We start from the raw sequence: 71835 nt of genomic DNA, 5'->3' as shown, positions 1-71835 counted from the left end.
TTATTAACTGTATCATGTAATTTCTGTATTTTGTTATTGAGATTTTGTATCATCTTTACTATCATCACTCTAAATTCTTTTTCAGGCAATTTTACTATTTCCTCTTCATTTATTTGGTCTTGTGTATTTTTCCCTTGTTCCTTCATCTGTGACTTATTTTTTTTGTCTTCTCATTTTGCCCCCACTTTTTGATGGGTGGGGTTATGTTCCTGTCCCACTGTGTGCTTGGCCTGAGGTTTCAAGCACTGGAGTTTGTAGGCTGTTGAGTATAGCTGGGTCTTGATCTTGAGGTGAGAACCTCCGGGAGACCTCACTCTGATGTATATTCCCTGGGAAATGGGTTTCCCTGTTAGTGCAATGTTTTGGATTCAAAGCTCCCAACTCAGGAGCTCAGGCCTGACCCTGGGCTTGTGAATCAAGATCCCACTAGCCGTGTGGAGGAAGAAAATGAAAAATTTTTTTAAAAAGTAGGAGAAAGCAGAACAATAGCAAGATAAAAAATTCCATAAGTGTAGGAAAGTAACATATGTGTTAGAAAAAATTAAGAAAAAATAGACGGAGCAAAACTGGAAGGAAACCAACTGCAATAGCCAAAATGAGGTGATGGGAAGAAGAAAAAAAAAGAAAAAGGAAAAAAACCCCAGAAAAGGCGCTGGCTGTGGGGGCGGGATTAGACAAGGGCCAGTAATGGGGGGATGGGTTAGGCAATGGGCAGGGCCTATGCTTAGAAAAGGCCCTGGGGGTGGTGGGGAATGGGGCTTAGGCCCAATGAGGCAGAGGGGCCCAGGAATGCCTCTGGTCCTGGGGGCAAAGGACCAGGTCCAAGTACCCAGCAGACTCCCTGGGCCCGAGTGGGTGCGAGAAATGCTAGGCACCTCTGCTAGTCCTCCAGTCTCGGAGGGTGCCTCCCCCTTAGGTTCTCTTCTTCCTCACTCCCTCCCTCCTATTCCCTTAAGACCCTCACAGCTGGAGGGGGCACTGGAAGGCAGGAGACCAGACTTTGACACCCAACAGGCTTCCTAGGGCCATCTGGGCTAGGGTAATGCCTGCAGTACTTCCCCAGACATCCCAGTCTCGTAGGGTCCCTGTCCACCTCTCTTCCTCTTCCTCGCCCCCCACTCTCCTAGGTCCCAAGCAACTGGAGGGGGCCCTGGAGTGTTAAAGACCAGATCCGTGAGCCTAGCAGGCTTCCCAGGGCTAGTGGGCAGGGGAAATACCTTCCCTGTCTTCCTTGATCCTCCAATCCAAGAAGGCCCCCTCCCCTGACTGCCTCTCCTCTTCTCCCCTGCTTTCTTTCTACCCCCCTAGGACCAGTGAGACCTATAGGGGCCCCAGGAGGACCGAAGACCAGGCCTGGAGGCACCACAGGCCTCCCAGTGCCAAGAGGGTAGGGAGATTTCCTGTTGCATCTCCCCTGATTCTCTGGTCCTGCAAGGTCCCCCCACCACTGTCTGCCTCTCTTCCTCTTCCTATCTCTTCCCTCTCTCCCACACCTGTATGACCCACTCAGCTGGAGAGGGGCCCAGAGATCAAGGGACAAGACTCAGGAGCCCAACAGGCCCGCTGGGCCCAAGTGGGTTGGGGAAAGGTCTTCTGCACCTCCCCTGGACCTCACATCTTGGAAAGTCCCACCACTCATCTGCATCTCTTCCCCTTCCCCTGCCATGCTCCCATGCCCCCGGGACCAACACCCTGGGGACCAATGCATCTGGGAGGGGACCCTGGAGAGTTGGAGACCAGGCCCTGGAGCCCAGCAGGCTTCCCAGGCCAATGGGCAGCATAAAAGTCTTCTGCTCCTCCCCCAATCCCCTGATCCCAGAGGGTCCTTCCCCCCTTCCATCTCTCTTCTTCTCCCCTCAATGCTTCCTTTCTGTACTTCTAGGACCAATGGCCCAGAGGGGCCTTGGAAGGTGGAGGACCCGCATGGAAGATATAATATACCTGGTGGTGGCTCCCTTATTCTTCTGACCTGGAAAAATCCCTTCCCACCCCCACTGTCTGCCTCTCTCCCTCCCCCATCCCCTTCCCCACCACAACCCCAGGACTCTTGTGCTGGAGGGGAACCCGGAAGTGAAGGACCAGGCCCAGGAGCCCAGTCAGCCTCCCTGGCCAAGAGGGCAGGCTAAACACCCTCGTACCTCCCCGTCCCCTGATCTCAAAGCCCCTGCCCCCACCAGTCCACCTCTCCACCTCCTCGCCCTCCTCCCTCCCCCCACCGCCAGGACCCAGACAGCCAGGAGAGGGCCTTGGAGGGTGGAGGACCCTGCTGGGGAGCCCAGCAGGCTCCCAGGCCTGGGAGCTCAGCAGGCCTCCTGGCCTCCTGGGCAGGAGAAACCCAGTTGTGGTTTCCCAATCTCCCAGCCCCCAAGGGTCTCTCTAGGCAGAAAAATCCCCCTTCAGCCAGCCACACCCCACGGGGGCCAGTCCCATCAGACTTCCCCTTCCCTGCCCCCCTGACTTCCTCCAGGTGCTACCCCCTTGCTCTGGGGTCCTCCGGTCTTCTTGGGCCTCAGGTCCCCTGCTGGCCTCCAGCAACTGATCTATTTTTGGGGAAACGTGATCTCCACGTCTTCCCATGCCGCCTGATACAAATATTTAGAAGGTTTTGCATACAGGTGGTATGTAAACCCAGAGAGTGGATATCACCCAGAATGAGAGCATAAATAGAACAAAGCAGGTGGTAGGAGTGAACCCCAGGGTATTCCAAATTATATATATTATATAGATAAATATATACAATTTCTATTTATAATTTCTGTTTACTTTTTTAAAAATATGCAAACTCTTATAACTATTATTAGAGCATGGTCTTGTTTGTTTCCTAAGGAGATGGCCCAGTAAAAAGGACTGGGTTGATCACTGTGACAGTTATCAACGTATTGCCTCTCAGCTTCAAGTTCACCCTTCAATATATTCTCTGCAACGACAGACAGAATTCTAAGCATTTCTCCTCACAGTGAGCACGTTGTCCGGCCTTGTCAGTAGAGGGCATTGGAGGGACACTACAGGAGGAAGGCACTATCCCATTTCACTGGCTGCAGTGTGGGTGGGCGTTGTGGGTATAGAGACTTCAGGTGGAGCTCTTTCTGACCTGATCCTAGAACTAGGCAATTTCTCGGTGACCTTATGAGGTCCTTGTACGCTGGTCCTTGCCCAGAGATAACGTTCTCTGGCCTTGGTACACAGAAAATGACACCCTGTGGCTTCCTGCTGGTGAAGGCCTCCTGCTTGCACGGGCACTGGTGCCCTCTGCAGGTCCCTGGGCGGCTCGGCTGTCCAGGCCCCCACCTGCTCTGCAGGCCCACACCCCTGCTTGCTGATCACCCGCACGCTACCTGCACTACAGAGGGTGGCTTTCTGCTTGCGCAGGAGCTACAGGCCATCTGTGACCTGGGCAGCCCTGTGATCTTCTCTGTGGTCCAGTGGGCTGAATGACATCTTCCCCAGCAAGGTCAGAACTCCAGCCTTGGGGAGGGCCCCTTCCTGATTGCTGCTTCCTTGGATACCCTCCCTCTCCCCTAAGGGTACCATATAGAGTTTCCTTTTATCTCATGATCACTCGTTTATCAGTATCGTAATTTTTTTACATCAGACTTCTCCTGTTTAGCCCTCTGTGTGGTTTCTACCTCCTAATTGGACCTAGACGATACAATGGCAAGAGCGATTATAACTGCCGGAATTCAGCACCAACTGGTTCTTTGAATATATATTTTTTAAGTATGTTTTTACATATCAACAAATGTTGAAAGCCAGTGTTTTTAGTGGCACATTTTTAGGAGGTTACAATATATGATTATTCAGAAACATACACTATATGACTATTCAGTTTTCCATTATGGAATATTTTTATAGTCTCTTTTGTCTGAATCATTGATAAAAAATCGATAAAATTTGCCTACCCAATCTTCTTCCCAGTCATTCTCTGGCTAGGTCCTCACTGTGGTCATTCCCTCTGGTATCACCACTATGCACCCACACCTCATACTGTAAGGAAAGGATGAGAATGAAATGTCTTGCTGACCACAATCTGTGATCACTCCAGGCCAACCAGAGAAAATCCACCCTGAGCACCTGGGACTTTAATCTAGGGAGGAGCACTTGGCTATGCTGGGTAGTGCCTGCCACCTGAAAACCTGAACACTTTTTGAAATCTCCTCCTTGGAAAGATCCTTATACATGTACTTCTTACTCTTCTCAGTTTCTTCTCAGTGTACTCTTTAACATGCTTGCCTCTTGGTAATAATCATTTCCCTTGGAAATATTCACCTCCTTGTTTCCTTTAGAAATATTTATCCCTCTTGTCTAAGAATCCGTTCTGTCCGAAAGGCTGTGTGTCAGTCATTTTCACTTGTTTCTCCCATCGGAACACCAGCTTGCACTTGCTATAGATGTACTGGGCAATCATTTCAGACAGGAAATGACCCACCCAACTTCAAGCAGACATGGCAACAGTTACTCTGTGTTTGTAATGATTCATTTCAGGAAGAACTGACACACCTTCATGGACTTCCCCTAGAAAGTGCTAACTTCTGAGGGCTGTCATTCGGAATGCATTATTCCAGGCTTACACTTCTTCTTAGGGTTTACACATTACAAACAGATACTTCTGCTGTTTTCTTCTCTTTAAAAAAATCTCTGGGTCACATTCTAATTTTAGTCCCTCTTCTAAAATTATAGTCTTCTGTGTTCTTTAAAAAGATCTGCCCCTTTAGCAAGACCTTCGATGACACTTATCCACCCTTTCCCCTGTTAAAGAGTGGTAATGGAAAGACACTTTATTAATAGGAGAAAACAGATGCTGTAGCAAAGTTCTGTGGTTTCACATCTCTTGTTCATTCTGACCTTAGCACCTATAGCAGTCTTTGGTGATGCCTGAGTCACATTACCAGTCCCTGTCTCCCTCCCTCCCTTCTTTCTTTCCTTCCTCTCTCTCTCCTCTCCCCCCACCCCCGTCCTTCCCTCTCTTCCTTCCTTTCTGTTCTCTTTCTTTTTTCCTTCTTTTCTTCCTTCTCCCCTTCTTTCTTTCCCACCTTCTGTCTTATTTTCCTTCCTTTTCTCCTTCCCTCAACTGCCTTCCCATTATAATTAGGATAGAATTCAAACTCCTTGCCATAGACTACAAAGGGCCACATGTGATCTGGTCCCTGTCTTCCTCTCTAACTTCTTCTCCCTCCATATTTCTCACACTGACAACACTCCAGGCATAATGGTCTCCTGTTCTTTAAATAACCCAAGCTCCATCATGTCTCAGGAGTTTGGCACTTGCCGTTCTTTCTTAAGGATCACTGTCTCCACTTTGTCTCATGGATGCCTCCTTTCCATTATTTTGGTCTCCCTTGAAATGCCTTCTCTGAGATACCTTTTTGAACTGCTCTAACTAGTCACCTCCATCACCACCATGCTGTCATTCTCCATCACCTTACACTATTATATACTTTGTTCACACTGCTTTAGTAGTCTGGGATTATTTTATATCTATTTTGTCCTTTGTCTTTTTCCTTTATTACAATATCAGTTCTCTGATGGCAGAGAATTCATGTTCCTTTTGGACCACTGTATCCCTAAAGACTAGAACAGTTCCTGACACATGATAAAGCACTTAATATTTTTGATCATCTATTTACTGGGCACTGAAATGTGAATTGTGGTTCATGGGCAAATACGTAGAAAAATGATTATCCTATGCCAGAACAAAACTGGATAAATAGATTTAAGTTGTTCATATTATAATTGTCTTTTCCTAGATGCAGCAAGAGTAGGTCAGGGGCCCAGTGTTATCTGGGACATGGTTTAGAGGGAAAAATTAAGGAAGAATATAACACCAAATTGCTTTATAATAATTATATCACCCTATTCAACTGAAACTCTCATATCATTCTCTTTTAGTCAAGTTTTGGGACGGGCTATTACAATGCAAGTGAGCATGATTACAATATTAACCCATACGTGTAGATCATAGAAACCAATGTTGTTGATTATCTACATAATGGTTTTCAAACATTTTAAGCAGGAGACGCTTTTTTTTTTTTTTCAAATTAAAAGCCCACATAGAAGCCCAAAACCATGGGTAAAAATGGCTGATATTCTGGCATTCATTTAAAGTAAGGCCACTAAGGACGCAGTAATTCTCACAGAGAACCAGCTGAACACCAGCAGACGGCCTCGGACACCGGATGGGACTGCGGGGAGCCCGACAGAGCCGGTAGGGAGGCATCTACGAGGGCTCAAAGAGGGTGAAGCGGCGGAGCTGTGGCAGACGGGAGGGAGTGAGAAACATTTGGAGGGTCCGCAGCGCAGCTCAGCGTTCCCGGACCGAGACATCGATCCGTGGCTGAACGGAGGGTCCAGGAGCGGGAGTGTGGGAGCAGGAGAGCTGGTTCAGTGTGGGAAACATTGTAGCCGGTAGGGTGACGGACCGAGAGGACAGGAGGGAGGAGGCCCGCGGAGAGGAGTGCCCGTTCCTGAGAGCTGCCCGGCCATGATGGCGGCTGGAGGCTGCAGGCTCACTGGCAGCTGGGAGGAGCCACGCGCATAGCCTCTCTCTCTCTTTCCGCACCTCTGCAACAGGCAGTGGAGAGACGCCCTGCGGGCCACCTAAGGCGCTCAGGGATAACAAGTACCCTCAGGCACTCGGGTGGGGCTAGATTAAAACCCCTTGCAACGTCAGCAGCAGGGAGGCTGCCGAGAGAAAAAAAAAAAAAAAAGAAAAGAAAAAAACCCCCGAGAGAGGCCCAACTCTAAGACTTTCTGTTTACGCCTGAGCCACCGGCGCCCTCTGCAACAGGCACCTCCAAGCCTGACTGAGACATCAGTGCACCACTGCTCACTCCCTCCCAGGAGAAGGAGCCACTGTTGTACCCTCTCCCTCCCCACACACCGACGCTTACAGACGAACAATAAAGGAACCTCTGCTGGTCACAGAATAACGCAAAAAAACCCAAGGACAAGCAACCCCAAAAGTTTGGACAACCATGAGGAAACAAAGAAACACCATGCAGGCAAAGGAGCAAGAAAAAAACCCACAAGACCAAATAAATGAGGAGGAAATAGGAAAAATGCCTGAAAAGGAATTTAGAGTAATGATAGTAAAAATGATACAAAATCTCAATAACAAAATAGAGAAAGTACAAGAAACAGTTCATAAGAACTCAGAAAAACAAACAGCAATGGATAACAAAATAACTGAAATTAAAAACACTCTAGATGCTATAACCAGCAGAATGACTGAGGGAGAAGAACGAATAAGTGAGTTGGAAGATAGAATGGGGGAAATAACTGCCACAGAGCAGGAAAAAGAAAAAATAATAAAAATATTAGAAGACAGTCTCAGAGACCTCACTGATAACATTAAGCGTACCAATATTCGAATTATAGGCATCCCAGAAGAAGAAGAAAACAAGAAAGGGTCTGAGAAAATATTTGAAGAGGTTATAGTGGAAAATTTCCCCAACATGGGAAAGGAAATAATTCACCAAGTCCAAGAAGCACAGAGAGTCCCATACAGAATAAACCCAAGGAGAAATACACCGAGACAATATTAATCAAACTAACGACAACTAAACACAAAGAAAAAAGATTAAAAGCAGCAAGAGAAAAGCAACAAACAACATATAAGGGAAAACCCATCAGGATAACAGCTGACCTTTCCACAGAAACTCTGCAGGCCAGAAGGGAATGGCAGGATATCCTGAAAGTCCTGAAAGAGAGAAACCTACAGCCAAGAATACTCTACCCAGCAAGAATCTCATTCAGATTTGAGGGAGAAATCCAAAGCTTTCCAGACAAGCAAAAGTGAAGAGAATTCAGCACCACCAAACCAGCCTTACAACAAGTGCTAAAGGAACTTCTCTAAGTAGGACACACAAGAAAAGGAAAACACCTACAAATACAAACTCAAAACAATTAAGAAAATGGTAATTGGAACACACATGTCAATAATCACCTTAAATGTAAATGGATTAAATGCTCCAACCAAAAGACACAGACTGGCTGAATGGATACAAAAACAAGACCCTTCTATATGCTGCCTACAAGAAACCCACTTCAGACCAAGGGATACATATAGACTGAAAGTAAAGGGATGGAAAAAGATATTCCATGCAAATGGAAGTCAAAAGAAAGCTGGAGTAGCAATACTCATATCAGACAAATTAGACTTGAAAGTAAAGACTATTAAAAGAGACAAGGAAGGACACTACATAATGATCAAGGGATCCATCCAAGAAGAACATATCACAATGGTAAATATCTATGCCCCCAATATAGGAGCACCTCAATACATAAGGCAAATGCTAAGAGCTATAAAAGGGGACATCGACAGGAACACAATAATAGTGGGAGACTTGAACACCCCACTTACATCAATGGACAGATCATCCAAACAGAAAATAAATATGGACACACAAGCTTTAAATGACACATTAGACCATCTCGACTTAATTGATATTTATAGGACATTCCATCCAAAAACGACAGAATACACGTTCTTCTCAAGTGCACACGGAACATTTTCCAGGATAGATCACATCTTGGGTCACAAATCAAACCTCAGCAAATTCAAGAAAATTGAAATCATATCAAGCATCTTCTCAGACCACAACACCATGAGACTAGATATCAATTACAGGAAAAAAACTGCAAAAAAGACAAACACATGGAGGCTAAACAATTCACTCTTAAACAAGCAAGAAATCACTAAAGAAATCAAAGAGGAAATCAAAAAATATCTAGAAACAAATGACAACGAAAACACAACAACCCAAAACCTATGGGATGCAGCAAAAGCAGTTCTAAGGGGGAAGTTTATAGCAATACAGTCCTACCTTAAGAAACAAGAAAATGATCGAATAAACAACCTAATCTTACACCTAAAACAACTAGAGAAAGAAGAACAAAGAAACCCTAAAGTGAGCAGAAGAAAAGAAATCATAAAGATCAGAGCAGAAATAAATGAAAAAGAAAGGAAAGAAACCATAAGAAAAATAAATAAAACTAAAAGCTGGTTCTTTGAGAAGATTAACAAAATTGATAAACCATTAGCCAGACTCATCAAGAAAAAAAGGGAGAAGATGCAAATCAACAGAATTAGAAATGAAAAAGGAGAAGTAACAACGGACACCTCAGAAATACAAAAGATCATGAGAGACTACTACAAGCAACTATATGCCAATCAATTGGATAACCTGGAAGAAATGGATACATTCTTAGAAAAATACAATCTTCCAAGACTGAACCAGGAAGAAATAGAAACCATGAACAGACCAATCACAAGTATGGAAATTGAGGCAGTGATTAAAAATCTCCCAACACACAAAAGCCCAGGACCAGATGGGTTCACAGGCGAATTCTATCAAACATTTCGAGAAGAGTTAACACCTATCCTTCTCAAACTCTTCCAAAATATTGCAGAAGGCGGAGCACTCCCAAACTCATTCTACGAGGCTACCATCACCCTGATACCAAAACCAGGCAAAGATGTCACAAAAAAAGAAAACTATAGACCAATATCACTGATGAATATAGATGCAAAAATCCTCAACAAAATACTAGCTAACAGACTGCAACAGCGCATTAAAAAAATCATACACCATGATCAAGTGGGGTTTATCCCTGGGATGCAAGGATTCTTCAATATACGCAAATCAATCAATGTGATACATCATATCAACAAATTGAAGGATAAAAACCATATGATCATTTCAATAGATGCAGAAAAAGCTTTTGACAAAGTTCAACATCCATTTATGTTAAAAGCTCTCCAGAAAATGGGCATAGAAGGAAATTACCTCAACATAATAAAAGCCATATATGCAAAACCAAAAGCCAACATTGTTCTCAATGGGAAAAACTGGAAGCATTCCCCCTAAAAACAGGAACAAGACAAGGGTGTCCACTCTCACCACTATTATTCAACATAGTTTTGGAAGTTTTAGCCACAGCAATCAGAGAAGAAAAAGAAATAAAAGGAATCCAAATTGGAAAAGAAGAAGTAAAATTGTCACTCTTTGCAGATGACATGATATTATATATAGAAAACCCTAAAGACTCTACCAGAAAACTGCTAGCACTAATTGATGAGTTTAGTAAAGTAGCAGGATACAAAATTAATGCACAGAAATCTCTTGCATTCCTATACACTAACAACGGAAGAGCAGAAAGAGAAATTAAGGAAACTCTCCCATTCACCATTGCAACCAAAAGAATAAAATACCTAGGAATAAACCTGCCTAAGGAGGCAAAAGATCTGTATGCAGAAAACTTTAAGACATTGATGAAAGAAGTCAAAGACGACACAAACAGATGGAGGGACATACCATGTTCCTGGATTGGAAGAATCAACATTGTGAAAATGTCTGTACTACCCAAAGCAATTTACAGATTCAATGCAATCCCGATCAAATTACCAATGGCATTTTTCACAGAACTAGAGCAAGAAATCTTACGATTTGTATGGAAACGCAAAAGACCCCGAATAGCCAAAGCAATCTTGAGAAGGAAAAATGGAGTTGGTGGAATCAGGCTTCCTGACTTCAAACTATACTACAAGGCCATAGTGATCAAGACAGTATGGTACTGGCACAAAAATAGAAAGGAAGATCAATGGAATAGAATAGAGAACTCAGAAGGAAGCCCAAACACATATGGGCACCTTATCTTTGACAAAGGAGGCAAGAATATACAATGGAAAAAAGACAGCCTCTTCCATAAGTGGTGCTGGGAGAACTGGGCAGCAACATGGAAAAGAATGAAATTAGAACACTTCCTAACACCATACACAAAAGTAAACTCCAAATGGATTAAAGACCTACATGTAAGGCCAGACACTATCAAACTCCTCGAGGAAAACATAGGCAGAACACTATATGACATCCATCAAAGCGCCATCCTTTTTGACCCACCTCCTAGAATCAGGGAAATAAAATCAAGAATAAATGAATGGGACCTCATGAAACTTAAAAGCTTTTGCACAGCAAAAGAAACCATAAACAAGACTAAAAGGCAACCCTCAGAGTGGGAAAAAATAATTGCCTATGAAACAACGGACAAAGGATTAACCTCCAAAATATACAAGCAGCTCATGAAGCTTAATACCAAAAAAGCAAATAACCCAATCCACAAATGGGCAGAAGACCTAAATAGACATTTCTCCAAAGAAGACATACAGATGGCCAACAAACACATGAAAAGATGCTCCACATCACTAATCATCAGAGAAATGGAAGTCAAAGCCACAATGAGGTATCACCTCACACCAGTCAGAATGGCCATCATCACAAAGTCTGGAAACAACAAATGTTGGAGAGGGTGTGGAGAAAAAGGAACTCTCCTGCACTGTTGGTGGGACTGTAAATTGGTACAGCCACTATGGAAAACAATTTGGAGGTTCCTTAAAAAACTACAAATAGAACTACCATATGATCCAGTAATCCCACTACTGGGCATATACCCAAAGAAAACCATAATCCCAAAAGAAACTTGTACCATAATGTTTATTGCAGCACTATTTACAATAGCCAGGACATGGAAGCAACCTAAATGCCCATCAACAAATGAATGGATACAGAAGATGTGGCATATATATACAATGGAATATTACTCAGCTATAAAAAGGGATGAGATGGAGTTATATGTAATGAGGTGGATAGAACTACAGTCTGTCATACAGAGTGAAGTAAGTCAGAAAGAGAAGGACAAATATTGTATGCTAACTCACATATACGGAATCTAAAAATGGTACTGTTGGACTCAGTGACCAGAACAAGGATGCAGATACAGAGAATGGACTGGAGAACTCGAGGTATGGGAGGGGGCGGGGGGTGAAGGGGAAACTGAGACGAAGCGAGAGAGTAACACAGACATATATATACTACCAACTGTAAAATAGTCAGTGGGAAGTTGTTGTATAACAAAGGGAGTCCAACTCGAGGATGGAAGATGCCTTTGAGGACTGGGGCGGGGAGGGTGGGGGGGGGCTTGGGGGGGGGCGTCAAGGAAGGGAGGGAAGATGGGGATATGTGTATAAAAGCGGATGATTGAACCTGGTGTACCCCCCCAAAAAATAAAAAAAATAAAAAAAAAAAAATAAAGTAAGGCCACTAAAAAAAAAAAAAAAAAAAAAATGGCTGATATTCTGGCTGAAGTGGTGTGGAAGAAAGGGTACCCTGCCCACCAACTCCCGCCCCTCCAGGCAGTACCTGGAGCACCACCCAGAGCTGCACAGAGGCTTGAAATTTGCAACTCTCAAACTAACCTCTTCATTTCAGCAACTTAGGCCCAGAGAGCTGAAGTGACTTATCCAAAATTATGAAATTACTGTCAACAGGAGGCCTGAAGCCCAGCTCTCTGAATCCTAGAGTTATCGGCTTTCAGCTGTTTTATCTGGAATTCTTGAAGGATAAATTCTATAGAATAGATTAGCTCCTAGCAGTGGGAGTCCCTCTAGGGAGAGAAAAGTCAGAGGCTTTCAGTATCCAGAGGGTCTTGCTTCAAATGCACCTGCTCCTTCAGGACCGTGTACATTGCCTTCTAAGACTTCTCTTCCCACTTGGAAGTCATCTTGAACTTGTCTTAGCAATAAGGCTAGGGGACAGCTTTCTCCAAATATTTATTTCATAATAACTTTATTGCTCTGAATTTCCATGCATCAGGGAGAACTTTTAACCATTACGTGTCTTGACTTCCTGCTTGTTAAAAGTGGCAGGAATCTGATCAAGAAGTGTAGCTTCTTTTCATAAGTATGTTTGTGTTTATTTGTAAGCAGAAGCCCAAATTAGAAATACAAGATTTGGTTGAATTGCTCGTTACTAAATCAGCCACAGTGCAGATTTTCCCCTGCTAATTGAGAGTTCAGAGCCAACAGCATCTGGCATGCTAGCAAACACTTACTAGATGTTTTTAATTAAGTGACTAAATTTCAGAGAGATGTGTTATCTAGCAAATAAAGTTTAACAATATATTGATCTGATTTCCGACTACAGATCGGGGTGGGTGGACATCATTTGTGCCATATGCAATTGTTATATCCCAGGCATCAATAATGCCCACATTGAGATCCTGAAAAATGTCCTTTATGGCAAGATGTTGGATGTAACCATGAAAGTCACTAAATCTTTCTGCATCATTGTGCATCTCCCTGATGTTTTCTGACTTGATGATAACCATAGTGTCTGGGCTTCTCAGAAGAAGGCGCTGAACTGCGTCATGGACATTGAGGGCCCTTCGGAGAAAAACATCAATGGGAAAGGGTCTGAAGTGCTGGCCCAGAGAAATAACAACAATAGTATTTTTTTCTCCTCCAGTTCTGTCAATAGCCCGGGTGATATACTCAATCTCTTTCACTGAATAAGTCAGTGATCCAATCAAGGGGTAAGCATGTTTTTTCCACTGGATATTGATATTCTTGTCCAAGTCCACAGCAAGTTGGTTTTGAAATTTTCCAAATTCATGCAGATCCACTGATTTCAACGCTGATGATGAATAGGCAATCCCAAAATGACAGGAGAAAAAGTACAAAGGTCATAAAAGTAGAAGAAAAGATTTGGTGTTTATGATTAAATACATTAATGCTGACTAATTTTATAAGTTTAAATGAGAGAATAATTTGAAAATTATTGAGCAACTGAAAGTGTTATACAAATAGGAAATTATATCTGCCCCTCTGTAGAGCCACGTAGAACAAAAGGGACTGGAGTGATGAGCACTGAGGTCACTTCACTGGAGGATGATGGAGTCACTTTTGTGGTTATTAGCTTTGTACATTTTGTGAACTATAAACTAAGCTCATTTGCAGATAGAGAAAGCTACCAATCGATGTCTTTGTATTTCAAAGCACAAGTGAATCTGTTTCCCCAAGTCCTCTATGAGTTCTGTTATGGCTGGAAATATATTCTGTACTTCTGTGTTTCTTTTACGTGTGTATGAAATGGTACTGAATACATCATCTATAATAATAATATTACTATTCCTTTGTGAAGGACTTTACAGTTTACAAAGTATTTATTAGGACTGATATATAAGTTACTTCAAAGTGCCATATATATGCATATATATATTTAATTGCCATATTATAGAAAAGAAAACCAAGTGATGAAATGACCTGCTCAAGATTATACAACTGTAAGTGACAGAATCTGTACCTAAACTTGAAGTTCCTCCCAGTTCTTGTGAAAGTAGTCTATCCAATCTTAAAACTTTTGAAAAGTACAATATAAATAGAAGAAAATAGGTCCCTTCATTTTTCGTCGTATTAATTAGACCCTTCTCAGACTATCAAGACCACCTGCTTTGTAGCTAGAACTTCTGAGGAAAATGTGTAGTAAAGGATTATTAATGCCTTGTAACATGTACCATCGTAGAAGTAAAGGGCTACACTTAAAATCTTAACCCAGGGAGATTTGAAAGTGGTGATGCTGAAGGCTTGGGTGGAGGAAAATGGCAGATTTTTTTCTTCATTCTGTTTCCAACATATTTCAATTTCCCTTTCCAAAGCGCACTATATCCATACTATTTAACTTTTAACAATATGTGTAGCAGATGTTTTGCTATTACAACTTGAAAGGTCAGCCAAGAGAGTAGGTAACTCAATAATTCAGTAGTTTCTATAAACTAAGAGACCCACAGTTGTAGGATGTGCTGCTAGAGGTTATCACCAGACCCTTAATTTTATAGATGAGGAAACTGAGGTCTGGAGGAGTCACTTCCCAGAGTCAGAACTGAAAACACTTCCTTTCTATTGGAGGGGATCCAATGTCCCATTGATTTTCCATTTTTACGGGGAGAATCAGCTTACATTCTAAGCTGGAGATCACAAGATTGGCATCATGTAAGGAAGGGAGCCACAGCAGCTGCACTGTCCTCAGGGGTAAGAGCCAGGGTCCAGGACACAGTGGACGTGGGCAGTGACAGTTTTCCAGGTAAGAGTGCTAAGATCTCCTTGTGGATTCTGAGTTATTATTGATGCATTCTTGGCTTAGTAAAAGGAGCAACTAGACTAGGATTCTAGCAAATAGATTCTAGCCCCAACTCTGATATGAACTAATGATAATAAGTGCAATAGCTATTGTTTACCGGGCACTTTCTACATGCCGATGTGCCTTGCCATGTGTAAAGTATTTTATAATCATTGCCTCATTTTCTCTTTATAACCACCACCAGATGCTGTTGTGATTTCTAGTTCATTGATGAGGAAAATAAGTACTATGCCCAAGGTCATGGCTTCTAAGTGGCACAGTCTAGGTCTGTTAGGCTCCAGAGCCCCTGCTTTTAACCATTGTGACTATCTGGTGTGAAGCCATTACCTCACTCCTAGCATCTGTCTTTCCATGAAATAATAATAGTGAGGACAGCTTACAGGAAAGAGAATTTACTATGTAGCAAACAGTATTCTAGATGCATTGTGTATATTACCTCATTTTACCAGGTGGTTACTATTTTCATCTCTATTATACAGATGAGGAAACTAAGGACAAAATTGCTATGTAGTTATGTAACTTGCCAGAGGCCATCCAGATAGGACAGGTAGAGGCCATATTTTGATCCCAAGACATCTGGATTTAGACTCTACACCCTTAATCATCATGCCATCTGTGGAAGGTGGACAATATAATATCTTGTTATCGTCAGCTGTGTCCATGATTTTCTGAGCATGCTGTGTAAATGCTGAAACGTGAATTCTGCAGGGGTAGGCATGGAGTAAACCTTTTTCTACACTGGCTCCCTTCTAGTCATAAATGTGTTCTTTTAAAGAAAAGATAATGATGTCTTGTGAAAAGTGTTGGTGTGTTGTGATTAACAGATATGAAAAAGAAGATGCATTTCCCATATTCCTTTCTCCCTTTAAAATGAAACAGAAGTTTCTAAAAGGGATATGAGTAATAGCTTAGACAGAGGCATACTGTTGATACTGCTTTTGAAGTATTCCATCCACTGGCGGATCGTGGAATCTCCCATTAGATAAATGAATTTTCCTCTCAGGCATTCTCTCATTTTGATTGGAGCCAAACTGCAGGAAACAGGATTCCATGTGTCTTTCCAGACATGTCCACTGGGAATTGTGGATGCCATTCCAAACTTGCATTTCTTTTTCATTGGAACTGTCTTTTCTGCTAAAGAATCAACAAGATTGCATCTTCTAAAATACCACTTTATCCAAAAGTACTAATTAAGAACTAACTGTCTTTTCCAAGTATCCTTTAAATAGGGCACAAGCGTGGAGGAAAAGCCTCATTGAAGCAGCATTCTCTTAATGGAATAGTTATTTTTCAGAAAAAAAATTTTCTCTGATAAGAATTTTCTAAATGATACCCATTAATGTTCATTATAGAGAACACGTTTTCTCCCAGAAAAAAAGGCCTTCTGGATAAAATTTAAGTATTTGTTTGCCCTCTTATGAAAGGAAAGACATCAGTTCTTGCTTAGTAATGAAAATTCAATTCTCTTGTCATTTTATCACACATTGTAGAGGTGTCTTAAATGCCAGCATCAAACTGTCAATCCTTTGAGTTTAGTGCATGGAGATATAAAAAAAACAAAACAGCTAATATGACTTTGGACTTGGACAGACCACATGGATATGGCTGTAGACTGGAGCAGAGTCTTGGAGGTCTAGGAGAGGCTTGGTATTAACCTGTTAGTTACTGGTTTGTGAAGAGTCTGGGAATCTGATGGACTGAGGTGTCTAGTCTTGGCGGTCTTGGGGCAGTGATTACTTACCAACCAAAGGAAGTGGTGTAATATTTTATAACCAGTATGAGTATCTTTGTGTCTTCTGAGTGAAAAATGCCTCTTCTACCTCCAGGTACATAAAATCACTTCAGCGTAAAAGAGTTCAGTAGCAATTAGCAAACTGTTAATGTTGAACTTAAAGGGACCTAAAAGTTCTTGCCTTAAATCATTTTAGATATGGATTTCCTAGGATGTTTGGAGCCAAAGAAATTGAAGAGAAATTAGTAAATGTAAGTGTGGAAGTGCTATTTTATATGTTAACATGGTTTGAAAGGCAGCAAAGACAAACTGGGGGAAATTGTAATGAACTGACTTATAGGAGGCAGGTTAGAAACCTCTATATGGTGATTCTTGTGCTTGTAGTGATGTGGAAAGTGCTGACGGTAGTGGCTGGGAAGGTAGGACGTAGGTGTAAATTGGGAGAGAGTTTTGACTTTTGAAGGTTGTCGTGTCTGATACGCAGGTAATCTGATGCCTGATGGATAATGGTGAGATTGATGATGAGATTTATGAAATAGGTTTATGATCCCAGTCATTTATTCACTTAGGTAACTGGCATCGTGGCCCACCAGCCTGATGAGCAGGATAACAACAGGACTGGCAATAGTGAACAAGTCCCCAGAAAGCAGAAACACTTTAAATGGGACTAGTACTAAGTACCACCCATCAAACACAGGGAGACCTTACTGTTGCACTTGGAGACAGTGATAGCATCCAACTTTCCCATCATCTCTACACCGACATTTGACCTTAAAGAGACAAATATAGAAATTAATCTGCAGGTGGCCCCAAGATCAGGAAACACAAGAAGCCACATTACCCATTGCTTCAGTTATTTCTTGTGATAATAATTGACTATTTTACCCACAGTTCAAAACCATTTATTAAATTTCCATTTCTTGGCCTATTAGTCCAGGGAGTACAAATCCCCAGAAGGTGTAATTTTTTGAGATGCAGAAAGAATATATTAGAGATCATGCATATTCACACATGTCTATTTCTCCTCCTCTTTTAATTTTTATTCTATTTATATTTTTATTTTGTTGATAAAGGGTTAAATATCCAAAACCTTTAGGGACTACTGGAGAGTGGGCACTGGCCCCAAATGAATTCGCAGATCTTTTCTAAAGTGGCTTTTCAAAGAGTCCCAAAGTTCATGTACTCATAGTAGTTTCCTTTAGATCAAGAGATAGGCCAGATCTTTACTATATTTGTGTAGGTATTTGTCTCCATAAATAATTATTTACCTTTCAAAGAGGCTTCTTTCTTGTTTGCTAAGATAAGACACTCCCTTGTTTTTGGAATGCATGTGGGTGAGTGCAGCACAGGGTATGTGTGGAGGCTTCACGCAGTAGAAGGCTTCTTGGTCTCGAGTATCCAGGTACTCACACAGTTCAGCACTTGAATTTAAGACCAGGGCACAATCAGTATAGACATGGGAGGTGCCATTGGCAAACTGGCCTGTGAAGATCACCCTGTCATAGCCTTGGTTCCTTGCCCTCCAGAGAGCCGACACCCCTTCACTGGGGTGGATGAGCAGGACAGACAGAGACACCCGGCCCTCCCAGAACAGGGTGAAGCTGACAAGGTAGGTGCCATTGTTGAAGTCTGTCACCTTTCCGGAAGCGCCTGCCTTCAGAGCTGGGGAGGACATCCTGGCCCTCAGGAAATCCCCACCATATTCCTTCCTGCGTCCCAAGTGGTCCCTCACCTCCAGCAGAATGTCTAGCTGGTTCCCCATGCAGTATGTGTCTTGAGGGCTGAGGAGGATGGCTCTGCTGTGTGTGGCGCTGGTGGTGGAGGACACGTTGGTGAAGGGTCTGGGTGGGATCAGCTTGTCTAGTTTCTCCATAATCCCTTTTATCCTCAGCTCAGTCTCTGTTGGTGAAACTGCTGGATTCAGTGGTGCTTCAGGACATGATTTCATGATGAGATTCCAGTGATGGAGGGAGATGGGAAACTTGAGTACAGTCCATAACTGAAATGACAAGGAATGCATAGAGAACAAAGAGAACGTGCCTATCTAATGTAATAATTTTGGTAGGTTAGCCTACTTCTCTTTTACAAAATGATGAGAGGTACAAAAATTAGAACGATGTAGAGATTTCACTATTATCTATGTTTCATAAGAAAAATGATTTTCCTTAAATATGGTGGTGGAACTCCACTTCTCACTGGCTAATCCATTATTTTTCTCTTTTTTTTTTGGCTGTACCACGTGGCTTGTGGGATCTTGGTTCCCTGACCAGGTATTGAACTCCCCGGCCCTTGGCAGTGAAAGTGCAAGTGCGGAGTCCTAAGCACTGGACTTCCAGGGAATTCCCATCACTGGCTAATCTATTTTGAATGAGCCACTCTACCACAAAGAGCCCTAGGATCATCTTCCTTAAAGTGGTGATCATAAAATATACTTTCACTGGGCAATTGTTAAGGGCAATGAGAAAATGCTTTTTAACTGCATAGCAGAGAACAAATGCTTATTGTTGTACTATTTTTATCTTAAAACTACAGTTAAGTCATTTAAATAAATCCTTAAGAAAATGTTTAAGAAGCATGGGGGTTTTATGTAATAAACAATCATCTATTTTTTTCTTTTTTTTTCCCCATGGTGACTGAAGCAGCCATACTTCTTTTTTTTTTATTAAGCAATTTATTAATTAATTGGCTGCATTGGGTCTTTTTTGCTGCACATGAGCTTTCTCTAGTTGCGGCGAACAGGAGGTACACTTTGTGGCAGTGCATGGGCTTCTCATTGCAGTGGCTTCTCTTGTTGCAGAGAACAGGCTCTAGACATGCGGGCTTCAGTAGTTGTGGCACTTGGGCTCAATAGTTGTGGCATGTGTGCCCTAGAACACAGGCTTAGTATTTGTGGTGCAGGGGCTTAGTTGCTCTGTGGCATGTGGAGTTTTCCCGGATCAGGGCTTGAAACCGTGTCCCCTGAATTGGTAGGCAGTTTCTTACCTGCACCACCAGGGAAGTCCTATTTTTTTCTATTTCATTTTTTACACTTTGATTAAAGAGTCTGTGATATTTATTATTAATTTTCACATAGTTGTAGCTAACAGGACGTAAGAAACTTAGGCTTATAAAATATTTATTTTCTAATCATAAAATAACACTGATTAATTATTAAAAGTGAGAGAATGCCACAACTCTATAGAAAATAAAAATCAGTCAAAATCACACCAACCACTGATAACTACTCTCAGCATTTTGGTAATTTTCTCTCATCCTCTGTAACCAATTCACATGACTGTGAACAAATTGAATATTTACCAATGAATTGTGATTTTAAAAACATAGTGTCATTAAAAACTTTCTACCTTATGTCAAAGCCCCACATAATATTCCAGCCTATGGGCATAGCTTAATATTTCACTTATTCCTATTTTTTTAGATAAATTTCATTCAGCTTTTCTCTATTATCTATAATTCTGTAAAGAACACTTTTTGGCACAAATCTTTCATAGTAATGTCTGAATTTCCAACAAAGGCAGAGTAGCTTGTACTGGGCTAAAGTACTATGATTAACATTATCACTGGGTTTTTAAAATAAATTTATTTATTTATTTATTTATTTATTTATTTAATGGCTGCGTTGGATCTTCCTTGCTGCACGAGGTCTTTGTCTAGTTGTGGCCAGTGGTGGCTACTCTTCATTGCAGCATGTGGGCTTCTTATTGTGGTGGCTTCTCTTGTTGTGGAGCACAGGTTCTAAGTGCCTGGGCTTCAGTAGTTGTGGCACTCAGCCTCAGTAGTTGTGGCACACAGACTTAGTTGTTCTGCAGTATATGGGATCTTTCTGGACCAGGGATCGAACCAGTGTCCCCTGCATTGGCAGGCGATTCTTAACCACTCTGCCACCAGGGAAGTCCCTATTACTGTTTTATTATTTGACATGTTAAAATTTTTTAAAGTGAAAACATTTTTATTTATCAAATAATAGTGATAGTTATAGCGAACACTTAGTATGGGTCAGGTACCATTCTGAATGCTTTTCATATGTTAGCCCATTAACACAATAATACATGAAGTATTTATTTTTATGACTCAAGTTTCAGATGATGAAACTGGTTCACAGCAAAGTTAAGGGACTTAGCTAAGCTTGTGTAGCTAGTTAGTAACAGAGTCAGGTTTTAATCCCAGGCAATTGTGTCTACAAATGAGCTCCCCAGTGCTGCGAGCATGCAGTAAGGCTGGAATTCTCTTTCACTGCTGGTTTAGGTGCGAATGGTACCATGTTTCTGCAAAACAGGTCTATAGCATGTATTAAGACCTTCAACAGTGTTCACTGCATTTCCTAATAATTCTATTTCTGAGAATTCAGTAAATCATAGTAATATCCCCAAATTTCCAATAAAGGCAGAGTAGCTTGTATTGGACTAACTCTCCTGTAGAGAAAAATGATGAATTCCAGGCCTCTCCCTGCAAATCTTCTCTTTCTAAAACACTGGAGAGTGATCACAAGCAGACAGACACTGGAGAAGAGTTGAAACTTGGAAGAAGGGACAACACTGGACTTGCATTACAAAAAGTGCTCAGACTTCCCCGGCAGTCCAGTGGCTAAGACTCCTGTGTGCTTCCACTGCAAGGGGCGTGGGTTCAATCCCTGGTCAGGGAACTAAGATCCTGCATGCTGTGGCAGGGTCAAAAAGAAAAGAAAAGTGCCAACTAAAGTTCTTCAAGCTGAAGTGAAATTACACCAAAAAGACACATAGATCTTCAGGAAGGAATGAAAAGCACGAGAAATGGTAAATATATGTATTAATATAAAATACTGTGTGTTTATCTCCTAGTTTCTTTGAAGTGCATATAATTATTTAAGAACTACAATTTTGTAATAATATGACAACTATAGCATAAAGAATAGGGGGAAATGAATGGAAATAAATGGTTGAAAGTTTATTACAGATTATATGAAGTAACACAATATTAATTCTAAAAGTTAAGAATGTGTATTGTAATCTCTAGAGAAACCACTTTAGAAAAATAACTTAGAGCTATAAAAATAATAAACTAAAAGGAAATACTAAAAAAAAAAAAAAAAACACGAAAAAAACCCCCCAGAAAAACAAAAAACAACAACTCCAAATAAAGCAGGAAATGGGGAATAGAGGAATAAAAACTAGATGCCAAAACAGAAAAAAAAATAGCAAATGCTGGACTTAAATCCACTCATATAAATAATTCCATTAAAAGTAGATAAATTCTTCATTAAAAGGCAAAGATAAGACTCTTCCTGGGATTAAAGTAACGTTATCAAACGCAAAAGAAAAAAAAAAACAAAACACTGTTTTGGAATAGTATAGTGTGAATATTTTTAAAAGCTTGTATAAATAAAATAATGTAACCAATGCATTCATTTATATATATTTAAATATTTTGATATTAAAAGTTATGGTTTGGCATTAAAATTTATGCTTTTATCAAATTTTGGAATAATTTTTCTTAAATGCATTTGTGACCAATGTTTCAATATTTGAGATAATGCATTTACAAAAAATTGAATCTGTTGAAACTGGAAAAGGATGGCAGAGGAGTAGGACGTGTCGATCAGCCTCCTCCACACAGATACATCAAAAACACATCTACTTGGGGAGTGGAACATGGAGAACACCTTCCGAATGCCAGCAGGAGTCCTCAGGCCACCAAAAAGGCAAGAGAATTTCCAAGTAATCAGGTAGTGCAAAGGAAAGAAGGGAGAAAGAGAGACAAAGAATTCTGCAGAGACCGGTCTCTCTGGGAGCAAGCTGTGAGGGGGCAAGGCTCCCACACACAGGGGAGCCCCCTCACTGGCAGGGAAGGACAGGGGGAGCCTCAGAGCCCCCAGAAGAGAGAGCAATGGTAGGTCTGCCAAGGGTAGAGTGGAGAGATCCGTGCATGGATGAGTCAGGCAGCACTCCCCAGCCAGAGCAGCCAATCTGCTCACCCACAGTGGCAGTGGAGGCTGGGTGCCGAGGCTTGGGCTTTGGAGAGCAGACCCCAGGGAGAGAGCAGGGGCTGGCTTCATGAGAACAGCCTGGGGGGCAGGTACACCAGCAAGCTAGGAGGAAGTTTGGGGAAAATCCTGGGCCAGAGGGAGAGGCATGGGACTTTTGTTTCAGAGTGCTTTAGAGGAAATTCGCTCTCCACGATCTCACAGGTTTTGAGGTGGCGCAACCTGTGGTTGCCAGAGTAAAAAGCCCACCTCCAGCCTCGATCTTCCCACAGGCAGCTGCTGGATTGAAAAGCCCACTGTCCCCCGCCCCCACCACTGCACCGCCAGCCTGCCACCTGCTCACCTACAGCCCCCAAGGGACCTGTGTGTAAGGCACGTTATTGGCCACACCCTCCTGGCAGCAGGGGATGTCCACCAACACCAAGGGTCCTGCGATCAAGACCAACTTCCCTGGGAGAATGCACAGCACACCTCAGGCTCACCCTGACCTCTGCTGCTGCAAGCAATCCCACAGATTTCAGTTAGACTGCCATATCCCTCCCTACCCCCAACCTGAAGTTGCAAGTAAACCCCAATTACCCTCTTTCGCTCCCACTTGCCTGGGCAGGGAACGGAATTCTGAGAGCAACCCACATGCAAAGTAGGGACCAAAACCAAAACTGATCCCTGAGGACTGCAGGACCAAAGAAGAGAAAGAGAAACAGCTGCAGGAGGAGCAGATTTAATGCCCACAATAGGCTTGAAAGAACCCGCATATGTGGATCACCTGAACAGACGAGTGTTTCTACGATAGAGACTGTAGACATAGGGGACAACTGGGAACAGTGGGGACAAAGACACACAGGACTAATACCAGGTCACAGTCTGAGCTCTCCACAGGCCTCTCCACAGCAGGGGCAGAGCCATACTTAGAAGTATTGGAGGACTTTTTGGTATGCTTATCTTGTTCCTGGTTTTAGGTATTTGTTAGTTAAACTTTTACTGTATATATGTGTATGTGGATTTATTGTAATTGGTATGAGTACTCTCTTCTTTCTGTTCTTTGCTCTCTCATTTTCTCTCCTCATTGGTTTCTTTTCCTCTTCTCTTTCTGCAAGTGCAAGTGTGCACATCTCCTTATGTGATTTTGAATGATTAGAGTTGCTTTACCACCAGTTTTGGGGATACGTCTGTCCTTTCCCTTTCTTCCACTTTTTTCTTCCATTTTTTCTTTGCTCTCCTTCCACCTCCTTTTTCTCCATGCTGTGCAGCTTCCAGGATCTTTGTGCCCCAGCCGGGACTCAAACCTTGACCTCTGAGACAGCAGAGCAGAGTCCAGGACATTGCACCACCAGAGAACTCCTGACCCCATGGAATATAAATCAGCAGGTGTTCCCCAGAGTTCTCATTCTCAACATCAAACTCCAAATCCAACCAAAGGCCAGCAATCTCCAGTGCTTGACACCTCAAGCTAAACAGAACACAGATAAGAGGAATTTCTACTAGGCAGCATAGGGAAAGGAGAAAGCAAATACAATTCATGAGACAAATTAGAAAACAAAGAAATACCTTGCAGGCAAAGGAGTAAAATAAAAACACACAAGACCAAATAAATGAAGAAGAAATTGGCAAATTGCCTGAAAAAGAATTCAGAGTGATGATAGTAAAGATGATCCGAAATCTTGAAAACAAAATAGAAAAAAAAAAAGAAACATTTCATAAGTAACTAGGAGAACTAAAGAGCAAACAAACAGTAATGAACAACACAATAACTGAAATTAAAAATGCTCTCGGACCTCCTAGGTGGCACAGTGGTAAGAATCTGCCTGCCCATGCAGGGGACACGGGTTTGAGCCCTGCCCTGGGACGATTCCTCATACTATGGAGTAACTAAGCCCGTCTGCCACAACTATTGAGCCTGTGCTCTGGAACCTGTGAGCCACAACTACTGAGCCCATGTTCCGCAACTACTGAAGCCCATGTGCCTAGGGCCCATGCTCCACAACAAGAGAAGCCACTACAATGAGGAGCCTGTGCACCACAATGAAGAGTAGACCTGCTTGCAGCAGCTAGAGAAAGCCCGTGTGCAGCAATGAAGACCCAATGCAGCCAATAAAAAAATAAAATAAATAAATTTATGGAAAAAAATGCTCTAGATGGTATAAACAGCAGAATAACTGAGGCAGAAGAATGAGTAAGTGAGTTGAAAGATAGAATATAACTGCCACAGAGCAGGAAAAAGAAAAAAGGATAAAAAGAATGGAAGACAGTCTCAGAGACCTCAGGGATAATATTAAGAATATCAACATTTGAATCATGGGCATCCCAGAATAAGAAGAAAAAAAGAAAGGGTCTGAGAAAATATTTGAGGAGATTATGTTGGAAAACTTCCCCCACATGAGAAAGGAAATAGTAAACCAAGTCCAAGAAGTGCAGAGAGTCCCAGAGAGAACAAACCCAAGGAGAAACACACTGAGGCATATATTAATCAAACTAATGAAAATTAAACACAAAGAAAAAATATTAAAAGCAGCAAGAGAAAAGAAACAAATAACACATAAGGGAAAACCCATAAGGATAACAGTTGATCTCTCTGCAGAAACTCTGCACGGCAGAAGGGAGTAGAAGGATATACTGAAAGTCTTGAAAGAGAAAAACCTACAGGCAAGAATACTCTACCCAGCAAGAATCTCATTCAGATTTGATGGAGAAATCAAAGGCTTTACAGACAAGCAAAAGTGAAGAGAATTCAGCACCACCAAACCAGCCTTCCAACAACTGCTAAAGGAACTCCTCTAGGCAGTAAACACAGGACAAGGAAAAGACCTATGAAAACAAACCCAAAACAGTAAAGAAAATGGTAATAGGAACATACATGTCAATAATACCTTAAAAGTAAATGGTTTAAATGCTCCAACCAAAAGACACAGACTGGCTGAATGGATACAAAAACAAGAGCCTTACATATGCTGTCTACCAGAAACACACCTCAGACCAAGGGACACATACAGACTGAAAGTAAGGGCATGGAAAAAGATATTCCATGCAAATGGAAGTCAAAAGAAAGCTGGAGTAGCAATACTCATATCAGACAAATTAGACCTTAAGGACTATTACAAGAGACAAGGAAGGACAGTATATGATGATCAAGGGATTAATTCAAGAGGACGATATAACAGTTGTAAATATCTATGCACTCAACACAGGAGCACCTCAATACATAAGGCAAATGCTAACAGCCATAAAAGGGGAAATCAACAGTAACACAATAATAGTAGGAGACTTTTTCACCCCGCTTTCCCAATGGACAGATTATCCAAACAGAAAATATATAGGAAACACAAGCTCTAAATGAGACATTAGACCATCTCGACTTAATTGATATTTATAGGACATTCCATCCAAAAACAACAGAATACACTTTCTTCTCAAGTGTACACGGAACATTCTCTAGGATAGATCATACCTTGGGGCATAAATCAAGCCTCAGTAAATGCAAGAAAATTTCTTCTCTGACCACAGCACCATGAGACTAGACATCAATTACCAGAAAAAAACTGTAAATATACAAACACATGGAGGCTAAACAATATGCTGTTAAACAACCAAGAAGTCACTGCAGAAATCAAAGAGGAAATCCAAAAATACCTAGAAACAAATGACAATGAAAACACAACAATCCAAAACCTATGGGACAGAGTAAAAGCAGTTCTAAGAGGGAAGTTTATACCAATACAATTTTACCTCAAGAAACAAGAAAAAATTTGAATGAACAACCTAACCTTACACCTAAAACAATTACTACAAGAATAAAAAAACCCTAAAGTGAGCAGAAGCAAAGAAATCGCAAAGATCAGAGCAGAAATTAATGAAAAATTAATGAAAGAATCAATCGCAAAGATCAATAAAACTAAAAGCTGGTTCTATGACAAGAGAAATAAAATTGATAAACCATTAGCCACACTCATCAGGAAATAAAAGGAGAAGATGCAAATCAAAAGAGTTAGAAATGAAAAAGAGGTAACAACTTGCACAGCAGAAATACAAAAGATTATGAGAGACAAGCAACTATATGCTAATTCACTGGATAACATGGAAGAAATGGATAAATTCTTAGAAATGTTCAATCTTCCAAGACTGAACCAGGAAGAAATAGAAAATACGAATAGACCTATCACAAGTACTAAAAATGAGACTGTGATTAGAAATCTCCCAACAAACAAAAGCCCAGGGCCAAATGGCTTCACAGGCAAATTCTGTGAAGCCATTGATTTAGAGAAGAGCTAACACCTATCCTTCTCAAACTCTTCCAAAGTATGGCAGAAGGAGGAACACTCCCAAACTCATTCTACGAGGCCACCATCACCCTGATACCAAAACCAGGCAAAGATGTCACACAAAAAAGAAAATTACAGGCCAATATCACTGATGAATATAGATGCAAAAATCCTCAACAAAATTCTAGCCAACAGAATCCAACAGCACATTAAAAAGATCATACACCATGCTCAAGTGGGTTTATCCCTGGAATGCAAGGATTCTTCAATATACACAAATCAATCAATGTGATATTAACAACTGAAGGATAAAAACCATATGATCATCTCAATAGATGCATAAAAAGCTTTTGACAAAGTTCAACATCCATTTATGATAAAAAATCTCCAGAATGTGGGCACAGAAGGAAATTACCTCAACATAATGAAAGCCATATATGAGAAACCAACAGCCAATATCATTCTAAATGGTGAAAAACTGAAACCATTCTCTCTAAGGACAGGAACAAGACAAGGGTGCCCACTCGCACCATTATTATTCAACATAGTTTTGGAAGTTTTAGCCACAGCAATCAGGGAAGAGAAAGAAATAAAAGGAATCCAAATTGGAAAAGAAGTAAAATTGTCACTCTTTGCAGATGACATGATATTATACATAGAAAATCCTGAAGACTCTACCAGAAAACTGCTAGCACTAATTGATGAGTTTAGTAAAGTAGCAGGATACAAAATTAATGCACAGAAATCTCTTGCATTCCTATACACTAACAATGGAAGAGCAGAAAGAGAAATTAAGGAAACTCTCCCATTTACCACTGCAACAAAAAGAATAAAATACCCAGGAAGAAACCTGCCAAAGGAGGCAAAAGAGCTGTATGCAGAAAACTATAAGACACTGATGAAAGAAATCAAAGACGATACAAACAGATGGAGGGACATACCATGTTCCTGGATTGGAAGAATCAACATTGTGAAAATGACTGTACTACCCAAAGCAATTTACAGATTCAGTGCAATCCTGATCAAATTACCAATGGCATTTTTCACAGAACTAGAGCAAGAAATCTTATGATTTCTATGGAAATGCAAAAGACCCCGAATAGCCAAAGCAATCTTGAGAAGGAAAAATGGAGTTGGTGGAATCAGGCTTCCTGACTTCAAACTATACTACAAGGCCATCGTGATCAAGACAGTATGGTACTGGCACAAAAATAGAAAGGAAGATCAATGGAACAGAATAGAGATCTCAGAGGTAAGCACAAACACATATGGGTACCTTATCTTTGACAAAGGAGGCACGAATATACAATGGCAAAAAGACAGCCTCTACAATAAGTGGTGCTGGGAAAATTGGACAGCTACATGGAAAAGAATGAAATTAGAACACTTCCTAACACCATACACAAAAATAAACTCCAAATGGATTCAAGACCTACATGTAAGGCCAGACACTATAAAACTCCTCGAAGAAAAAATAGGCAGAACACTCTATGACATACATCAAAGCAAGATCCTTTTGGACCCACCTCCTAGAATCATGGAAATAAAATCAAGAATAAACAAATGGGACCTCATGAAACTTCAAAGCTTTTGCACAGGGAAAGAAACCATAAACAAGACTAGAAGGTAATCCTCAGAATGGGAAAAAATAGCTGCCAACGAAACAAGGGACAAAGGATTAACCTCCAAAATATACAAGCAGCTCATGCAGCTTAATGCTGAAAAAGCAAATAACCCAATCCACAAATGGGTGGAAGACCTAAATAGAGATTTCTCCAAAGAAAAAGCTTTTTAAAACGTTCAGCATCCATTTATGATAAAAAATCTCCAGAATGTGGGCATAGAAGGAAGTTACCTAAACATAATAAAAGCCATATATGACAAACCAACAGCCAACATCTTTCTAAATGGGGAAAAACTGAAACCATTCCCTCTAAAGACAGGAACAAGACAAGGGTGCTCACTCTCACCACTATTATTCAACATAGTTTTGGAAGTTTTAGCTACAGCAATCAGAAAAGAAAATGAAATAAAAGGAATCCAAATTGGAAAAGAAGTAAAATGGTCACTCCTTGCAGATGACATGATATTATACATAGAAAACCCTAAAGACTCTACCAGAAAACTGCTTGATGAATTTAGTAAAGTAGCAGGATACAAAATTAATGCACAGAAATCTCTTACCTTCCTATACACTAACAGCAAAAGAGCAGAAAGAGAAATTAAGGAAACACTCCCATTTACCATTGCAACAAAAAGAATAAAATACCTAGGAAGAAACCTGAAAGGAGGCAAAAGAGCTATGTGCAGAAAACTATAAGACACTGATGAAATAAATCAAAAACGATACAAACAGATAGAGACACATACCATGTTCTTGGATTGGAAGAATCTACATTGTGAAAATGACTATACCGCCCAAAACAATTTACAAATTCAACACAATCCCTATCAAATTACCAATGGCATTTTTCACAGAACTAGAACAAGAAATCTTACAACATGTATGGAAATGCAAAAGACCCCGAATAGCCAAAGCGATCTTGAGAAGGAAAGACAGAGTTGGTTGAATTAGGCTTCCTGACTTCAAACTATACTACAAGGCCATAGTGATCAAGACAGTATGGTACTGGCACAAAAACAGAAATATAGATCAATGGAACACAATAGAGAGCCCAGAGATAAATCCACGCACATATGGGCACCTTCTCTTTGACTAAGGAGGCAAGAATATACAATGGCAAAAAGACAGCCTCTTTAATAAGTGGTGCTGGGAAGATTGCACAGCTACATGTAAAAGAATGAAATTGGAACACTTCCTAACACCTACAAAAAATAAACTAAAAATGGGTTAAAGACCTAATGTAAAGCCAGACACTATAAAACTCTTAGAGGAAAATATAGTGAGTACACTCTCTGACATAAACGAAAGCAAGATCCCTTTTGACCCTCCACGTAGAATAATGGAAATAAAATCCAGAATAAACAAATGGGACCTAATGAAACTTAAAAGCTTTTGCACAGCAAAAGTAACCATGAACATGAGAAGAAGACTACCCTCAGAATGGGAGAAAATATTTCCCAATGAAGCAACGGACAAAGGATTAATCTCCAAAATATACAAGCAGGTCATGCAGCTTTATACCAAAAGAGCAAATAACCCAATCCACAAATGAGCAGAAGGCCTAAATAGACATTTCTCCAAAGAAGACATACAGATGGGCAACAAACACATGAAAAGATGCTCAACATCACTAATCATTAGAGAAATGCACATCAAAGCCACAATGAGGTATTACCTCACACTGGTCAGAATGGCCATTGTCAAAAAATCTAGAAACAATGAATGCTGGAGTGGGTGTGGAGAAAAGGGAACCCTCCTGCACTGTTGGTGGGAATGTAAGTTGGTACAGGCACTATGGAAAACAGTTTGAAGGTTCCTTAAAAAACTAAAAATGGAACTACCATATGACCCAGCAATCCCACTGCTGGATGTGTACCCAGAGAGAACCATAATCCCAAAAGAAACATGTACCATAATGTTCATTGTAGCACTATTTACAATAGCCAGGACATGGAAGCAACCTAATGCCCATCAACAGATGAATGGATAAAGAAGATGTGGCACATATTTACAATGGAATATTACTCAGCCATAAAAAAGAATGAAATTGAGCTCTATGTCATGAGGTGGATAGAACTAGAGTCTGTCATATGGAGCGAAGTAAGCCAGAAAAAGAAAAACAAATACTGTATGCTAACTCATATATATGGAATCAAAAAAAAAAATGGTGCTGATGAACCCAGTGACAGGGCAAGAATAAAGATGCAAATGTAGAGAACAGGCTTGAGGACACACGGTGTTGTGGGGGCAAAGGGGAAGCTAGGACGAAGTGAGAGAGTAGCACTGACATATATACACTACCAAATGTAAAATAGATAGCTCGTGGGAAATTCCTGCATAACATAGGGAGATAAACTCGATGATGGGTGATGACTTAGAGGGCCAGGATAGGGAAGATGGGAAGGAGTTGCCGGAAGGATGGGATATGGGGCTATATACATAAATACAGCTGATTCACTTTGGTGTACCTCAATAATTGGCACAACAGTGTAAAGCAATTATATTCCAATAAAGAGCTTTTAAAAAAAATTGAAGCTGTTATATTTCCAGCTATGTGATTAGTAGTATGTTCTAGAAGAAAAAGGTTTCACTAGAATGATATCTAATACATGGAGTGTTAATTTTTTTTTTGAGATGGAGATAAAACAGTAAGACCCAGGTATTTGCTATCTACAAGGAACGTAGTTTAAGTATAAAGATACCTATAGGTTGAAAGTAAATGGATGGAAAACGATATGCCATGTAAGCAAAAAGAAGCTAATGTTAATGTTAAAGTGGATTTCAAGAGCAAGAGTATCACCAGACATAGAAATGGACATTTCATAGTGATGAAAGGGTCAAGTTGTCTGAAAACATAGCAACCTTAAATGTGTTGGTGCCTACATGTCCATATATTTATATGTGAAACAAAAATGGACAGAACTAAAGCACATAGAGAAAGCCACTATCATGATCAGAAATCCAAAAACCTCTCTCAGTAGTTGCTACAGGAACTAAATTAAAAAATAAGTAAGTGCCAGGCTTCCATGGTGGTGCAGTGGTTGGGAGTCTGCCTGCCAATGTAGGGGACACGAGTTCGATCCCTGCTCCAGGAAGATCCCACATGCTGCAGAGCAACTAAGCCCATGCACCACAACTGCTGAGCCTGTGCTCTAGAGCCCACAGCGCTGTAACTACTGAAGCCCATACACCTAGAGCCCATGCTCTGCAACAAGAGAACAAACCAGAATGAGAAGCCCGGGCATCACAATGAAGAGTAGCCCCCACTCACCACAACTAGAGAAAGCCCGCATGCAGCAACGAAGATCCAATGCATCCAAAAATAAAATAAATAAATAATAAAATAAATCTTAAAAAAAAGATTTGGAAAAAAATGAGTAAGTACCTAGAGAATCTGAACATCATCATAGTAACATCGTTTTACCATCACAGTACATTATCAGCTATTGTTAAATTGCTACAACTTCACACAAAGGTTATAAGTGATTTTCAGTATGGTAGAATAATATTCTCTGCACACATTTTTTTTTTGTAGAAAAATAACAGGAAAATTCTGATTCAAACTGGAGGAGTAAGCACATATTATAGCCTCAATTTCCCACCATAAATTTGTATAAACAGCAGAAAAGAACTTAATTTTCTAATTATTGTGGGAAATAGGAAGAGATTCCTTATATGGACCAGACCTTATAAGCAATGTCCTAAAAAAATGAAAGGCAGGAAAGATTAGATGACAGAAGAAAACCATGGCTCCAAGTGCATGTAGGTGAGGCTTCTGCAAAAGAAGGAATTCACTCCAGGGACATTACCAACGTGGAGGAGGTTGATAACTGGAGAAGAGTGGGTGAAGGGGACATCCACAGGAGGACAAACCAGACAGGTTGATACCTCCCTACTTCCCCACCTGTGTCTGGGCTAAGCAGCTAGAAATGGGGACTTCTGTACTCTGGTGAGAGTAAAAGCTACACATATTTAAGCTGGAGAGGTCATAGGACCCAGTGTGCCTGGCAACACTTGAGGCAAATGTGGAACATTTATTGCCCTGCAGCACTTTTTTACATCTCTGCCAGAAACATGCTGGAGCAAGCAGGTAACTCCACACTGGCCACGACGGAATCTCAGGTGTAAGAGTGTACACAACCAAGAATTAGTAAAAAATGTTCATGAAAGGTAACTCATGAGAGGGACTTTCCTGGCTTTCCTGTGGTTAAGACTCCATGTTTCCACTGCATAGGGCACAAGTTTGATCTCTGATCGGGGAACTAAAATCCCACATGCCACACGGCAAGGCCAAACAAAACAAAACAAAGTAACTCATGAGAGAAGGGTATCAAGTTCAACAAAGAAGACATCCAAGGGAACAGAATTAATAGAAAAATTCAAAACAAAATTTTGGAACAAATATACTTTCTGTCCTCAGAGAGATCTAGACGATATTGGATCTGTGAACTAATAAGCCTTTTGTGATCTTAGAAAGTAAAATCCTACTGTTGTTTATGCAAAAGTCAGTTGGATTCCTTTACACCAGCAGTAAGCAATTAGAGAATGTATTTAAAAGAACACTATTCACAATAGCAAGAAAACAATTATGAAGTACCAAGGTATCACTCTAACAAAGATGTATAGGACCTGAAGGAAAAATTATAAAATTTAGTGAAAGATCTTGAAGAAGACCTATATAGATGGAGAGATATTATATGTTGATAAACAGCAAAATAAGATTATAAACATATCTTTTTTCTCAATTTGATCTATATGGCTAATGTCATGCACTTATAATTTATGTAGAATTTTTTCACTAAATTTGACAGACTGATTCTAAAATACATAAGGGAGAGTGAAGGGCCAAGACTGGCCAAAATCTAAAAGGTTTTCAAAACAAATTATGAAACTCTTTTAAGTATAGCCATGTGGTATGTACTCAGGGAAGAGAAATTGATCAATGGAATAGAATGAAAAGCCCACAGAGTGACCTGCACTTACTAGCAATTTTGATACACAACAAAAATGACATGATAAATCAGCTTGGAAAGAAAAGATTACAAAATAAGAGCTGAAAAAGTGGTTATCCATATGGAAATAAAAGAAAAATCAGCAAAAAAAAAAAAAAAAAAAAAGAGACAGAAATCCAAGTACATTACAGGGCTAAATGTCTAAAGCAACCTTTAAAACTTTAAGTAGAAAGATAGGATTAAGATGGCAGAGTAGGAGGACGTGCGCCCACTCCCTCTTGCAAGAGCACCAGAATTACAACTAACTGCTGAACAACATCGATAGAAAGACACTGGAACTCACCAAAAAAAGGCACCCCACATCCAGAGACAAAGGAGAAGCCGCAATGAGATGGTAGGAGGGGCTCAAATGCATTAAAATCAAATTGCATAAATGCTGGGTGGATGACTCACAAACTGGAGAACAGTTATACTGCAGAAGTCCACCTGCTAAAGTGAGGGTTCTGAGCCCCATATCAGGGCTTCCCAACCTGGGAGTCCAGCAATGGGAGGAGGAATCCCCAGAGAATCAGACTTTGAAAGCCAGCAGGATTTGATTGCAGGACCTCCACAGGACTAGTGGAAAGAGAGACTCCACTCTTGGAGGGCACACAAAAAAATGTGCTCACCAGGACCTAGGGGGAAGGAGCAGTGACCCCACAGGAGACTGAACCAGACCTGCCTGCTGGTGTTGGAGGCTTGCCTGCAGAGGTGGGGGGGGGGGGCAGCTGTGGCTCACCGAGGAGGCAGGGGCACTGGCAGCAGGGGTTTTGGGAAGTGCTTATTGGTGTGAGCCCTCCCAGAGTCCACCATTAGCCCCACCAAAGAGCCTGTGGGCTCCAGCACTAGGTGGCCTCAGGCCAAACAGAAAACAAGGTGTGAACACAGCCCCACCCATTAGCAGACAAGCAGATTAAAGCTTTACTGAGCTCTGCCCACCTAGCCCTACCCACCATCAGTCCCTCCCATCAGGAAGCACACAGGAGGCTCCTATATAGCTTCCTCCACAAGAGGGCAGACAGCAGTATTAAGCAGTATCAGCAGTATTTTGTCTTGTGGAACTGAAAAACCACAGCCACAGAAAGATAGAGAAAATGAAAAAGCAGAGAACTTTGTACCAGATGAAGGGACAGAATAAAGCCCCAGAAAAACAACTAAATGAAGAGGACATAGGCATCCCTACAGAAAAAGTATTCAGAATAATGATAGTGAAGATGACCCAGGACTTTGAAAAAAGACTGGATGCAAAGATCGAAAAGTTTACCAAAGAACTAGAAGAAGTAAAGAACAAACAAACAGAGATATGCTACACAATAACTGAAATGAAAAATACACTAGAAGGAACCAATAGCAGATTAACTGAGGCAGAAGGGCGAATAAGTGACCTGGAAGACAGAATGGTGATCATCAATGATGCAGAAAAGAATAAAGAAAAAAGAATGAAAAGAACTGAAGACAGCCTAAGAGATCTCTGGGACAATGTTAAATGCACCAACATTCACATTATAGGGGTCCCAGAAGGAGACGAGAGAGAGAAAGGACCTGAGAAAATACTGGAAGAGATTCTAGTTGAAAACTTCCCTACCATGGGAAAGGAAATAGCTACCCAAGTCCAGGAAGTGCAGAGAGTCCCAGGCAGGATAAATCCAAGGAGAAACACGCCAAGACATATAGTAGTCAAACTGACAAAAATTAAAGACAGAGAAATATTATTAAAAGCAACAAGGGAAAAAAGACAAATAACACACAAGGGAACTCCCATCAGGTTAACAGCTGATTTCTCAGCAGAAACTCTGCAAGCCAGAAGGGAGTGGCATGATATATGTAAAGTGATGAAAGGGAAGAACCTACAACCAAGAACACTCTACCCAGCAAGGATCTCATTCTGATTTGATGGAGAAATCAAAAGCTTTACAGACAAGCAACAGCTAAGAGAATTCAGCACCACCAAACCAGCCCTACAACAAGTGCTAAAGGAACTTCTCTAAGCGGGAAACATAAGAGAAGAAAAGGACCTACAAAAACAACAACAAAACAATTAAGAAAATGGTACTAGGAACATACATATCGATAATGACCTTGAATATAAATGGACTAAATGCACCAACCAGAAGACACAGACTGGCTGAATGGATACAAAAACAAGACCCACATATATGCTGTCTCCAAGAGACCCACTTCAGACCTAGGGACACATACAGACTGAAAGTAAGGGGATGGAAAAAGATATTCCATGCAAATGAAAACCAAAGGAAAGTTGGAGTAGCAATACTCATATCAGATAAAATAGACTTTAAAATAAAAAATATTACAAGAGACAAGAAAGGACATTACATAAAGATCAAGGGATCCATCCAAGAAGAGGAGATAACAATTATAAATATATATGCACCCAATATAGGAGCACCTCAATACATAAGGCAAATGCTAACAACTATGAAAGAGGAAATGCAAGGCAGAAACAGAGACACAGGTGTAGAGAACAAACACATGGACACCAAGTGGAGAAAGTGGGAGGGTTGGGGGGGAATGAACTGAGAGATTAGGATACCAAATTGTACACTCTAAATATATGCTGTTTATCGTCTGTTAACTGTATCTCAATAAATGTTCTTAAAAAAAACTTTAAGTAGAATATTTAGAGAAATAATTTGATGTTGGCATAGAGAAGGGTTTACTAGTACTGAAAAACCATTAACAGTAAAAAAAAAAAAAAAAACACAGGTAAATTTTACTATAGAAACTTGAAAAGAATGTGTTGTGCAGAGATTCCTTAGAGAAGGTGTGAAGTCAAGCTAAACATTGGGAGAAGACTGTTGCAACGCAGATTAAGTGACAAAGGAAGAGTGTGTGTACACATACAATATTACCCTCTCCCATATGGCACGGTTATCATCAAGCACCTCAGCTCTCAAATGTCGTGTAAGCTGCTGAAATTCCCCTACTACAATCTATAGGTCTGTTTGTTTGGACTCTCCTCGAACAGGTGAAGTGTCAAGTAAAAATGTACTTTTATAAAACACATAAAGACAGCAATTCCTACCTTTGTGGAGTTTTGGAAAATTGTAAAAGTGATCCAGGAGGCTAATATAAACAGCAATACCAACAGTGACTTACGACTTGTTACTCTCTTTGTCATGGCTGTGATCCTAAAAGAGACAATACAAAAACAGGCACAAACACACAAAACCAGAAAAGAAATGCAGAAATACTTGAAAAGTTCGTGCCTCCTGATTCTTTTTGTCCTCAGAGGAGTTACTGCCAGAATGGAAAGTTGGTCCTCCCCCTGCTCTAGCTGTCTCCCAGCTGCCTTTGTTTATCAGCTTGTACCTTCAAGAGAAGTACTATTCTGAGAGTGGAGCTCACCATGGACTCTCAGAAACTGAGCAAGGAGGGGCTGATGGGTGCAGGGTTGCTCATGCTTAGGGGAGGTTTCCAGGCTACGTGTCATCTAACAGGTTTCCTATTCTCTTCCTTTAGATACAGAGAGCAGACACAAAACATCCCAATAAAGACTGACTCTGATAGTCACATTATTCTGGGGCCCTTTTAATGTAATGATTTCTCCAGCTTTCTTGTTACTAATCTGTTAATAGGTTCCCCTTTCCTGTCTTACCAGCCTTTCTAGCACCCCTCAAGCTTGAAAAGATTTGTTTTAAAATTCAGATTTCTTTCTTCCTTTAAAAAATGTTGTAGGCTTTATCAATGTTTTCCTATGGTTACATCTTCATTTCTGTCTTTGCCCTGGAATTTCAAGTTGTCTTTTAAAATGAGATGGCTTAAACACTGCCCTTCTAAAAAATTTCCATCTCTCAAAATTTTCTCCCCTAGAAGTACCTCTTACCCTAGATCCCCAGCTCATACATAGACATTAGAAGTTTCTGCACCCAAGAGTAACTGTTACGCCTTTCCCTGACTTCCCCAGTTTCGCAAATCTTTTCATACCTTTAGTTTAAAGACTGTGCTCAATTCCACACACGGGAACTATGGTGATCTGAGTGGTATGGCTCTGTCCTGAAGCCACCGGTATATTACTGGGGTACCTCTCCACTGTGCCAAGACAAATCACAGGTATAAATTGCAGGCTGCATGCGTTGAACTTAGATCAGAACCCTCTGCTTGTTTCAGGCAAGGTGAGTGTCAGACTTGCCAGCTCCACCTTAAGGAGGTGCCTGGATCACAACTGCAGTTCTAAGTTCATGCAGAGGTGAGGAGGGGAAATGAAATCCTCAGTATGGTCAGGGGAGATCATTGTAATATTCTCAGACTTTATTAGTCTAATTTTAGTAAGTGTGCAATAAATACCCAACAAGAAAAGGTGTGACTGAATCTGGAAGTTTGAATGAATCGTCATCGTCTGTGGAATCTGAGCCACCTAATCTCCGTCTGAGCCTTGTCATCAAGACCCAGTTGCCAGGATTCAAGTGCATATTATCTAGTGCAGAGTAGGTACTCAATAAAATTTGCTGAATTAAACTGAAAGAACCTCAAATACAGTATAGGCAAGAGAATGATATCGATTCACTCTCAGATCAATCCAGAGTGACAGCTTACAGTCATGGGTTTGAATCCATGTGGGATTTGTGTTCTTGAACGAATAGAAATGATGCCAAAAAGAGCAGGTGCCCAGGACAAATGCGCCAGTGCTCACAGGAAGCAGTTTGACTGCACTGTGGATCCCGTCACAGTTTCATTTGTGCTGCCCCACACAGGAAGTTAAACATGTTTAAATATCTACACCAGTCCTTCCAGTTATATATATAAGCAAGAAATCAAGACCTGTTTCACAAGGATCTTTAGGATTTTGTTAATAATCCCTACATCCTTGATCACCCTCTGCGGAACTGACCTTAACAATATTTCCTTATACTTTTACATAATGACTGTTGGAAAAGTTGTTTTAACCTTATATGGCTGAGTCCAGGTTGCTCTCTTCTCCCTAGGAAGCCTCTACTAAGAGATAAATATTTGCAGTAGGTCTGGTTTGGCTGCTTCATAGGAGACTGGGACCAGCAAGTACCCAAGTTCACAGCCTGATCTGAGACACATGGATTTAGGGGTTTTAATTTTGCTTTAGTCATATTGATACTGATATTTAATGTTAACCTGTCATTGGTATGATAGATATGCTTGACTTGAAGAACTGGGAGCACAGAGGAGAGTTTAAATGATTTGTCCAGGTCATCCAGTGAGCTTTGAAACAGAGCTGAGGCCAGGATTCCTGCCACTTTGACCTCTGATTCAGAGCACTTTCCACTACTCAGTGTGACTCCAACACATAGGGTAGAACCAAGTTCAGGTAGATAATGAGGTTCATGTGTTTATTGTCCAATATACTTAAAAGAAAAGGCTCTTTTTTAAAAAAAATCGTTTTCTTTCAATTTGGTCAAAAGCTTGGTGTGAGCACTATATATGTGCTCTATTGGCTGTTAGCATGTGGTTATCTCATGATATTTTAGTAATTTCATTTCCCCTACATTTATGGGTCTAAGTGAGGAAACTGAACATGAGAGCTCAGTCAGAGGTGGAAACATGGAACCATGAGTTCACACAATAAAATATAACCCAGAAGAGCACCAGTTCTTTGGAGGTATGAGTAGGGTAAGAGTAGTCTTACCTTGGCCAGGGCCTAAAGGAGCCCAAGCAAAATGGGCAGACAGCATCAGGCAAAGTGAAGAGCAGATGTCCAGGGAAAACACAGTGGTGACTGAGCCATAAGTTAGGGGAGTAGCTGCCACGATCTCAGGAATCAAACAAGATGCACCCCATTGCCAAGGAGGCTGCACTGAATGGTGGGAAGTCTTGTGTCCATGGGATCTGAGTACAAGGAGAGGGTTGTGCCTGGAAGGGTGGAAGAAGATGCAATAGCAAGAAGTCTATCAAGGTTCCAGCAGGGAGAACTTGGCATAGCACTCTGTGTCACTAATGTAATGATGAAGGGCACAGGCTGTGCAGCTCAGCCATGTTGATGGAGGGGAAAGGTCAACACTGAGGCAGGTACGTGAGCATTTAACTCACCATGGCTCCAGATTTACTAGTAACAGATCGCCATGGCATCTGTGCCATTCTCAGGTATTGTGTATGAGCTTCAGAGGGACTGCCACACCCAGAGCTCTCTTTGAAAAAGGTGGTGAAACAGTGGTAGAAAGCTGCTTCCTGATGCCTAAGTGCTTGTAACCCAGCCACCTATACAGGGATGAGCACCTGTTTCAAACGTGGCATGAGATCCCTGCCACAAATGGGTGCTCCCTTTCAATGTGACTGCCTACATTCAGATCTCCTATTGGCTGCAGTTTGAAAGAGATGCATACATGTGGAGAAGGAAGCGGTTGGTGGGTGTAGACGTGAGAGACCCACGGATCAAATAACAATGGCTGATGTTTATTGAAGGACTCGTTACCTGCCAGGTGCTGTTCTAGTGCTTTTCATGCATGAACCCACTTAGCCCTCAGAACTACACTCTGAGGTCTCACCACTTTCAGATGAGGACAGGGAGGCACAGGATGTTTAAGCATTAGCTAGGGTCACAAAATCAGCACCTGGAAGAGGCAGGCCATGAAGCCAGATCTCCAGAGCTGCATTTTTATCCACTCCGAGGTACTGCCTGCAGGTGTGAGATAGCAGAAGACACGAGGCCGCATGAGCCATGAAGCAGAGAGGGAGACAGAGAGTAGACATTAGTTAGATGTTCACAGCAGAAGTAGGAGAAGCAGAGACAGAAAGTCACTACCTGGTGGAGGACAATGAAACCTATGCCTGCTGCTGGGGTTGCTCCCAGCCCACTATCATGGATGCTTCATGTCCTAAAGGCCCTTCCAGTTAGGTCCTCAGTGATGCTTTCCATCTCTGTGAGGTGCTGGAGCATGTTGGGTGGCTGGGAGGAAGACTTTTATCTCATCCTCCAAATTAGCACACAGGACTCAATTCTAAAATGTGAGACACTGTCCAAATTACATGAAACCAGCTAGTACACATATTGCAAACACAAGTTTAGATTTTTATTCACTGGCAGCAGGAAACAACATGTTTTCCAGGAAGATGAAAAAATAAAACACAAGAAAACTGTGTTTTCAATGCCCTTGACTTTGATACTTTAGTGATCCTAGCAGCATGTGTCCAGGGATTTCTGTGGATGAGTAAATGAATGTGCTTATTCAGACGGTGATGTGGCTGGTTTCCTGAACAACTTGGATGGATTTGCACAACTTGAACAGGAGAATATGGGTATCTGTCCATCTAGTCAGTTTTTGACCAAACGTTGAGTAGCAGGTTTGCCTGGCTCAGACTTTATCTCCAAGGTAGAATGAAGAGGAACTTACTTTAAAAATCTGCAAGCAGTCTTGCCCTTCAGGATTGACTGGAACGCTTATACTACCCAAGACCCTTTTAGTATATGATTGTAAAGGAAGTGTATGCCCCTCTTTTCTTATGAAAAACATGAATGAAGTGAAGCAACTTAAATACAGACATTTCAGAATGAAAAGTATTCCATTTCCGAACATAACAGATCCATTGTCAAGGTACATCATTTCTCTGCATTAGAACCCTGCAGTAATAATTGCAGTGTCAAGATCTGATGATGAATCCTAAAATCACCAGGTGAAAGTTTGAGGAGAAACAAGAATATCCTTCCACCAATACATTGATTAATTTCAAAGTGGAAAATAATAACTTTACAAAGAAAATCAGCAGACACCGGCTTATGCAAATGGTCAAGGTGAGTATCAGCAGTAATAAGATATGTCTCTTCTCATGATGTTGTACCAAGAAGGGCACTTCTGTGGTATTCTTGAGAAAAATGCATGACCTCAATCTAATTATGGGAGAATATTGGATAGGACAAAGTTGAGGGACATTTGACCAAATGACTCACTAATACTCTCCAAAAGCGTCATGAAAAATAATGCCAAATTAAGCAGCTTTCAGAGATTGGAAGACACTAAGGAGACATGATGACTGAATGCAATGTGGGAGCCTTAGACTGGGTCTTGGAACAGAAAAACCACATTCGTGGAACCCCTGGTGAAATTCAAATAAAGTCTGTAGTTTAGCCACGAATGTACCAATGTTGATATCTTGATTTTGAAGATTGTAGAATGGTTATAACACATGTTATTGAGAGAAGTTGTTTGAAGGGTATATGAGAACTCTCAGTACTATTTTGGAAACTTTTCTGGAATTATACAATTATTTCAAAAGAAGTTTAAAAAATTTTCTCAAGTGGAGAAAATATTTCTCCATGAAATGGTCCATTTCTCCCATATCATCTACTAAATAATTTACCAAACAGTGTATCATGTTCACACAGATTGGTGCTGCCACTTCTGTCATTTCATATTGCCATCTATACCTGGTATATTTCTGGGCTCTTCATCCTGTTTCGTCTATTTCTCATCTGTAAATGCTATACTGTTTTTGGTTTTATTTGCTTTTTTTAAAAAACGTGGCTTTGTATATCTTATCTGCTGGGGTAAATCTTTTGTTGCTTTCACTTTTCAAAATTAGCTTTCCATGTACTTTGTTTTTTGTGTGTATATTGTTAATAATCAGTGCTCCTGTGAGGTAGCAAGATGGGATGGTAATAGAGGCCACTGCTCCAACCCTGGAGATGCCACAGAAGTGAGAGGAGGTGCTGTATTTCAGGTAGTAATAAAACTGTGAGATATCGCTAGGGAGTCCAAGATAATTGGGTTCTGATGTGCCTGATGGAGGTGAAGGTTTAGGGAGGGGAAGCCAACCCAGGACAGGAATATACTGGAAACCATGGACAGGATAAAGATTGAGGTGAGCATTCTGAGTCCTTTTAATCTCCTTACAATGCCCTGGTTAGAACATTGATTGCCACCTTGCTACTGTAGAGCAGAAAATCAGCATCATCTCCCAGCACAGAACTGGAAGCAGTGTAGTAGCTTCGGACACCACTAGGGGACTCTGTGGGTAGAGAGGAAAAATCTGTGTGTGTGTAAATGAATGAGCTAGTCCTAAACTTTAACCTCACTACTGGGGGCACTACTGTCATTTTGTTTGGGACAGTACTTCATTGTGTGGGATTTTTCTTTGCATTATAATACTGCATGCTTAGTATCCCCAGTCCCTTGCCCTAAATACCTGTAATAATGTGTTGGTAGAGCAACCCCCAAATTTCCCTCACACATTTCCAAAGACCTCCACTGGTTGAGAACTGCTGGTTTCAGTGACTAGATCACAAGAGGATGACAGCTCTTGGGAAAGCTGTACTTGGTGGAGGTACAGAAAAGTGACTTAGGGTTGGGTGTGTGAGTAATAGAATGGGAAATTGTTGAGGACAGATCAAAGCTAGCTCTTAGAACTAAAAAAGCCTTCTAAGAACCTCTATAAATTCATTACTGACAGCGCAAGCTAAAGCTTGGAATTTGGCCTGTTCTCCTAGGAAGACTTTACTGTTGATAGCCAAAAATCCCAGGGAATTGTGACCTCATGGAAAAATAGTGAGACATCTGAAGAGCACAATCACTATATGAAAAAGGAGAAAAATAATAGAGCAAGAATTAGAATTAAGTGTAATCTCATTCGAGAGAGAGAAAGAAGAGATATCAAGTGCCTGACTGTAAAGCAGAAATTAGCAGTCATAAAGCAGAATTAGTAGGAGTCTCAGTCTAAACATATAATAACCAACATATGTAATCGTCGAGGGCAAGAGTAGAAGGTATACAAAAATGAAATTAGTAACCTGGAAGATCAGGTTGAAGAACTCTCCAGAAATCATTAAGAAGGAGTTGAAAGAATGTGAAAGACAAGTGAAAAGATAAGGAGCAAAGAAATAAAAATGTCAATATCCACCTTTAATAAGAATCCCGAAAAGGTAGGGTAAAAACCAAGGAAACAAACAGAGACACTACATTATTTTTTTAAGTACGTATGAAAATCAAAAGTAGATCACATAAAGGCCACAAGAGAAATCTCAACAACTTTTAAATTCATCATTTATATATAAAACACAATGAAATCAAAATATTTGACAGTGCATCACCATGAAAGTACTTTATATCAAATGTGGAAAGCCACCAAGTTGTACTGAGGGGGAAATATATCACTGTCAATGCAGTGATTATACAGTACTAAGAATTCACACTAAATGAACTAGATGTCCAAGTCAAGAATAGAAAAAGAGCAGCATAGTAAACCTGAAGAAAGTAGAAGTAAGGAAATCATAAATATAGGAGCAGACACTAATAGGGGATGAAACAGAGAAACGATAGAAATGATCAAGAGAATAAAAAGCTGAATCTTAGAAGAGAACTAAAAATGAGCAACTTCCCAGTAAATCTGATCAAGAGAAAAAGACAAAATATATAGGACTCCAGCTACTGAACACAGGAGGATAGAGGAAAAATGATTCCTCCCTGACAACCACATGAACAGTTAAATGAAAGAAATGTAATCATTTCAATTGATGCTGAAAAAAAGTCAATAAAATGCAGCACTCATTCATAATTTAAAAACAAAGCAATGTAAAAACAACCTTTTAGCACACCAGGAATTGAAGGAAACTTGATTAGTATAATACAGGCTATTTATTGAAACTCTACATCAAATACATTTCACTTTCCTGTGAAATTTTAGAATTCATATTCAAGTTAGGAACAAAGTTGCTTGTCATTACAGCTTTTGTTCAATATTTTGTAGCAAAAGTAAGAAGTCCTAAGGGGGAAAAAAAAGGAATGACAGAAGAGACAGGAAATGAGAAAATTGTCTGATGATGACATAAAAGATATGATAATCTGCAAACTATGAGAAATAATATGAGAGTTTGGTCAAGTTGTTTGATGTAAGATTGTGAGTAGAATAGTGTCTACTCAAAATTCATGTCCACACAAAACCTCAGATTGTGACCTCTTTTATTTATTTTAAAAATTTATTTATATTTATTTATTTACTTTATTTACTTATTTATTTGGCTGCATTGGAGCTTTGTTGCTGCGTGCAGGCTTTCTCTAGTTGTGGTGAGCAGAGGCTACTCTTCATTGGGGTAAGCCAGCTTCTCATTGCAGTGGCTTCTCTTGTTGTGGAGCATGGGCTCTAGGCACACAGGCTTCAGTTGTTGTGGTGCGCAGGCTCAGTAGTTGTGGCTTGTGGGCTCTGGAGCACAGGCTTAGTAGTTGTGGCACACAGGCTTCGTTGCTTTGCAGCATGTGGCATCTGCCCAGACCAGAGATCAAACCCATGTCCCCTGCATTGGCAGGCAGAATCTCAACCACTGCACCACCAGGGGAGCCCCTGTGGCTTTATTTAGAAATAGGGTCTTTGCAGATGTAATTAGTTAAGGATCTCAAGATGGAATCATTCTCAATTTAAGTTAGGCCCTAAATTCAATGACTGGTGTCCTTGTGAAAAAAAAAGAGGACACAAGAGAAAGAGGCCATGTGGAGATGGAGGCAGGGGTTGGAGTTCTGTTGCCACAAGCTAAGAAATGCCTGGCGTCACTAGAAGCTGAGACAGGTGAGCAAGGATTCTTCCCTAGAGCCTTCGGTGGGAGTGTCATCTTACTGACACCTCGATTTCACATTCTAGCCTCCCTAATTGTGAGAGAATAAATTGATGTGATTTAGGCCACACAGTTTATTGTACTTTGTTATGGCAGTCCTAGGAAACTAATCAATGTATAAAGTCAATTGTATTCCAAGCAGTAATAATGACCAATTAAAAATATAATAGTAAAAAATTCTATTTGCAGTAACATCTAAAATTAAAACAGGATGTAAATCATTTTTATGGGCAACATTATAAAATACTGAAGGACATAAAAGAAGACCTGAATACATGAAATGGTGTGTCACGTTTCTGAATAAGAAAGTTTAATATCATGCAGATTGCAATTCTCCCCTGAATTCTGTCAGACCTCTCTAAGGTGACTAATTATTGTATGGGAGAGCAATAAGCCAAAAGTAGGAAAACAAATCCACAGAAGAAGCACACTCACAAAAAAAATAAATAAAAAAAAAGAAAGAAAGAAAAAAAGGGGGGGGGGAGCTACCCTACCAGATATCAATTTATTAAAAAGCAATTGCAATTAAGCTAGTCTGGTATTTGCACATCTATAAACAGATTGATCACTGAGATAGAATAAAAAACCCATAAATCAACCTGCTAAAAAACCTTGATAAATAATAGAGTTGTCATTACAAGTTGATGGAAAGGATACCCGATGTAATGAAAAATTGTCTGTACTGAAAAAAAAAGAGAGAAAACATCATAAAATAAGGTTCCTACCTTACAGCATGCAAATTCCAGATAGGTTCATTACTAAATTGTGACAAGCCAAACTGTAAAACTTTTAGGAGAGCCCAGAACTTGCACCGCCAGTGTCCCTGTCCCTGTGGTGAGCCACAGCCAACTCCCGCCTCTTCGGGAGACTCCAACACCAGCAGAACAAGTGTTCCAGGACTTCCCTGGTGGTGCAGTGGTTAAGAATCTACCTGCCAATGCAGGGAACACATGCTCGAGCCCTGGTCAGGGAAGATCCCACATGCCACGGAGCATCTAAGCCTGTGCACCACAACTACTGAGCCTGCACTCTAGAGCCCAACAGCCATAACTACTGAAGCCTGGGTGCCTAGAACCTGTGCTCCACAACAAGAGAAGCCACCGCAATGAGAAGCCCATGCACTGCAACGAAGAGTAGCCTCTGCTCACCACAACTTGAGAAAGCCCACATGCAGCAAGGAACACCCAATGCAGCCAATAAATAAATAAATAAATAAATAAATAAATTTTAAACAATGTTAAAAAGAAAAGGACATGATGTTCCAGATAGTGTCTTTGATCTCTTAGCTCCACACTTACCCTTTCAGAACATGTTTTCTAATGTCAAGTAGGACTACTTTCCCAACCATGTGGTTTCCTGTTAGGTTCTGATAGTGGTGAAGGGAGCTGCATGGTGATAGTGTTGGCCAGTGGGATCCTGAGTTCCTGTTCAGTCAGCAGGGTTTCAACAGCAGCATCTGGGTAACACTATTTCCCCTTTTGCTCCACTGGCCCTAGAGTTAGTGACTTCCTGCACTTACTAATTATTGGGTAACCTTATCTTCCCCTTTTTTCTACTCCACCCTTTGTGGCACTTTGTAAGGGATTATCTGTATTAACTTCTGTCTATCTGAAAAAAAACACTTTTAGGAGAAAATGCAAAAGAATATATTTATGAACAAAGCTAAGGGCTAGACAGTCTGATAGAGAAACAGGCATAAGATATGAATAAACAATTCATATAAGATGATACTTGAATGATAAATATATGTGAAAAGATGTTCAATATTGCTAGTTATCATGATGTGAAAATTGAAATCACAGTGACAGACACGCCACACTCATCATATAGGCCAAATTTGAAAGCATAAAAGTATAATTTGGGGGGGGAGGCAAGTTAAAGGAGCTTTTATACACTGCTAGTGTGTCACTTGGGAGAACAGTTTGGCAATTTCTAGTAAAACTGAATATGTCCTAACCTTTGACCCAGCATTTATATCTATTGGCTAAGTACTACATAGAAAAATCTCCTGATTTTGCTGGGATAAATACAGATATCATATGATCTTTAAATAATGACAGTTTGTCTACTTTTCAAATTCTAATATATTTTTTTTCTTCTATTTATTTATTTTTTTGGGGGATACACCAAGTTCAATCATCTGTTTTTATACACATATCCCCATATTAAAAATATGGAACGCTTCACGAATTTGCGAGTCATCCTTGCACAGGGGCCATGCTAATCTTCTCTGTATCGTTCCAATTTTTTTTAGTATATGTGCTGCCGAAGCGAGCACTCAAATTCTAATATTTTAAAATCCTTTTTCTCACTTTTGTGTGCTGGCCGGGAATGACAGTGGGCATCCTTGTCATTTCCATATTTCAAAAGAACAATTTCTGGGACCTCCTTGGTGGCACAGTGGTTAAGAATCCACCTGCCAATGCAGGGGAAACATGTTTGATCCCTGGTCCAGGAAGATCCTACATGCCATAGAGCAGTTAAGCCAGTGCACCACAATTACTGAGCCTGTGCTCCAGAGCCCACAAACCAAAACTACTGACCCTGCACACCACAACTACTGAAGCCCACATGCCTAGAGCCTGTGCTCTGCAACAAGAGAAGCCACCATGTTGAGAAGCCCGAGTGCCACAATGAAGAGTAGCCCTTGCTCGCTGCAACTAGAGAAAGCCTGCACACAGCAATGAAGACCCAATGCAGCCAATAAATAAATAAATAAATAAATAAATAAATAAATAAATAAATTAATAAATTAAAACAAAAAACAGAACTATTTCTGAAGTTTCCCTGTTAAGTACAATAACTGGTGTAGAATTCTGACAGCCTCCTTAAAATTGAATACTTTGTTCTATTTCTCTTTTTTTTTTGACAATTTTTAACATACATATGTTATAAATGCATATAAACAACTTTGTCAAGTACTTTTGTGCATCTATGAAAATAAGCATTAACTTTTCTCCTTAATGGGATTTCATGAATTACATTTATAGATTTTCTATTTTAAAAAGATCCTTGCATTCCTGAGATAAATCTAATTTGGTCATGAGTTTAAGATTACTTCAGCTTATAAGAGGAATATATCTGTTTTTGAAAAACCTGAATTATAAAAGTGAATTCTTGTTAAGTCAAATATGGATAATATTAATTTCAATAGGAAAATATTTTTAAGTATTCTCAGCATCAAAATAACATCTATTTTTACTATAATGACCCCAAATACCATTAAAATAGACACAATTACTTCAATAAAATCAGTTTGAAAACACAACCTGCCAAAGCATTTTTCTTTATTAATCACATCATATAATAAGTCTTATCTTCTCCCATTAAGGAGTTTTCTTTTTAAGCAATGACACATCTTACCCTTAAGACTGTGCTTACAGTGGGCCTCCTTGTCATTTCCATATTTTAAAAGAACTATTTCTGGGACTTCCGTGATGGCTCAGTGGTTAAGAATCTGCTTGCCAATGCAGGGGAAGCGTGTTCGATCCCTGGTCCAGGATCAAACTAGAAAGACCAAACACATGATTAAAGGGTGAGAACTTTTAGTGCCATCTCCCAACCCCTGGGGAGACAAGTGTGGCTGGAGATTGAGTTATAAGGCTCTTGATCAACAAGATTTGGACACCTTCCGGGTTGGTGAACTCAGCAGTGTGCTGGGAGGATGATGTGCCCAGAATGGGCACGGGAGCTCTGTGCCTCCTCCCCACCCCCATACCTTGTCCTATGCATCTCTATCATGTGACTGTTCCTTAGATGCATCCTTTGTAATAGACAGGCAATACTAAATAAAGTGCTTTCCTGAGTTCTGTGAGTCATTCTAGTAAATAATCAAACCTGAGGAAAGGGTTGTGGGAATCCCCATTTATAGCTGGTTGGTCAGAACTACAGGTGGCCCCTGGGACTTTTTTTTTTGGGGGGGTTTTATTTATTTACTTATTTTGGCTGCACTGGGTCTTTATTGCTGCGTGTGGGTTTTCTCTAGCTGCAGCTAGTGGGGGCTACTCTTTGTTGCAGTGCGCGGTCTTCCCAGTGTGGTGGCTTTTCTTGTGGAGCACGGGCTCTAGGTGAGCAGGCATCAGTAGTTACAGCACTTGGGCTCAGTAGTTGTGGGTCATGGGCTTAGTTGCTCTATGGCATGTGGGATCTTTCCAGACCAGGGATCGAACCCGTGTCCCCTGCATTGGCAGGCAGATTCTTAATCACTGCACCAGAAGGGAAGTCCTGGCCCCTGGGACTTTTGAGTAGTGTGTGATGTGGGAGCTGACTGAATTTTTAACCTGTGGGGTCTGTGATAACTTTGGATGACTAGTGGTAGAGTTGAACTGAATTGTTGGACAACTAGGTGGCATTGGAGAATAGATTGTTATGTGGATAAATGACATGTGTTTGGTGTCAGGATAAAAAGCATACACTTCCTATTGCTTTTTGGTTCTCAGATTTTTTTGACTCCTTGCTGACTTGTTTTTTGGGACTGTCTCTTCTGGTTTCTTAAGTTTGAGAGTAACCTAATTAAAACTTTCTTGTTTTATTAAATGTATTCAAAGTAAATATCCCCCGAAGTTCTGTTTAGATGTATGTTACAAAGTGTGATAGGTAATAAGTTTGTCATCTATACTCAACATTATTAACATCCTACTTAATGGAGCGAGACAGATGCATTCTCTCAAAGATCAGGAGCAAGTCAAGGATGTCTGCTCTTACCACACTTACATTACACTTGCGGTCAGAGAGCAAGGCTAAGAGAATCCTCTTGAGACAAGCCGTGCCTTCACGTGTGAAAGGCAGTGGCCTGCTGAAGCTGGAGACGGGGTAGGCAAGCTGTGCCACATGACTCTGAAGCAATCCAAGCTTTTCCCAAATTTACTGCAGTGCCCTGATAAAGGGGAGAAAACAGGGGAGAACTAAGAGAAACCTCTCCAAAACACTTTGGGCTGCATGCAGCATTCTGCAAAGGTTAGAGACAAGGAAGCTGGATGTAAAGGAATGTAACTGAGGTGCAATAATCTAGAAGTGAGACTGGAGAACAAAGAAGAATCCCCAGAGACCCAAAGAAGCTATGGTCATGAATTGGAAAGCTGGTGGCTGGCCTCTTAAGCCGAAAAGGATCTATGGAGTCATGTGTATGATCAGACCCAAGCTCTACTCTGACCCTGCCTTCAAAATTTTTTTCAAGTTTTTATTTTGTATTGCACCACAGCTGATGAACAATATTTTATTAGTTTCTGGTGTACAGCAAAGAGATTCACTTATACATATATTGATACACATATCTATTCTTTTTCAAATTCTTTCTCCATTTAGGTTACTACAGAATATTGAGCAGCATTCCCGGTGCTTTACCAAGGCCTTTTTTCTACCCCTTCTGCCTCCCCCTGCTTTGGTAACCATAAATTCCTTCTCTAACTCTGTAAGTCTGTTTCTGTTTTGTAAATAAATTCATTTGTATCTTTTTTTTTTAAGATTCCACATATAAGCCATATCATATGATATTTGTCTTTCTCTGTCTGACATACTTCACTTAGCATGATAATCTTCAGGTCCATCCATGTTGCTGCAAATCTGTTGCTGCAAATCTTCAAAGGGTTTAGACAGTGATGCACTGAATCAAGCTAAAACTGTAACAAAGCCCAGATACAGCTCAAGGAGAGGTTAAATTGACTCAATCCTGCATTCCAGTACCTTGAAAGAAGGAGCATGCCCTCTGCAGGGGTATTATGGCCTTCAATATCTACTATTTGTTTATATAGAATGTCTGACACAGAATCAAAAAGTACAAGTCACATAAGGAAGATTCAGAGATGGTCCTGTTGGAATTATTAGACAGAGACTTTAATATAACTGTGGCAAACAGATTAAAGGCTCTAGTGGAAAAACTGGACAATGTAAATAGATGGGGGAATTTCAGTAGAGAGGTCAAAATTATAAAAAAGACTCAAACAGTTATTTTGATGGAACTTATAGATCAAAATTTTAAAAATGAAAAAAGAAGTAATGCAGAACTGAAAAGTTTATTTGAATTATGACAGACTGGACTCAGAAGAAGAAAGGAACAACAAACTTGAAGACAGGCCAATAGCAGTTATACAAAATGAAGAACCAAAAGAAAAAAGGCAAAAACCCAAGAACAGATTATCTACAATGTGTGGGGCAATATCAACTGGCCCAATACATAAGTAATTAGAGACCTAAAAGGAGAAGGGAGCAATAATGGGGCAGTAGTTATATCTGAAGAGATGATGACTGCATTTTCCCAAACTGAGAAAAGATATCAACTCACAGAAATAAGAAGCTCAGTGGACCTCTAGTGCAATAAAACAGACTTTCTCAACTACGCATATCTTAGTCAAGGTGTTGAGAAGCAAAGATGAGAAATCTTATAAGCAGACCAAGAAAAAGACACATGACATACAAGATGTATTAGTCAGGATTCTCCAGAGAAACATAACCTATGGAATATACATATGTATTATACACTGCTGAGTTTGTAGCAGAAATAGCAATAAAAGTATATGATAACAAGAGTACAAAGGGTAGCAGGGAGTAAGTAGAAATATACTGTTGTATGTTTCCTATTTGAAAACAGACACTGGAACTTCCCTGGCAGTCCAGTGGTTAAGACTGAGCCTTCCAATGCAGGGGGTGCGGGTTTGATCCCTAGTTGGGGAGCTAAGAACCCACGTGCCTCATGGCCAAAAAACTAAAACATAAAACAGAAGCAATGTTGGAACAAATTCAATAGAGACTTTAAAAATGGTCCCCATCCAAAAAAATCTTAAAAAGAAAAAGAGAATAGACTATCATAAGTTAAAGATGCACATTATAAACTCTAGAGCAAGGAAGAGCAATTGTTTTCTACAGAGGCCCCGATGGTACATATTTAAGACTTTGTAGGCCAGAGTGTCTCTGTCATGCGTACTCAACTCTGCTCTTGTGATGCAATGTGAAAATGACTATAGACCATATGTGAACCTATGAAGGGCTGTGTGCCAATAAAATTTTATTTAGAAAGACGAGCTGTGGACCATTTTGAGCCTATAGACCATAGCTTGCTAGAGTTGAGCAACCACTGGTAACAAAACAAAGAGATCTAGCTAGAAATTCAATGAACTACACAGAAATTTGCACATAAATATTCATAGCAGCATTATTCATAATGGCTTCCCAATTGGAGACAACCTGAATGTCTTTAAACTGGTGCATGTGGTACAGACAAAATGAGGTACAGCTATACCCTGAAATAGAATTCGGCAGTAAAAAGGAATGAACTACTAATACATGCCAGGATTTGCATGAACCTCAAAACTGTCATGCTCAGTGAAAGACTTGGACACAAGAAACCACATATTCCAAGATTCCATTTGCAATATGAAATTCAAAGTGTCCAGAAAAGGCAAGGCTGTAGAGACAAAAACTAGATCCATAGTTGCTTGGGGTTGGCATGACGATGAGACAAGAATAGGAATTAGGAGTAAATCAGCATGAAGGACCGACTTGGAGTGATGAACATGTTCTAAACCTGATTTATGGTGATAGTTTCACACAGCCATGAAATACAAAATAGGTTGAAATGGAGGAGGTCTGGAGGCAGGGAAGCAGCTAGGAGGAAACAATTATAGGATCCCAAGGGAAGGACAAACCCCCATGCACACAACATCTGGAATAGTCTTTTGCCTCTGGGCTAATGTTTACCAACCATTGTCCACGTTGTAACACACTTCTGAGGGCTATGATACTCCTCTCAGTTACAGCAATTAAGGGAGGGTTGGGTGGTATGTGCATTTGGAACGAGGGTTCAACTGTACACTTGAAATGAGTAAATTATATGATATGTAATATTTTTATGCCCCAATTAAGTAATATTTTAAAAAATCAACACAGACTTCTGTTTCTACAGGAAATGTAACGAGCTGAAAAAAATGCACTCTTACCCTCACAATAGGAAAAAAGCCAGATGATCTACAAAAGTGTAGCTTTCTTGAGTACATCAGAGAACTCAAGTAGCAAGACAACCAAATGCCCAAATTCCAAGGAGGGACAAGCTCTTTGAAGAAGAGATGAAATGTACAAGGCCTTCATCTTTGGCAGAGCATAGGAAAAAGAGAAGAGAGCATTAGAAAAAGGGAAGAAGAAACCAGCAAAAATGTAAATCAATTGTTAAAGGCCAAGTGTGGGTTTATGCACTGGTTTGAAATAGCTGAGCGTTCCAGAAAAGAGTAGGTACAGTCGCCCATGAGCTCTTCCTCATGGCTCTTCACTGGTACTCACGAGGAAGACTGGGGGCAGGGCAGGGAATTGAGAGAATACCCCTACTTGGTGCAGGCATGAAGGAAGGGATTGGCAGATGCTCAGGGATAGGCTTAAAGTCCTACAGACTTCCCCAGGCTCTTAAGCAAAAGCCTTGAGTCACTTGGAGCTGCAACTGTGGTCTCAAGGCCCAGGCAAAACTCCATGGCTAAGGAAGGAAGATTAGAAATTCAACCTGTCCTGCCTTGAGAGTAGGACATGTAACTCTCTCATTCCCAGGACACAAACAAAGAGCCAATCCTGCAAAGACAAGAGGTAGGAGAATAAGACCCCTACTTCTAGGGAAGGGACAGGAAGGCATCATGGACCCAGGATTTATACTGACAGTAAGCAGAGGTCTGTTACCACCATGAACAGGGCAGGTAACTTCCACTGAGACCAACCATGGGTACAAGGCACAGTGTGGTTGCTTCAGGAAGTAGGATCAGGAACTCTGAGAAAGGCTCTCTCAAAGACCCAGGCACAGAGGACTTGCCTAAGACAGAGGCTGGACCAGGAAAAGAGATACTCTCTCCTGTCACCACCGCAGGCCTTGTACCCAGGAACCTTAACACAGCTGCAGTCTGCAACCAGTGGAGGGAGAGCATGGTGACATTGGCCTCAGAGATGTTTGAGAGTGGAGGAGGCAGCAGGAACACTGAGGAAAGACCCTCCTGCATCTCAGCCCCCAGCCTAAGCATAGGGCAACAAAGAATTTGAAGCCTGTGGTGCACTGAAGATTAATTACAATAACAATGAAGAAAAGTTACTAGGGTGTTGTTGGGGTGGCAACAACACTCCATCTTTCTGTGGGTTGGAATGGAACTTGGAACTGGGTTGGACTCAAAAGGTTTGTTACCCAACGGAAAAAGTGATTGACGCTTCCCAATACCTACACCGATATTTCAAATTGTCCTTTTGTTTACTTCCTAGAATCTTTCATACTCTGGGGCAGTGCACTCTGGTAAGATTCAAGATGGGTGAGAGAGTCAGTGAGAGAAAGGTCATGGTGAAGGGGGACTTTGAGACCTCACTTGTGTTAGCAGACACACCCATTTTAGGAAGGAATATTTATAGCAGTTGAGGATCTGGAGTGGGAAATGACCCCCTTAAAGCATCCTGTTTCTTTCTACCCCTTGGAAAGGCTTCAAGGTACCAAGGCTACTTGTCCTCAAACTTGAGGCTATCTTCATGATTTACAATGTTTGTAAGGTTAGGGTTATACTCTTGAGAGTCAGACTCTACCCCTTACAGGCTGCGGGACCTTGGCAGGGGCGTTAAGCTTTCAGTGTCTCACTTTTCTCTACTATAAAATGTGGATTTTGATGGAAGTTATCTTACAGGGCTGACCTGAGGATTAAATGAGATGGCCCGTATAAAATGCTTAACGCAGTGAGTACTGCTCGATGTATGTTAGCTATGATTATTACAATTCTTATGAGGGGTGATAAAGTCCTGGAAGTTAGAGTGAAAAGGAGGGGAAGGTGGAAGCAAAGGATATTGTAGAGACTAAACTGACTTGTTGCCTGGTTGAATATGAAGGATAACAGAGAGGGCAGGGTCAAGAATGGCTCTCCATTTTGAGACTTCCGAGGCTGGCAATATGGTGATGCCCATGGTACACTGTGCCTGGTCTGTGAAAGATGGACAATTCAGCCCAGCCTGTTTTATTTAGGATTGCAAGCCCGATGGTACCAATACACCAATTTTTCATTTGAAGCCAGAAATCCAGAAGATTATGTGAAATCGCCTGAATTTTTATATTCTTAAAAATCTGGAGCAAATAAACCATGCCTGTAAAGTGCAAATTTGCAACCTGTGTGTAGGATCTTAGAGGTTGCTCTGCTATAGAGCTCATCAGTATATGTCCCATGAATGCCTTGCATATTTTTAGGTTCTCATTAAATACTGGTTGAATGAATGGATTTTATTTTATTTGTTTAAGAACTTTTATTGAGATACAATTAACATACAATAAACTGCATATATTTGGAGTGTACAATTTGGTATCCCAATCTCCCAGTTCATTCCCCCCCAACCCTCCCTGCTTTCCCCACTTGGTATCCATACGTTTGTTCTCTACATCTGTGTCTCTATTTCTGCCTTGCAAACCAGTTGATTTGTACCATTTTTCTATATTCCACATATATGTGTTAATATACGATATTTGTTTTTCTCTTTCTGACTCACTTCACTCTGTATGACAGTCTCTAGGTCCATCCATGTCTCTACAAATGTCCCAGTTGCATTGCTTTTTACAGCTGAGTAATATTCCATTGTATACACGTACCACATCTTTTTTTATCCATTCATCTGTTGATGCACATTTAGGTTGCTTCCATGTCCTGGCTATTGTAAATAGTGCTGCAATGAACATTGGAGTGCATGTGTCTTTTTGAATCATGGTGTTCATATGGTAACTCTATTTTTAATTTTTCAAGAAACCTCCATATTCTTCTCCATAGTGGCTCTATAAATTCACATTCCCACTAACAGTGCAAGAGCGTTCTCTTTTCTCCATACCCTCTCCAGCATTTCCTGTTTGTCAATTTTCTGATGATGCCCATTCTAACTGGTGTGAGGTGATACCTCATTGCAGTTTTGATTTGCATTTCTCTACTAATTAGTGATGTTGAGCAGCTTTTCATGTTGAATGGATTTTAGATAAAAGGATTTTCTAGGAAGCATATATACCAATACTTGCTGCTTTTATCAGTTTTGAGTTTATAGAAGAATTGAGAGAAAGGGATGCTAAAACATAACACTGTTATTCAAGATTTAACAGTTGAAGATTACAGATGCCAAAGGAAAGAAGGAACCAGCCCCCAACGAGCTTTCAGGGGACAATCACTCTCCTTAGTGCATTCAGGACCCTTCATCCCTGAGAATTTCCAGACTGGAATGCTTCCCTCCCACACATATGAAGACACACCCAAAGCCCCTCATGAGCTTTGAATGAAATAGATCTAGGTTTATATACACGCTTTGCAACATTCAAGTTACTTGATCTCAGGAAAGTTGTTTAAAATCTCTAGACCCCAATTTCCTCATCTCTCACCTCAAAGAGATGTTATGAGGACTTAATTACATGAAAAGTATTTATAACACACTTAATGCAGTACTTGGCATCTAAAAAGTCCTCAGTAAATGGTAACTAGTAGTAGTAGTAATCGGGTTGTGTCCCAAAATACTGAATGACTTTCAGTTCTCTTATTGTACTACCCTCATCCTCATCGGCATATTTTTGCCAGTGCTGTGATCTCCACCTGGAGCTTCCTAAAGCCTCCTCTGACCTTCTTCCCACTAATTCTGATTGCTTCTGATGGCTCTGTGTTTCTAGCACAGAGGTTTCTTAATCCAGTGGTCCCCTTGGGGGACCTGTAGATGGAAATCAGAGGAGTCTGTGAATTTAGATGGGAAAGAGGTTATATCTTTATTGTCACTAGTATCTCACTCAAAGTCGACATTTAAAAATTTTGTATGTAGATATTAGTGTTCAAAGTATTAGTAGTATCTAATATTTAAGCCATTAAAAATCACAAATATTTCATATCATGTCAGTTGTTGCCGATTTCACAAAATATCATTTACTATCACCACTAATTTCAAATTATTGTAAACTGTTTTTTAATGCGGTAAATTAGAAGGGCACATATTTCTATATATTTAAAAATAATTTGAACACTGTAATTCAATATAATTAATTTCCTTTTTAATCCTGTATATTTTATTGCATGCACTTAACATTGTTCTGAGAAAAGTTTTGTAAATTGTGTTCTACAACACACACACACACAAAAGATTAAGAACCCCAGTTCTTATAGTTAGTATAGTATATTTTCCACTAATTTAGATACACTATTTTCAGTTGAAAATTAGTCTTGTCTCAAATTTGCATTCTGAGTAAAACTCTTTAGTCTCATTTAATGCTGTAATCTTCCTCAAACAGGAATATAACACACAATTACTTACTTTTAGTTGTAGACAATTAATGTCCAGTCAGCTCATTGAACATGTGCTTTCTTTAAATTAAGGTTTTCTTCTTTGGTCCAAGGGTTTTGTGTCCCTAAACTGGTTTTTGTTTTATTTTGTTTTCTTTTCTTTTAAAATAAACCCTGGAGGGCTTCCAACTATAGCCTAGGATGGAGTTGGGCAGCAGGAATAAAGTCACTTCCACAATCACAGAAAAACTCCAAATAATGTGTAATAAGATGACTATTGTTTAACTACCAGAAACTGAGGTCACAGACCAACTATCTAACTTAATAATCTAAGGAAAACAAAGTACTTCCAAGATCAGAAGAGATTACAAACATCGACTCACTTTTGGGAGAGGAAATAGGTAAGAAGAATTTAGTTGAAAAAAAATTTTTAACAAACTGCTTAAAGCTGAGTATGGGCTAGTGTAAGGATAAGAGCTTCTAGGAGTGAAGACATGAAGAGAGTCTGCAGCTGCCTGCCAGCTCTTCTCCTTGGGCCTCTACCAAGTACTCACGAGGAAGACTGGGACCAAGGCAGGAGGCTGGATGAAGTCTTCCTCAGTGGCGCAGGCCTGGAGGAGAAGGCAGCTCCTTGATGGGAAAGACACCAAGTCTCCCCTGCATCCTTCTTCCGTAAGAACAAAAGTCTGTGCCACTGGGGGAGGGACAGTGAACCCTTTCTAGAGCACACGTGAAGACTGCCTCTGGCTGGGGAAGTGGAGAAGAAAGAAAACTGTAGATTCCTGTGGGGTGGGCAGGAAATTCCTGGACCCAGGCCATTAGAGATTTCCCAGTGCTTTGGGAAGGGGGACAGGATCACTGAGAAAGCCGCCCCCCAACCCCTGCCAATCCAGGGGCACAGGGCGTGCCTAAGGTGGAGGCTGAGCCAGAGCAACAGAGAGTGCCATTTCTTCTCCCCATCAGGCTGGGCAGTGCCAGGGGAGAGGCAACTGCAGTTGACCATGGGAGAAAGGGCAAGGCATGGAGAGTGACTCAGAGATACAGGCACACAGGGAAGGGCGAAGCTAAGGGTGACCTAGGAACACTGAGAAAAACTCTCTGCATAAACAATACCCACTCTAAGCACAGAATAACTCCAGAGAAATTTGAAGCTGATGTTGAACCCAAAGGTTACCACAGTAACAAAAATCCAAACCCAGCTCAACTATTTACTAGATTGAGTGAACCACCCTCATACCCAACCCTGGCCTCCAACACACACTAATAGCCTAGAACAGGTGCATTGTTTCTATGCATAAATACTATTTGTTTCAGTCTATACTCTTCTAAACTTTATGACAATGTACAAAATATGAGATGAACATAGAAAAAGTGAGAAAAACTAATCCATGGTAAAGAGAAAAGCAATCGATAGAATCAGACTGAGAGATAAGCCAGATATTGGAATTCAGACAAGGACAGTTACAGATGATGGCTATGATGATGAATTTTATGTGTTAATTTGACTGGGCTAAGGGATACCCAGGTGGTTGGTAGAACATTATTTCGGGTGTATCTGTGAGGATCTTTCCAGAAGAGATTACTGATTCAAGGTAGACCAAATCAAGAAGATTGCCCCCATTGTAACCAATGTGGGTGAGCATCATCTAATACACTGATGACTGGAAGAGAACAAAAAAATGGACGAAGGGTGAATTTGGTCTCTCTGCTTAAGCTAGGACACCTACATTTTCCTACCTCTAGACATCAAGGCTTCTGGTTTTCTGGTGTTTGGATTTGGACCAGGACTTACATATATATGTGTGTATATATATATATATATATATATATATATATATATATATATATATATCTCCCAAAACTCAATAATAAGAAAATGACCCAATTAAAAATGGGCAAATGTTAAACATTTCATCAAAGAAGATGCACAGATGACAAGTGAACATATAAAAAGATGCTCAACATCATGAGACATTAGGAAATGAAAGCTAAAATTTTAATGAGATACTACTATACATCTATTAGAATGTCTAAAAGAAACCCCTGACAGTACCAAGTGCTGACAAGAATGTGGAGCACCTGAAATTCTCATACATTGCTGATGGAGTATGTAAAAATGGCAAAGACACCGTGAAAAACATTTTGGAAATTTCTTATAATGTTAAAATAGGCTTATATTACCCAAAATGACCACCACCCAAGAGGAGTGAAGCTGACATTCACACGAAAACCTGTATGTGAATTTATATAGAAGGTTTATTTACAACTGCCAAAAAAACTGGAAATAACTCACATGTCCTTCAGTTGTGTAAGCAAATTGGGATACATCCATATAACAGAACACTGCTCAGCAGTACAAAGGAACAAACTTCTGCAAGATACACAATGTATGTATCTAAAATGTATTATGCTCAGAAAAAGAACCTAGACTGAAAAGATTTATAGGACATTCCGGAAAAGGCAAAACCATAGGAACAGACAACAGATAAGAGGTTGCTAGGGGTTGGGGGTTGGGGCAAGGATTGGCCACAAAGGGACATGAGATAATGTTTTTGGGTGATAGGATTCTTCTATATCTTGATGGTGGTAACTGTCATATTGGGTTGGCCAAAAAGTGCCTTTGGTTTTTTTAAGTAAGAATAAACGTAACTTTTCACTTTCCCCAAGAACTTTATTGAACAACATATTCACCCTTTTGTTCCACTACCTTCTGCCATTTTCCAGGCAACTTCATAATTCCATCTTCCCAAAACTTTTCTATCATTTTGAGCAAAGAACTGTTCCAGGTGTCTTTTACAGTCTTCCAGGGAATGGGAAATTCTTCCATAAAGAGAATTTTGTAAAGACTGAAATAAATGGAAATCCAAAGGTGCAATGTCTGGTGAATATGGCGGATAAATCAGAACTTCCCAGCCAAGCAGTAAGAGTTTTTGCCTGGTTGTCAAAAACGTGGTCTTCTGTGGCCAACCCAACATTACTATCACAACTCACAGAACTGCATACTAAAAGTGGTGAATTTTACAGTATATATATTGTACCTCAATAAGTTGAATTTAAAAAGTCTGGAGTGTCATATTCCACAATTGCTCCTGCCAGAGTGTCCTGCACACCATGAAGAAAGGAGCTCCTTGAAGGTACAGATTCTTTAAAGGGACATGCATATAATTTTTGTACGCACTTAAATACACAACATCATGTATTATCTTATTTATTATGTTTCATTTCCAATGAAAACATAGAATTTCATTATAGATATATAAAATATCTTTGCCATACCATTCCCACTCTCTTTCTGATAATACTATTATCTTGGTAAACCACAGAATATCTGTTTAAGATTGGTTCAAAAATGTTTTCTCATGAATTATATGATAACTAATTTGAAATGCTGATTTTTTTCCTCCAACAATCTGTCCAATTATAATGTTGTAAGCTCATCACATCTTGGTGATCTATTAACAAAAATTGTATGACCTGGACTTCTTCAAAGTTTAAAAATTTTATGGGTATAGTACGTGATTTTTGTCCCTTTGGTAGTCGTACTTTACTGGGGGTTATATTAGTACTTAATATATCAATTCTAAATGTAATACAGCTTGTAAAGTCTGAAGATCTCAAAGCATGAAAAGAGATATGTACCTTTGAAAATATTTCAAGCACTTCTCTGAAGCCCACATAGTTAATTTTGAGGGTTAGTAGGACAGGACACGGACAGCCAGAACCCATTGCTATGAGTCAGTGTAGGTGGGAAATAGTTTGGCATGTTAGAAAGAATTTATAATTTGAAGTCAGAAAGGCTGAGTGTGTAGGTGGCAAAGTCAAGGTCAGGATCTAGGGATTCAGAGGAAGGCTGACCATCAAAGTTAGAAGCTCCTCCTTGGAAACGTGTCCTCCTACACCACCTCACTCTAACTAAAGCCACTTTTTTTGAATGCACTAAGACCTTTACTTGCACTGAAAGATTAATCTTCATGACAAAGCCTGTGTGCAATTATGATTCTCGTTTTACAGGAAAAGAGACTGAGGTAGCAGCAAAGTCAGGAACTGAACTTACACCTTTCTGATGCCAATGTCCCTACTCTGTTCCACACCATTGTGCATCTTATGAGGAACTGCCCAGCATTCAGTCTTCTTGGCCCTACTACACATTTTCCAGATTTCTGAAGACTCTTTCCACATCTTTGAACAGTCATACCACTCTTTCCACTGACCCTATCTCCTCTCTTTATGATTTGTGGCACAGTCTAGACATCAGAGAGAACTGCCCCACCCCCCCCGCCCCCACCCACCAAGGCCCTGTCTGACAGGTTCCTACTCTTTGCTTTTTTGAAAGGTACACACCTTCTCTCTCCCCTGTAGCAGGTTCATTCCTTTTTACAAGAGCAGCTTTCTGATACGTATCAGCATTTTCAGTTTTATAACATTTCTTGCTGGCCTGGAGCCAATGTCAGGGTCTTCCTTACAGTGAAAGCCCCATAGTACCATAATTATCCTTGATCGAGGGATGGGGAAATTTTTTTCTCCTCAAAATAATTCAGTTAGATTATTATTATCAAACTTTAAAAGGTGTATCCCCAGATCAGTTCTGATTTGTTTTAAAATGTTTTCTATGGACTCTCAAACAAAAGATAGGGTGTTCTTTTTTTTCTTTCAGAAATGTTAATGTGGTATAACTGAAATCCTATGGACTGATAATGAAGAGATCTTTTCTATCCAAAGTCCATTGTTGAAACAGCCATATGGCCTTGAGTAAATCATATATCCGCTTTGGACTTTGGCTTCTTCATCTAAAAAATCAGGCCTAGTTTTGCCAAATAGGTTCTGAATAGGTCTTTGAGACCCAGGTCTCAGTCTAGGTTGTGAAAGTATGCATGTGATAAACTTTTACTAGCTAAAATGCCAGCTCATCTTGGAACGCTCTCTCAATGTATTGGTGTTTTCTTTGTATTTACAGCCTTTGTTTGAACTGAATTCTTGTTCAGTCATGATGAACAAAATGACCAAAGGAAAAACAAACACCATCCTTCGTTTATAATATACACGCCTCTATATAAAACATACATAAAACACATGCCTACGCACATCCACACACATATTATACACATCCTAACAGTTATTTTTTGTTTTGTTTTTTTTCTGGTAATGCAAGTGTCTGACTTTAGTTTTCATCACCGAGGTATCCTCTTCAAAGGTGGCATCTTGAACAACTACATTGCCAGAACAAGGCTAAATAAAGAAGCAGGCCACTTCTCCCAGCTGAGGCACTTTTGTTTTAGAAATCTTGATTGATTTTGATAACTGAGTATTTGGGCCATTTGTATTTTTGTTTTTGTTTTGTCTTCCCATGCTTTAAATTCCCACTTTTATGTTTGAAATTTACCAATGAAGGGTGAGCCTGCACAAGACTAGGCCCCCACCCTCAAGATCAATAAAAGCAGAACCGCAGGACCACTCCCTTTGCCCATGACCTTATGGCCCAGGTGAGCAATGTAATTTCCAGGTCCTGTAAGCAATAAACCTTTATTTTTTCAAAGTTTCCTGATGGTTATTGCTAAAGGGCATCTGACATTTACGATAAGAACAACATTGGCTGGTCTACAACACTGGTTATTGATAGGCTGAGATGGGCACAGAACACACCCATACGTTTAATCCTTAGATACACGAATGCAATATTGAACATGGCAACTGAAAATTGTTGCTATCTGCCTATACAAGGCTAAAGTCACTAGTCACTGCAGTTGCTGACCTTCAACACATCCTAAAAGGAGTTCAGGGTGGAGATCAGGAATGAGGTACTCTGTGCTCTGGGAAAAACTTGCAGAACAGACTTTCAGATAGTTAGATATTTTTCAGGAGAAGACTTTATGAGCCCAATTTTTTGCATCTTCTCATAACTAGAGAAGCACTAAAGTTATTAACAGAGACATCTGCTTCTCGTGACTAGCAGCAACCTTCTACCGAGATGTGTGCTTGACTGCACGCACCCCTTCACCAAAATCATATATAGACTGGCCTACCCCTTCCCCCTCTTTGGAGCAGTTCCTCAGAGCTATCTGAAAGTCTGTCTTACAAGTATAGTTCTCATTTTGCCGCAAATAAAATTTAACTCATGACTCTCATGTTATGCATTTGTTTCAATTGACAAACATTAAAGAACACCTAAGATCCCCACCTCGAAAGTATGTGCCTATTTCCTTAGTTCACTTGAGCCACTATAACAAATTATCATAGACTGGGCAGCTTTTAAAAAACATAAATTTATTTTTACAGTTCTGTAGGCTGGAAGTCCGCTATCAGGGTGCAAGCATGGTTGGGTTCTGGTGAGAGCCCTGTGCTGGGCTGCAGACTGCTGGCTTCTCACTGAGTCCTCACACAGCAGAAAGAAGGCAAGGGTTCTCTGGGGTCCCTTTCATGAGGGCGCTCATCCCATCATGAGGATTCTACTTTCACGACCTGATCACCTCTCAAAGGCCCCATCTCCTAATACCTTCACATTGAAGGTTAGGATGTCAACATGTGAATTTGGGGGGAGGGGACACCACATTCAGTCCATAACACTATTCATTCTTTCATTCATTCAACAAGATTTTATTGAGCACCTACTGTATGCTGGGTGCCATTCTACTTGTGTTTTGAGAGCCATATGGGCCAGTGAGTTATCTAAATATCCACCGGTCTTTTCATGAAGATCCAGATGCTGGTTGACAGAGAGTAATGGAGCTGGTTTTGCTCTTCTGGAATTTGAAGGAATCTTACTGGATTTTTCTAATTCATTCCTTTCACTTTACAAGTCAAGAGACTGAGAAACAGAGTAGCAGAGTGAAGGTAAAAAGAGAAAGTGTTTATTAATCTAATTATAATTAACAACTAGACAAGTTTTTCTCTCTCTGTCTCTCTCTCTGTCTTTTTTTCTTTTCTGCGCCATGTGGCACGCAGGATCTTAGTTTTCCGACCTGAGATCGAACACGTGCTGCCTGCAGTGGAAGCATGGAGTCCCAACCACTGGACCACCAGAGATGTCCCTAGACAAGTTTCTCTTAAAACATTGATTTGAAGCATCACTCTGAAAGTAATAGACTTCTAAGTGTTTACTCAGTGGGAGGCCATTCATTCCCAAATTAAAGTAAGCTATTAATATATGTCAGTCGCTGGATTAGGTGGAAGTTGGATTCAGAGTATGTCTATAAGTTCTTTGATACTCCTCCCTTCATGAAGGGGAGCCTTTTTTATACACAGCAGTGTATAAAATAGATAACTAATGAGATCCTATTGTGTAGCACAGGGAACTCTACTAGATGCTCCATGATGACCTAAATGGGAAGGAAACCCAAAAAAAGGGCATATGTATATACATATGGCTGATTCACTTTGCTGTACAGAGGAAGCTGACACAGCAGTGTATAGTGACTATACTCCAATTCAAAATAAATAAATAAATAAATAAATAAATAAATAAATAAATAATAAATAAAAAAGCAGGGGAGCCTTCCTTATTCTCCACCTCTTGAACAGGGTTGGACTTGACTTGCTCTGTAACAAATACAATTTGGTGGAAGTGGTAGTATGATTAGATCCTAAAAGACATTGTGATTTCTGCCTTGCTTTCTTGCTTGGATTGCTTACTTTGTGGGGAGACAGCTGCCATGTCATGAGGACACTCACCCAGTCTCTGGAGACGTTCACATGGTGAGGAACCAGGCCTCTTGCTAACAGACAGTGAAGAGCTGAGGCTTCTTGACAGCAGCCATGGGAATAAGCTATATTAGAAGTAGACTTTCTGGCCCCACAAGAGGCTTCAGATGATGACTGCATCTCCAGCTGCCATTTTGGCCAGTAAGTCACTCCTGAAATTCCCGACTACACAAACCAGGACAATAAACGTTTGTTGTTTGAAGCCACTCAGTGACACAGCAGTGGATAAATACTATACAGAGGACATGGAATGAAAGAGACAGTCCTTGACTTGATGTCACACACAAAAAGAGGCAAACACAAGCATTGTGATAAGTGCTATGTTAGAAGTGAGGTTGGTGTTCTATGGGTACACAAAGAACAGACTCCCGCTCTGACTAGGGAGAATGATGCCCAGGAAGTGTTCTTGGAAATGACATTTGAGCTAAATGTATGCAGATGGATAGTGTGCCTATTATTAAACTATTGCTCCTCAACTTCAAACCACCTTTGTGTATTCTGCTTTGTGATGCTGGGGCTGGGAGTTTGCAAACCTCAGCTGGGTTCCTACTAGGGTCTGCCACTAATGGGCATTAGCAAGAGACTTCAGGAATGAAAGAAGGGGGCTTCACTGATGGTGCGTTGGTTAAGAATCCACCTGCCAGTGCAGGGGACAGGTGTTTGAGCCCTGGTCTGAGAAGACCCCACATGCCACAAAGCAAGCAAGCCCATGTGCCACAACTACTGAGCCTGCACTCTAGACCTGCGAGCCACAACAACTACTGAGCCCTCATGCCACAACTACTGAGGCCCATGCACCTAGAGCCTGTGTTCTGCAACAAGAGAAGCCACTGCAATGAGAAGCCTAATGCACCGCAAACAAGAGTACCTCCCACTTGTCTCAACTAGAGAAAGCCCACGCGCAGCAACAAAGATCCAATGCAGCCAATAAAAATAAATACAGATACACAAGTAAGTAAATAAATAAACAAATACCTAAATAAATATATATATATACATAAAATTAAAAGAAAAAAATGAGACTGAAAGATGGCAAGGGACTGCTCCTTCCTGTCTGCTCTCTGTTTCTGTCTGTGTACTTAAATAAATAGGCTTTCATCCTGGCAGTAGCATCTAGCTTCTCTTGGCTCTTCAAGAACTACTCTTATTGACCCTCTTCTGACTTTCAGCATCTACAAGGAGGTGTTCCCTTCTTAGTTTCTTAAGCCCTACTTCCCTGATACACTCATGAGGCCCCAGAGCTTGTGGGTTTTGATAACCCCACTGCTTATCTGTGTGCCCCCAGCCCCGGGCAGTGGCTGCTTCCTGCAGTTACTGTTTCATGTATCTCACTCTTCCTCCCCTCCAGCTTTTTGAATCCACCAGTATCTAAATTTAACTTATTCTCTAATTTCACTTCTCTCTGTTGAAATATCTAGTGTTTCATTTCTGTTTTCTTGAATGGGCCCTGACGGATACAGGTAGGGATTAACCATGTGAAAGAGAGTGAAGGGTACCCCAGACAGAAGGAAGAGAAAGAACAAAGCCATGAAGGCACACATGAGTGCAAGGTGATTTAGAACCTGGTCAGACATATAGGGCAAGTGGGGAAAGGAACAGGTTAGGGAAATAACAGGAGTGGAGAGGGATTGTGATTTGTCTTTACATTTTTCTTTACAAAATATCAATAAGTAGTTTCTAATCTTTTAATGGACACGATAAATAGAAAATCAGACTACTAGGACAGGACTTTTCGATTAGTACAATTAGAACTTTAGAGGTCCTTCCCCCAAAACTAACTGGACAAAATTATCAAAAACAACTATGTCAGAACTCAGAAGTTAATGAAATGCATACAACAAATAGAGAAGCATTTATTTGAGAATAATGACTGAAACTTGATAAGAGGAGTGTGGAGCCCTAAACCAAAGTCAGAGTTAATTTATGGCCTAGTAACTCAATTCTGGAGCTAGCTCTACCCCCAGTCCCCCAGTAACATTGGTATCCTAGCTTAGGCTATCTTTCTTGACTTAGGCTAGCTGACAACTCGACCTCTTGTTGGAGAATGGATTCAACATATAGGATCCTGGCCTATCACCTAATGACAACCTTGCCTTATGGCACACTGACCAATTGATTAATGCCATTCTTCCAGCAGGAATTTTCTTTGTCTAGGGGCTATAAAAGTTGGTTGCAAGCCCACGAAGAGGTCAGCTCTCCTTGGTCTGCCATGAAGTCATCCCGCTGGTTTGCCAGTGTCTTTCCAACGCTCTCTGTTCTTTGTTTCCAATAACCCTACTTTTTCCTACTCAGCTTTGTGTCTGCAAATTCTTTTCAAAACCACGGTCGAGCCTCGACAAAGAGTAGACACTCTGACATTTTTCATTCAGTGATGCTCTCATCTCACTCCCAGCTCCATGGAGCAGTAGCCAAGATGAATGGCAGCTGGAGGAGACTGAGAGGATTTAGAGATGCACAGGAAAGCCCTACCCCCCAGGGATGATTTTGGAAACAGTAACAATCCAGACACAACTTCTGAAATAGTGGTTTGAGGTGCAACAGTGGACCCTCTTCCCAGTGAAACAACTGTAAATTGTGAAAATTATAAAACAAACAAACAATGATTTAAACTCTGAAAGTTATCCTAAGGGAATACAGCAAATGAAAAACATTTTAAATAGAAAATCTTCTAAATCTTGGTTAGAACAGCAAGAGTTTATGGCATTTGAGACATGAAATTCTTCCTTCCTCCACCCATCCGCCCGTCTCCCTCCACAGTTCAGAATGAGAGAAACTCATTTCTAGTGGATGCCACCAAGAACACAGAGCTTCCCCCTTCCCCAGCTTCCAGAAAAAGGGTATCTTCCCCAGAAGGGTCAAGCCACCAGCATTGCTCAACCCCTCCAGTTCCATGTTGCAGATGTTTCTATATCAGGCAAGAATGAGTGAGAAATTGAGGACCCTCTCCCTCCTCCTCGCCTCATCTTGTAGAACACAAGTTCTATTCCAGGTGCGGTCGACTAATAATCCTTGGCCCAAATCATCCCTATCGAGCTTACTTGCAGGGAGAGACAATCTGAGAGGATCTGTGTGCCAAGCTGGCATGTCACTGTGAGAAAAGTGGGCCACTGTCCCTGTCCTTGATTCTGGAGTAATTGCAGAGGTTTTGAAAAGGCAGGACATAGAACAGAATGCTCCAAAGATCTCCCCTAGAGAATTGACCTTATTTGGGAAGTTCAAGCCTAAGGATACTCTCAAAACCTGTGGAGATATTGGTGGTAGGCAGTTAAGAGGAGGCTGGTGGTTACTTGTGAGCAACAAGCTAAACCACAGACTGACCAGTTTCCCAAAGAGAATCCACAGAAAGAGGAAGCTAAGAGCCCTCTGGAGTCAGAACAAACCTCAACGACTTGTCTCAAAGATTGCCCAAGCAAAGGGGCCCACATTTAATTGGATTGGTCAAAAATAATGGAATAATCAGTGGGCAATGACTGGAGCCTAACAGCTGGATGTTGTACCAATAGATACTGACAGCTTAATAGAGAGGTCAGGATAAGAGATAGTCAGAGAGAGCCTTGATACAACCACTGTCAACTCAGGGTGATTGTGTGCATGCCCGGGGTTACACCTTCTGAGGATTAACATTAAAGGCTGCATACTTCAGGAGAAACAGACTTTACTAAAGTCATCAAACAAACAACTAAATGACTAAAAACAAACAACAACCTCCAGCTTCAAATGAGGAGATCAGTGTATAGAATTTTTACAATATATTATCTTAAATGTTCATTTTTCAACAACAACAACAACAACAACAAAAGAGGCATGCAAAGAAACAGGAAAGTATGACCCCCAAACAGGACAAATTAAAAAACCCGAGCAACAGAAGCTGCCCTAGGGAGGACCAAGGTGTCAGATCTAGTAGGAAAAAACAACAAAACAATTATAAATACAAGCATACGTTGGAGATATTGTGGGTTTAGTTCCAGATCACTGCAATAAAGTGAATAGCACAGAAAAATGAGTTAAAAGATTTTTTAGGCTTCCCAGGACTTATAAAGATTATGTTGGAAAATGGAAAAGATGGTGGCAAAGTAGAGGCACGGGGAATGCATCTGTCTCCACAGATGCATTGGGAATGCACTGAAGGACACAATAATTCCCACAGATAACCAGCTGAACACCAGCAGACGACCTTGGACACCAGAAAAGACCGCAAGGATCCTGACATAACCGGTAGGGAGGCATCTACCACGGTTCAAAGAGAGTGAAGCGGTGGAGCCGTGGCAGTTGGGAGGGAGTGAGAATCACACGGAGGGTCCAGACCACAGCTCAGCATTCCCAGACCGAGACGTCCATTCACAGCTGAACGGAGGTTCTGGGAGTGGGAGCATGGGATCCGGAGAGCTGGTTCAGGGTGAGAAAAATTGTTGCCAGTAAGGTGATGGACCTAGAGGACAGGAAGGAAGAGGCCCACGAGGAGTGCCTGCCCCTGAGAGCTGCCCGGCCATGATGGCGGCTGGATGCTGCAGGCTCAGGGCCGGGGGGAGGGAGGGGGGGAGGAGCCGCAGGCATAGCCTCTCTCTCTCTTTCTGGGCCTCTGCAACAGGCAGTGGAGAGACACCCTGTGGGCCACCTAAGGCACTCAGGGATAACAAGTACCCTCAGGCACTTGGGCGGGGCTAGATTAAAACCCCTTGGAACCGCCAGCAGCAGGGAGGCTCCCAAGAAAAAACAAACAAAAAAAAAAAACCGGAGAGAGGCCCAACTCTGAGACTTTCTGTTTACACCTGAGCCACCTGCGTCCCTCTGCAATAGGCACCTCCAAGCCCGACTGAAACAACAGTGAGCCACTGCTCTCTCACTCCCAGGAGAAGGAGCCACTATTGTACCCTCTCCCTTCCCACACACCGACGCTTACAGATGAAGAATAAAGGAAGCTCTGCTGGTCACAGAATAATGTAAAAAAACCCAAGGTGAGTAGAAGGACACTTACAGCTGAGACTCTAAGGAAACAGAAATATTAGTATCAATCCTATTGAACTGGTCCATTCTGGGATCAGTTCTGGATTTTGTTTTTCCTTTAATAATTACAATCTTAGCCCTAAGGGATCTACAAGTTTTATAACATAATTTTTAATGCTATTTTTTATTCTTTTTTTATTTTTGTGCCTTTTTATATACTTCTATTTCTAGCTAAGTTTTTGGTGGTATGGACAATATATCTCTCATACTTTCCTTTCATTCCTATCTCTTATATATTTCTATTCCTTTCTTTTTATTTGCATATTTCCAATCACACTACGCTCTTCTGTGCCCCTTTCTTCAATCCATTTTTAGTTTATTTTATCTTAACATACTTATAAGCAACACTATCGATCTGCTCAGACACCTTGCTCTATTCTCCAGGTGACACACCACATTGGTATTTAATATTAGGTTTTTGTCTTTATCTTAGTTCTTAGTACAATTGTCTAATTTCATTCTGAGAATCTCCATTCTGTCTGGTGGTACTCTAGCTCTTTTCTACATTTAATTCTAGCTTACAATATCTCCCTGAATTAGAGTTTGTATGGGTAGGGTGTTCTTTGTTTGTTTGTTTGCTTTTTCTTTTGTCTCTGATTTGTTCTGTCTCAGTTTCAATTTCTGTTGGGTTTCTCTTTGAATATCTGATATCATACTGGGGTTCTGACAGGTCTTTCCAGAGCCTTATGTCCTAATGGATTCAGTAATTGTGTGTCTTAAACATGTATGTGTTTCCTAGACTTATTATTTGTTTAACCCAACAATTGGACATTAGTCTGAGGCTTGGACAGTCTTCTATAAACACCTCTATCACCAGGACAAGCAACCCCAAAAGTTTGGACAACCATGAGGAAACAAAGAAACATCATGCAGGCAAAGGAGCAGGAAAAATACCAACAAGACCAAATAAATGAGGAGGAAAGAGGAAAAATGCCTGAAAAAGACTTCAGAGTAATTATAATAAAAATGATACAAAATCTTGATAACAAAATAGAGAAAGTACAAGAAACAGTTCATAAGAACTCAGAAAAACAAACAGCAATGGATAACAAAATAACTGAAATTAAAAATACTCTAGATGCTATAACCAGCAGAATGACTGAGGCAGAAGGACAAATAAGTGAGTTGGAAGATAGAATGGGGGAAATAACTGCCACTGAGCAGGAAAAAGAGAAAAGAATAAAAAGAATAGAAGACAGTCTTAGAGACCTCAGTGATAACATTAAGCATACCAACACTCGAATTATAGGCATCCCAGAAGAAGAAGAAAACAAGAAAGGGTCTGAGAAAATATTGGAAGAGGTTATAGTGGAAAACTTCCCCAACATGGGAAAGGAAATAATTAACCAAGTCCAAGAAGCACAGAGAGTCCCATCCAGAATAAACCCAAGGAGAAATACACCAACGCACATATTAATCAAACTAATGACAATTAAACACAAAGAAAAAAGATTAAAAGCAGCAAGAGAAAAGCAACAAATAACATATAAGGGAAAACCCATAAGGATAACAGCTGACCTCTCTACAGAAACTCTGCAGGCCAGAAGGGAATGGCAGGATATACTGAAAGTCCTGAAAGAGAGAAACCTACAGCCAAGAATACTCTACCCAGCAAGAATCTCATTCAGATTTGAGGGAGAAGTCCAAAGCTTTCCAGACAAGCAAAAGTGAAGAGAATTCAGCACCACCAAACCAGCCTTACAACAAGTGCTAAAGGAACTTCTCTAAGTAGGAAACACAAGAAAAGGAAAACACCTACAAATACAAACCCAAAACAATTAAGAAAATGGTCATTGAACACACATGTCAATAATCACCTTAAATGTAAATGGATTAAATGCTCCAACCAAAAGA

The 71835-nt window shown here is 40.6% G+C and overlaps 1 protein-coding gene and 1 non-coding gene across 2 annotated transcripts; both read right to left on the bottom strand.

Moving 5' to 3' along the window:
* Nucleotides 1-12637: 12637 nt before the first annotated feature.
* NXPE4 (neurexophilin and PC-esterase domain family member 4) lies at nt 12638-36700 on the bottom strand. The gene is made up of 5 exons (XM_057749778.1): nt 36575-36700; nt 17970-18700; nt 17410-17471; nt 15894-16100; nt 12638-13466 (listed from the first exon to the last, which is right to left on the bottom strand). The coding sequence occupies exons 1-5, from the start codon at nt 36668-36670 to the stop codon at nt 12931-12933; spliced, it is 1632 nt and encodes a 543-aa protein (XP_057605761.1). The 5' UTR covers nt 36671-36700; the 3' UTR covers nt 12638-12930.
* Nucleotides 36701-47222: 10522 nt separating this feature from the next.
* On the bottom strand, nt 47223-47333 carry LOC130829623 (U6 spliceosomal RNA). Its single transcript, XR_009047636.1, has one exon. It is a non-coding gene; the product is annotated as a U6 spliceosomal RNA (small nuclear RNA).
* Between the last annotated feature and the right edge of the window lie 24502 nt (nt 47334-71835).

Source organism: Hippopotamus amphibius, chromosome 9, assembly GCF_030028045.1.
Source record: "Hippopotamus amphibius kiboko isolate mHipAmp2 chromosome 9, mHipAmp2.hap2, whole genome shotgun sequence".
NCBI lineage: Eukaryota > Metazoa > Chordata > Mammalia > Artiodactyla > Hippopotamidae > Hippopotamus > Hippopotamus amphibius.
This window is presented reverse-complemented; position numbering and strand designations above follow the sequence as displayed.

Coding starts and splice junctions, on each gene's coding strand:
- NXPE4 (XM_057749778.1), bottom strand. CDS start 36,670: ATGACAAAGAGAGTAACAAGTCGTAAGTCACTGTTGGTATTGCTGTTT. Junction 17,472..17,969: donor GAAAGAAGCCTCTTTGAAAG/GTAAATAATTAT, acceptor TGTCTCTTTAAG/GTCAAATGTCGGTGTAGAGA. Junction 16,101..17,409: donor CACTGTCTCCAAGTGCAACA/GTAAGGTCTCCC, acceptor ATTCTTTAGCAG/AAAAGACAGTTCCAATGAAA.